The sequence below is a fragment of the Colias croceus genome, chromosome 21 (assembly GCF_905220415.1).
Source record: "Colias croceus chromosome 21, ilColCroc2.1".
Classification (NCBI taxonomy): Eukaryota; Metazoa; Arthropoda; class Insecta; order Lepidoptera; family Pieridae; genus Colias; species Colias croceus.
The window spans coordinates 4,884,184-4,956,272 of NC_059557.1; the positions used below are offsets into that span (position 1 = coordinate 4,884,184).

At 35.2% G+C, this 72,089-nt stretch overlaps 5 protein-coding genes, 1 long non-coding RNA gene and 2 pseudogenes across 7 annotated transcripts; 3 read left to right on the forward strand and 5 right to left on the reverse strand.

Annotated features, from left to right (window-relative positions):
- The first annotated feature begins 880 nt into the window (after positions 1-880).
- On the forward strand, positions 881-4,476 carry LOC123701473 (AN1-type zinc finger protein 2A-like). The gene is made up of 6 exons (XM_045648965.1): positions 881-1,109; positions 1,287-1,329; positions 1,679-1,865; positions 2,952-3,106; positions 3,377-3,476; positions 3,805-4,476. The coding sequence occupies exons 1-6, from the start codon at positions 1,055-1,057 to the stop codon at positions 3,940-3,942; spliced, it is 678 nt and encodes a 225-aa protein (XP_045504921.1). The 5' UTR covers positions 881-1,054; the 3' UTR covers positions 3,943-4,476.
- A 2,104-nt stretch (positions 4,477-6,580) lies between these two features.
- On the reverse strand, positions 6,581-11,627 carry LOC123701470 (malate synthase, glyoxysomal-like). The gene is made up of 7 exons (XM_045648962.1): positions 11,028-11,627; positions 10,613-10,871; positions 9,902-10,229; positions 9,426-9,600; positions 8,733-8,841; positions 7,750-8,004; positions 6,581-7,416 (listed from the first exon to the last, which is right to left on the reverse strand). Exons 1-7 carry the CDS (start codon positions 11,276-11,278, stop codon positions 7,165-7,167), a joined length of 1,629 nt encoding a protein of 542 aa, XP_045504918.1. The 5' UTR covers positions 11,279-11,627; the 3' UTR covers positions 6,581-7,164.
- A 2,614-nt stretch (positions 11,628-14,241) lies between these two features.
- Positions 14,242-23,922, forward strand: LOC123701472 (telomere length and silencing protein 1 homolog). 2 transcript variants are annotated; one of them, XM_045648964.1, is made up of 4 exons: positions 14,243-14,391; positions 14,512-14,941; positions 16,426-16,956; positions 23,187-23,922. In XM_045648964.1, the coding sequence occupies exons 2-3, from the start codon at positions 14,521-14,523 to the stop codon at positions 16,923-16,925; spliced, it is 921 nt and encodes a 306-aa protein (XP_045504920.1). In that variant the 5' UTR covers positions 14,243-14,391; positions 14,512-14,520; the 3' UTR covers positions 16,926-16,956; positions 23,187-23,922. The 2 variants fall into 2 exon arrangements, with proteins under 2 accessions (XP_045504919.1, XP_045504920.1); XM_045648963.1 differs by having other exon boundaries at positions 14,242-14,941.
- Positions 23,923-34,427: 10,505 nt separating this feature from the next.
- On the reverse strand, positions 34,428-35,324 carry LOC123701561 (piggyBac transposable element-derived protein 4-like). The gene has a single exon (XM_045649072.1). The coding sequence runs from the start codon at positions 35,322-35,324 to the stop codon at positions 34,428-34,430; it is 897 nt and encodes a 298-aa protein (XP_045505028.1).
- Positions 35,325-37,506: 2,182 nt separating this feature from the next.
- Positions 37,507-42,103, forward strand: LOC123701373 (annotated as a pseudogene).
- LOC123701374 lies at positions 40,208-42,220 on the reverse strand (annotated as a pseudogene).
- Positions 42,221-54,500: 12,280 nt separating this feature from the next.
- On the reverse strand, positions 54,501-56,309 carry LOC123701266. The gene is made up of 3 exons (XR_006752710.1): positions 55,518-56,309; positions 55,000-55,214; positions 54,501-54,750 (listed from the first exon to the last, which is right to left on the reverse strand). It is a non-coding gene; the product is annotated as an uncharacterized LOC123701266 (long non-coding RNA).
- A 64-nt stretch (positions 56,310-56,373) lies between these two features.
- Positions 56,374-59,705, reverse strand: LOC123701151. The gene is made up of 4 exons (XM_045648548.1): positions 59,312-59,705; positions 58,816-59,064; positions 57,608-58,406; positions 56,374-56,396 (listed from the first exon to the last, which is right to left on the reverse strand). The coding sequence occupies exons 1-4, from the start codon at positions 59,447-59,449 to the stop codon at positions 56,374-56,376; spliced, it is 1,209 nt and encodes a 402-aa protein (XP_045504504.1). The 5' UTR covers positions 59,450-59,705.
- Positions 59,706-72,089: the final 12,384 nt, after the last annotated feature.

Here is a 72,089-nt window from a genome sequence, read left to right on the forward strand (position 1 = left end):
TAGCGTAAGATCGGTCCGTATGGAGTTCTATAAGGAGGACTATGCTCAGCAGTGGGTGTTTATCGGGTGAAATGATGATGACCGAAAACGAACACCACAGCTAGTAATAAATGCTTAATACAGTTATATCTCCAAAAAAGTTTTTTTCATTTTAATACAACTTCATAATAATAATTAAATAGTAAATGAAATTGTCACATTTGTTTACGTGTGCAGGAAACGTAACATCTACCTATAACATTGAACCTTCTGTGTCGTTAGTCTATGCCAATTGCCATGGCAACTATTTGTTTATTTATATTTAATTGGTGAATTCTTGTGACTTTTGCTTACACCTGCGCGGAAGTGACAAACTATCTTTGTCTTTTTTGTTTATATCATTTTATTAGAGCCATCTCTCTTATACAGTCTGTCAATGTAATAAAGTAAAATGAAACTTGTATTTGTGTGTGCCTGACACTGCATAGGAAGCATTTTTTTTGGATATCTTGTGAGTATATAACGTATCTATACATAAAATATCATTGCTTACAAATGAAAGATTATTCCATCTTTTTAAATATTTGATGTGTTTGACTTGTTTCTGCAAGACAAGCACAAAACGGAATTTTTAGCGGAGCACTCGCAGACGTCCTTTCGATGTTTTACGAATACGCAGAGTGTTTGTAATCGATTACGCAAGTAGTTTTTATGAAAGCATAAGATTTTTCGATTTGAATAATCTTATACCTCGGCGAAAGGGGAAGCGCCTATGAGTGTTATCCATAACTTAATGATCTAAGGCTGAATGTGGGTGTCGAGGATTTTTACAAGTGACAACTCACAAGTCACAACTGACACTTCACACTGACACTGATGACACTCACATGACACATTTTGATGAATGATGAAACATGACGTTTTAAGTTTAGTTTTTAGAAAAATGTTATTTCATGTTTTACGTGACTAATAGTAATTGTGTTCATATATAAAGGGTACACGAAAAATATTTCGTCATTTTCAGACCTCATACGTCCGTTTTTAGTTCTATAACGTTATACAAGAATTTTCTATAATGGAATTTCCTCATATTGGAAAAAACTGTTGCTACAAAACGTGTAACAAACTTGGTAAGTTCATAAAATAACAAAGACTTCTTTCATTTTCTCTAAATCCTAACGGTAATATGAAATTTAGTGTTTTGATATTTCATAGAAGTAATTTGATATTCTGCCAGTATCATCAAATATACATACTTTAACGCTAATCAAAATAAAAACGTAATTTAAATAATTTAACTATTTCAGACTTCCTGCCTATGAAATGTGATGCTTGTCGAGAGGTATTCTGGTAAGTTTTAACTTATTAATTTAAAAAACTGAATCTACGAATACTGTTCAGTAAAACAGTGTCAAGGTCTGTTTAGCAAAACCCACTTTTTGGCCTTTTAGTTTTATGTTACGAAACATTAATTATAAAGTTATACAAAGAATAGCAAGGAGACATAAATCTAGATTTCATATAAACACTATTAGTAATCTACATATCAAGTTTCCTGATTAGTAGTATTTCCTGTATTCTAACACTTAATTCTTTTGTTTAAAAATCTCGCTTATTATCAGTTTTATCTTGTTTATTAAATTACAAAGATCTTTCATTTCTTTCTATCTTCAACTAAGAGATATGTTTTCATTTTCAGTTCTGACCACTTTACATACATAAAACATGATTGTCCAGCACCAAATACGAGGGATGTTCAAGTCCCTGAATGCCCTTTATGTGGTAAACCAGTGCCAGGGAAAAGAGGGGAGCCTCCAGATGTTGCTGTAGGTGCTCATATTGATAACCAATGTACTTCAGACCCCGCAAGAGAAAGACGAAATAAGGTATAGCAGTGAAAAGGATTTCTTATTATAATGCTTAATGCAATGCACTAAACACTTGAGATGTTCTGTGTTGTTCATTTCATTATTCTGTTTTTTTAAATACAGTGTAAACTCTATATAACGACACCGAAGGGACTGTGCATTTTATGGCGTTATATAGAGTTGTTGTTAAATGGAGAGAAGAAAAATCAGAATTATAAAAAGAGAAAATTTATTACAGACTAGTGTTAGTAGTTATGTACATAAAAAAGAATGTTACTTGAACGCTATTGTGTATAGTCTGTTGTCAGTAGTCGTCAATACACAATGATTTTCTTTTACTAGCCATGTTTACAGTTTGAAAGTTTGTGAGCAACTAAGAATATGATAACGTATAGATAATCCATGACTCATACTTATTAGTCATGGTCAAACACAGTCTACACGTGCAAGCAATCCCAATTTGTAAACAAAAGAACGAATTTCTTAGAAAGTTCGGTATGAATGACGTCGAGTTTATTACTTAATTGTTGTCGTTATTGAGAGTGAGTGTGATGCTATGTAGAGTGTATCATTGTATGGTAGATAAGCTAAACCAACCAAAGGCAATTGATTTTGACGCTTTAGAGAGTTTGTCGTTAAATCGAGTGTCGTTATATAGAGTTTACACTGTAGTTTCTAAGTTCATAACTATTGAGTGCACACTACAAATTTGTTATTTCCATTATGTGTTGTTAAATACAGTGTCAATGTTGACTAGTGAAGGCAACTTACTGTGAACAAAAAGGTTTAATACATAGCTTAATTATTACCAAATTTGTTGCAACATCAGCTGTATAATAAAATTTAAATTGTCTGTTAGTACAATTATTTCTTATATTTAAAAAATAATCATTCTAATATTATGATAAATTGGGAATGTGTTTGTTTGTCTCTCTGACGTCATAATGCAGCAAGTTTACAAGATGGAATACTAAGAAGTGACATCTGTTACTTTTTAAACACATTGAAAATTGTAATTCCCTGGGTGGTCTATGTACATACACAGTACATACATTTTCCTTGTGCTTAAATATCCTAAACTAAATAGTATTTTATATATTACAGGTGTTTACAAACAAATGTTCATACAAAGGGTGCAAAACGAAAGAAATGGTGCCTCTTGTGTGTGGCGAATGTTCGTTGAACTATTGCTTACGACATCGACATGCAGCGGACCACGCGTGCGAAGGAAAATTCGCTGCGAAGAGAAGAAGAGCTGCGTAAGTATTGTACAATTTTTTTACAAGTATTTTTCAATAGAATTGGATTTCGCGTATTTTACAGCATTCTTATTTGGGACTATTTGGTACTAAAGTAGTTTTCGACTGTTCTTTCCCTTTTTATTATAATAAGTTTTATGTAATAAAACTTTTAAAATTTATATTTGTAACTTTTATAAGTTATATTTAAGTTGTGAATCTGATAACAATGCTTATGAATTTCATTTATAAAAAATGATACTGTAATAAGCGCATATTTGTTCTTTACAGTGAAGCGGCAATGGCGCGAATGAAGGCAAATGAAAACAAAATAGCAAATGGGAGACAGATACCTAGTGGTGTTACAACTGCTGATATACAAGGAAATATGGTAAGTCTGATAGTTTCATTTATATAAACATTGCTGTCTGCTTTCTACCACCAAGTAGTTTTATTGACTGCAACTGTACACATTTAAAGTCCTAAAAAATTTCATATTCTTCTTCTAAATCCCACGAAGTAAAAAATAATTGTGTTTCACCAGAAGCCACGGTTTAAGTCGCCGGTTGCAAGACTTATAAAGTAAAAAATAAGATCAATAATGAGCATTTTTTAAAGAAGAAATGATATAGAAAAAAGATGATAACACAAGTTTTTTTCATAAATTCAATAAATTAATCACAAAAAATAATAGAATAATTTATTATTATTATTTACAGACTGAAGATGAAGCGTTGGCCCATGCTCTAGCACTATCATTACAAGATGAAGATTCCAGTGGTCAAAGTAACGACATAATGAGGAGTATCAGACAGAGAGTGGGCGGTGAACCTAATTCTAGGTGTACTGTATCTTAGCGACACTATATATATGAAGAACAACATATTATGCCTGAAGTTAATAATCAATCCTTATGGGCCCTCTTCACAATGGGCAGCTTTGGGCGAGTAGAGGTAATCACAATAGTGTAGAGGAAATATATATGACCAACTGACATTGTAGATATGTAGTTATTCATTGTAGTCATTCCCTGTTGCCAAACATCGACAGTCATTAATTGTTGGGCCACGCTGCCCATTGTGAAGAGGGCCCATAAACCAAGTTGTAACCATAGTTTAATCTATCATACATTTCGTGATAATCTTGTCAATAACCAACCGAAGGACTGTTTATGTATTTGCAAGTGCAAAAGTCAGCAAAAGATTGATGCAGTAAGAGGAAATAAATATTAATTTACGGGCGTAAAATATTAAAATATCAATAGGTTCGACCAAAAGTGACTTCTGATTCATTTTTGTGTTGTTTGACTTTTAACTTGGATTAATGCTCAATTTAATGTTATAATGAAAATAATGTATGCAGAATAAAATAAATTTCTTTTGACTAAGCTAGCATATGAATGCTTATTTATTTTGGAGGCTAAACTGAAATTTACTGATAACAATTTGGACTCAAGTCTAGCTTGTAACATCTATTATTAACGAGCAAACCGGGCGAACTCCGTTTCGCCATCAGAGACACCTTTTCTTTGCTATAAACCTCACGGAGCCCGAGACCTTTCCAACGAATGCAAAACCGTGGAAATCGGTTCGTGCATTCCGTCGAGATATAGCGTCAGGAAGGAAAACCCGACTTATTTTTATATGTAGATAAATAGTGATAAAATTGGACACATTTTACCGTTTTTTATGTAATTTTCATAATATAGAAATCAAAACCCTTATTTATCAAAACATGACAATAAGTGTTATTTTTCTCATTTTAAATCGTATTTAACTGATCATCATCATCATCATCATCATCAGCCCATATACGTTCCCACTGCTGGGACACGGGCCTCCTATGAGGGTATTTAACTGATGTTGCATGTAAATTTAAGAATAACCAAATACATACTTTTTCACAATGAAATACTTAGGTATAGTAGGTACATATTTCTATTTTGCACAATTTTTCACTTTATTTACAAAAATCTGTTTATCAAACTACCCACATAAACTTTAATATACGCACTTTTAATGAAACTTTTCATCATTGCCAGTATGTTAATTGGTTATTTCCATTCATATACTTTTTTATTTTATAAAATTAATTAGGTACATATTAGTTATTCTGAATGCAAAATAAGTAATTTAATATTTTAACCAATTAACCTATATTGTATGTAATGAGGGAGGGAGGAGGAGGGAGGGAGTTATAATGTAAACTAATAATGTATAATAAAAAAGAAAATTTATATCCCTAAAACGAATTTGTCTATATTTAGAATATATTTTAGTTTTTCTTAGTATATTACTTATGATACAAATGATAAATGCGTACAGGTTTTGTTAATAAAATAATCATTTTGTCGTCTATCAAAGGGGAAGGGAAAAACGCCTCTTTATTTTTTATTCCATATGTCTATATTATAATGAACATTCAAATTCATCAAAATGGTGACTGGATTCAGTTTTATTAATCCATTCCGCCATTTTAATTTCTGAGGTTAAAACGGTATATATTTAGTTTCCTTGATATCAGAAAAATTGTTAAAAAATTAAGAAAATAACAAAGTATATGTAATTAGTCACAATACCAAATTTTATTAATAAATGTATGTATGTGTTAAATGAAAAGGGATACAGAAAGGTAATAACACAAAGGGCCGACTTCACCATTTCTTGTTAATGTTAATCATATACTTTTGTCGTACATAATTTGTAGTTATTCATTTTAACTGTCAGATAAGCTTAACGCAACATATTATTATCGAGAAGTTGTGAAACCGGCCGTTAACTTCACATTTTTAACTGTTACTTGAGTTTATGTGAATAGCTATTGGATTATACACATTAAAGAGGTTATTATAGTAGGTTTTTGTTAAAGATAATATTATGCACAAATCATGAAAGAATATTATTTTTATTTCTTACTCAAAAAAATTCCTCATGTGACACAATAGTGGGAAGTATATACGGCTAATATATTTTTTATATGTTTATAAGGAGCTTCATTTTAAAATCACCATTTTTTGCCTTACATATACATATAAAATATAATATTCTTTCCCGATTCAAGGTTGCATGTTGTGTGTTTATATTTATCTTTTGTGAAGCTTTTAATTTGATATTGTGTTTAAAATCCTATTGTAATCACAAATTGAGCACATTCTTTGAATTTGTTACTTTATAGTTAGTTTCTTGTTAATTATTGTATAAAAAAATAGTAAATTACACATATATTCGAATTATAACAACAATTATGTAAAAAATGTTGTATATTCTTGAGTATTTTATTTTGTTTAAGGCTAAGTTTGTGAATATTTCAGAATAGTACCAATTATAAAATAATAAACATTGCATTTTAAGAAATGATGATTTTGTACAAATATTCAACATTTTACTACATACAATATATTTATCACCAAGCTTTCGCTGTGTTCACAATAATTAATCTCTATTGGGAAGTTTTAATATTTTTGAGATGAATATATTAAAATGAAAGACGAATTTATGTGTTTTATTTATTTAAAATTATAATGATATCGTTAACATTGTATAATAATATATTCATTGGTATCAGTTACATAAGTAGGATAACAATTATACAATAATATTGTATGTGATAATTTAATACATATATATATTTAATATACCCTACAACCTCTTTGGTTTAGATAAAAAATATTGGTATACCATAAAACCAAAGATACTGGTATTAAAAAATACTTACTATTAAACAATTTTTTGTTCAACCACAAAAATACATTTAATACTATAACAGTATGTAGTCAAGTAGAACATTTATTTTTTTATTTTTCATATTTCTTATAAATACACTAATTAGGCCTAGTTAAATTTTGGGGCCCCGTTTAAAGTCTTGCTTTTATTTTTCAAAACAATTTGATATAACAAAACGCCATCATGCCTAATGAAATCTAAAATATCTATAATACTATAGTGTATAACGAATCATAATTTATCACTGGTAAAATATATTTGGTCCCTTAAGAATATTGAATTTCAAAACCCGAAATCCACAAGTTAAAATCAGTCTAACTTACCTTAAAAATATCCACCTGCTCCATAAATTATGAATTACAAATTACTCAATAACGATTTGTTATGGAGTGTTCTAAATTTGTGATTATCGTTTAGATAACTGGTTATAAATTCTGGGGGATTCCTGAATAGAAATAATTCCATACTCATATATTTCGACGCGGTTAATCTTTTGCGCTCTGCGTTCGAACGGCACAGGTTTTTGTGCGCATGAGTAGAGAAATTGGATGCGGTTTTTTCAATTAATTTTACTGTCACGTTGTGTTTTGTGTCATCTTCTAGAGGAACCTGAAAAAATGCAAATTAATAATTACAGAGGTAATTCAAATGCAAAATTAAAGAAAACGTTAATAATATTTTCTACTATTATTCCGAAAGAATGAACGTGTGTTTAAAGTTTCGAATTAGTTCTTGAGATACTTTGAAAATAAATGTTAGTAACACCTACTATGTACCTAGATTGTAGATGCAAATATCCTTAAGTTCATCAAAAATTGTACTCAGAGATGCTGAAATAATGTTAAATAAAAAAATAAAAAAGCCGCACGTTCGACCAGCAACTTGTATCTATAAAAAAAAGCAAATAGTGAGTAATCAAATGAAATTATAAAATTCACTTACAGCAAAACGTATCCACTGCCAAATCTGCCATCTGGAAATTTCCGCGGTGGCGGAATCTTCCACGTTTCCGCTATAGAAGAAATGACCGATCCCGGCCAACCAGTGGTATATAAACAGTATAGTTACTGCCACATTATGTTTAACACCCGGAAGAGTGACGCCCCCTACAGGGATACTTAGTAAATCGAGAGGGGTTACGTTAATATCGAAAATACGGTTTATTTGGTTTGGCGTTGTACTACTTTTCTTCCAGAGCTGAAACCATTAATTAATTTAGTATAGAAGGACTAAGACTTAAAAGATTTATATTTTCGCCTCTTAAAATATAATAATCATAGTTTTGTAATAGGTAGTTCGGTATGACCAAACCGCAATCAGACGTCAATTAAAACAAGGAAATATGTACAAACAAAAACCTATTCGCTATCAAATCAATCAGTTATTTATTTAAATGAAAATAAAACAACGTCGAACATCTAGAACCATCTTTGATCCTAAGAAAATAATTATTTAATCCATGTTAAACTAATCTATCAGCTAGGTACGGATGAATTTGCATTGTAATTGTTATCAAGTAAAAAATTAATTGTCCCGCAACCTTCAATTGATATTATTTACGCTAACTGTAAATAAGTGATTGTTTACAAACACAAGGAATGTTTGAGATTCATCCTTAATACAAAACGAAGATTATCCTATGATCCGTGAAATTGTTGTTAAATGGAATTACATAATTATTTACACAATCTAGTAAATCAAATTAAACTTGTTGTTTTTATTAATTAATTTCTCAAGAAAGAATCTATAGTAAGCTACCACAAAACACTAGTACACCTGTAAGCTACTTTTCCCGCGAATTTTTTGTAATTTTTCATTGATGCTGCTGTTATTTATCAAATTATATTCTATTATTATTTTTTATATTAACACATAAATTTAAAATTATTTGCACAGTTCGAAATTTAAAATTAATTTCAACTCACGGCATTAACATGTGGAACCAGTCTTGTATCATACACCATGAATCCATCCATTCCCATTTCTATTTCTTTCAATTTTGACTCTAACACCTTATTGATAACCACTTTTGAACTGAAACAATTCAATCAAATTACTTTTGAACTGAAATAATTAACATTATTTATACATTACACATTACATCTATACTAATATTATAAAGCTGAAGAGTTTGTTTATTTGTTTGAACGCGCTAATCTCGGGAACTACTGGTCCGATTTGAAAAATTATTTCGGTGTTAGATAGCTCAAATATCAAGGAAGGCTTATAGGCTATATAATATCATCACGCTACGACCAACAGGAGAGGAGCCACGGGGGTGAAATCGTGCGGAGCAGCTAGTAATATAAATACACATTAAATTAACTCAAAGATAGAAACACCATGAGATATTCATAGGATCATGTTCATCATCATCTAGAAGCAAAAGAATTTTTGTAATCGTTTCAATAAATTATTCATCTTCACTACATAGTATAAAACAAAGTCGCTTTCTCTGTCCCTATGTCCCTTTGTATGCTTAAATCTTTAAAACTACGCAACAGATTTTGATGCGGTTTTTTTTTAATAACTAGATAGTGTGATTCAAAAGGAAGGTGTATATAATTTATTAGGTTTTAGACAAAGCGGGCGAAGCCTAAGTAATTATAGATACATACGCATTGTCCGTCCCCTGTGAGCCAGGTTTCAACATGGCCGCCGCCATACCACCCGTGGCAGGCGCATTACGTAGATGACATGAATTTACAACCAACTGCATGTAACTTTTAAGAAATCTCTTCTCTATATTCACATATTTATTCCTGTCTGGCAATAAAAATTCTTTTGTGTTACCTGTAAATGTAATATATTATACATACTGTAATATATTTTATCATCTTTAAAATTTATATATTTTCAAACAAGATTTTTTGTTAAACTGGTCTGTCCCTTTATTCAATTCTTACAGATAACCTTTGAAATGACCTGATTATAATTTCTATATTTTCAAGCACCATTTTCTCTTATAATGGTCTGTCCCTTACTCCCTTTACAATTTTTACAGATAACCTTTAAAATGGCTTGACCTATTTTATGGGACTCTCACTCGGAGATAGCTGGTCATATCAAGAATAAATTGAGCAACTAAACTTACCAAATTTATTGATAATAGAGCCACAATAGTCCCAGATACCACAATTCAGGCCTAAAGAGTGCTTTCTTAATGCAAATAATATTTCATCCATTTCAAAAGTAGATATAATATTTTCGATCAACACACAAGCTTTAATAGTTCCTTGTGGGATGCCCAATTCATCTTGAGTCCAGACAAATATATCATTCCAAAGCTTCGCTTCTGAAGCACCCTCTAGTTTGGAAAGGTAGAAGAAGGGCCCACTGTTAGCTTCATACAGCTTTTTTCCATTGTGATACATTAAAATGCCAAAATCAACGAGCGCTCCACTGGCTTCCTTGCCATCTATCTAGAATTTTTTTTTTGATTAATTTATAAATATTTTTGCAGTAGCATGCAGGTCAGTGAAGTAAGAAAAGTTAAATGTTAATCTACATGGCAATTCAAGTTTGATTAAAAGTATTATCAGTGAAATAATCTATTATGTACATTGTACAGCTACAATAATGAGGAATGAATGTTGAAAACATTTAAAGAATAGATGATGGTGAGGCTGGATCAAAGTATTTGATAATATGCCATAGACTTTGTTGTTCAAAGACCATGCTCAATAAAAATTCTTCTACATATTCTGTTTTGTGTTTATTGTACTTAACTCATAAACAAAGAGGAATTGTCCAATTTTTCTAATTTGTCCATAAATTAGTTACAAAAAAATAAATGAGAACTTACCAAAATATCATGATCAATCATATTCCATGCTCTTGGCCGTAACATAAGAATAGGGCATGTGGTTATACTGATTGGTGCCCCAACCAGTTTACCGTTCACAGCCAAATATATATTTTGAAATGCTACCAACTGGTTCTTCCAAGTTGGAGAATGGCCATCGTCAAAGTCTACCTGTATTCCTTGCACATCACTTTCCAAAGCACTCACAAAATGAGCTGTATTTGATGCAGAGACATCTCCGAGATCTAAATGACGATTCCTTAAAAGAAAGCGCAAAGTAAAGGGCCCGATTCAAATACAACTCAGATACCAAGCATTTTTATATTTATGTTAAAGCAATGAAATGAAAGAAGTAAAGAAATGATACCATTATGAGAAGCATATACCCAGCATGACAGCAGCCCATAATACATACTGCAACCGGGATGGCAACGGCGAAATTTTCCATAATTTATCATTCCGTTCTAAAGAACTTTTAAAATCCAACGTATTTGATGCTTGCAATTCAACTGAACGTCGTAATCTCGATTTATGCAGCTCATCTATTTTATTATCAAATTGTCGATGTAGTTTCGTTAAAAATTCTTTAGTGCCTTTATCAAAAATTTTCTTTTGAACTTCCTCTAATTTTGGAGGAGGCGATTGTAAAAGTAAAACATTAGCCATTTTAATTTTTAACGTCTACTCCTGTCTCGAGGTTGGCTAGTTCTAAATTACTATTTATTTCCTTATTTTATTACATTCGGTAAGGCCGAAGTTCAAACGCTTATCAGTTAATTTCTTATCATTGTTGCAAATTAAAATTGCATGTACAAAACATTGACTTTACATAATATTATATAAGTATTGTATTTAAGTAATAAACCAAAATTATAGCTTCTGGCTTCTGCTTCTGTTTAATTTAATCAGAAAGTATCGTATTTAGTGTAAATATTATGGAAAATATTAAATAACTCTCAAATCAACTCAGTCAGAAAATAAAAATAAACAGTAGTAGAGTAGTACGTAGTACACTACTTGACAGTACTCAGTACTGTAGGTAGGTAGGTACTTGTGCTTTTAGTTTAGCAATTGGTTTAGCACAATGACTAAGGAATGTTTAGCAGTATGATGACATTTGACAAATGACAATGTCAAATGCTCAATTGTCAATTGCTTCAATTAAAGGTCTAATCACAGGTCTAATGGCTTGGATACAAGAGAAATAAGATTACTAAACATTTGAATTATTTATATTATGCTTTCAGGATATCTCAATATTATTAGTGTGATCAGAATCTATTAATTTTTAAATAACCTTTTAAATGAAGGAAGGTGTATTAGGCGCTTCAAGGTGCATTAATTTTGCTCAAGTTTTGCTCTAACTACAATTGTTTATGGTTTACACAGTATTACTGTGGTATTACTTTACTCTATGGTTACTTGATATATTTCACAAACATTTGTATTCTCCCAATTATTCTCCATCTCCACCAATAAAAAAGTACTCTGTGATCGCCACAGTCTCAGAGCAATAAACCTATAGAGTTCTTATATTGAGACAGAACAAAATACATATTTTCTAATCTACTTACTCTTAGTCAATAACAGCATAAGCCAGATTGAGATAGCGATAGAGTATCTGCACTGTCTTCAAACGTAGCGCGCCGGCTATATTTTGTAAGCCTTCCAGCTGGAGGTCTCGGTGCATCAAGTGTTTTTAACGAAATATTTAGAAAATATAAAGTGTATAGTGTTTCTTTTTATTTGTCAGTGTGCTAAAATCACTATTGTATGTTTAGCTACCGGCTATCACTAGTCGAATGGGAGTTTTGGATGAAAACAATGAGAAAATATCTTTCCATCGGTAAGTGATTTTCAGCAAATTGATAAATATTTATGTTTTAACCATATTTGAAGGTTTTATCAAGCGCTTTTTTATAATTCTATGTTGTAACTGTAACATTTACCCACTTTATGGGGTTGTGGAATACAAAAGAATTAAATAATTTTTATAAAATGTCACAATATTATCACATTTGGCATTTTGTTTACCACCGTAGTGATGTAACACATCTAGCGTATATTATCGATTTATGACATAAAATCTATTTCATATTAACGTTGATTTATTTATTTTGTTTCATATATCAGATTTATATGTAGTTGTTGTTGCAAATAATAGATGTAAATTTTCTACAGCAGGAAAATAAAAAATACCACGTGGTAGTTTTATTTGACTTATGTGTTTAGTTTGTTGTTTATTATTTTCTCTTATAGATTATTAATAAATTCATTTTGTTTTAGATTTCCAGAGCTAAATAAAAAATGGGTATAAAACATGAGACGAGTAGATTGGACGCCGTCGAAATTTGCTAGATTGTGTTCACTGCATTTCGAACTCTAGAAGAATTGTGCAATTTTACGCTTACGTTTTTTTTTTTGTTCCTGTACATATAATAAATACATTTGATTAAAGAAGGTGAATTTTTATTTGGAATTTTTTTACACATAAGTTACTTGTGTAACTATGTGACAATTAAACGGTTGATTAAATGACAGTTCTCATAGATGAGAAACTACTATTGAAATACATACTTGATATACATGCGTTTTCAAAGAAAAACCCGCATAGTTCCCATTCCTATGGGATTTACGGGATCAGAAGTAATTTTTCCAAATTTCATTGTAATCGGTTTAGTAGTATTCGCGTGAAAGAGTAACAAACATCCATCATCAAAATCTTTCGCTTTATTAGTAGTTTGAAAGGAAAATGTTTTCTTTAAGACTGTCCTTTTATGAACTTGTTAAAATGCTGCATGATTCCTTCATGCTGACTGTGCCTTTCTATCTTTATTTTAAACTAGATTTCCGCCCGCGGCTTCGCCCGCGTTTTCAAAGGAAAACCCGCATAGTTCCCGTTTCCGTGGGGTTTCCGGAATAAAACCTACCCTATGTGTTAATCCAAATTACCTTCTATATGTGTGCTAAATTTCATTGTAATCGGTTCAGTAGTTTTTACGTGAAAGAGTAACATACATCCATACTTACAAACTTTCGCCTTTATAATTTATAGTAGTAGGATTAGGTACATTTAAGTTTTAAAATTTATTTTATAATATACTAGCTTTCCGCCCGCGTTTTTAAAGAAAATCCCGCACAGTTTCCGTTCACGTGGGATTTCCGGGATAAAATCTATCTATGTGTGTATGTACAAAATTTCATTGTAATCGGTTCAGCTGTGAAAGAGAAAGTTATCCATTCTCGCATAATTTCGCCTTAATTATATTCGTAGGATTAAACAAATAATGTATTGAACTGAAATTAATTATTAATTTTGTTTTTTTTATTATTTATTATTTCACGAAACCGTAAATGCAAAATGCATTCACGATTTTATCGATTGAAGCACATCCCATCACTATCACCTTCTATCTATATAAATACGTACCTATAGTAAAAATGGTGCCATGACTATGTTGAAACGTAGCTTGTAGCCTATAGCTATCTCATTCTTTCAAACGACGTCTTCTTTAGATAGAGAGAAACAAATATATGTAAATTGTATACGCTCGATACAATTACTCTATAGGTTTATTGCTCTGAGTCCACAGTATTCTCCACAGTTGACAGTACATGAGTACACAGACACACAATACTCTCTAATCTCTTTGGTAACCTACCTACTTCATTAAAATTAAAAATATATAAATAATATTCTGTGATTGCTTCAAATTACATATTGAACTCAGAATTTTGGTTTTATGCAAGTTTTATGCATAATTTATCTATTCTTATAGGTAATATGGTAATAGTTTCATACGTACCTAGTATTTGTATTCTCTTTGATTTCACGGAGCCATTGTTTTTTTTTATCTCTCGCGGGAGTTCATTGTTTTGAAAAAACCTGTGTTTATCAGTTTATTACCATGGAAAGCAATGAAACGCAAGTGACAGAAGAAATTAAATTTAAACCTAAAAAGAAGAAGAACTTGCGTCAACGAGTTAAAATGGAAGACGAAGAGGAAGAGGATGAACAGCAAATTTTAGCAAAATTGGAACAGGCGAAAGAGATTCAGAGGCTTCGTGAACGACCAAACGGTGTGAGTATTATTGCTTTGGCGACTGGACTAAAAACAACACTAGAAGATGAAATTACATGTAAGGATCCATTTAAAGTCAAATCCGGTGGATTGATTAATATGCAAGCGTTGAAAGGTGGAAAAATCAAACAAGTTGATGATGCTTATGATACGGGTATTGGTACACAGTTTTCTGCGGAAACAAATAAACGGGATGAAGATGAAGAGATGATGAAGTATATTGAAGAGCAACTGGCAAAACGAAAAGGTAACATTCATTTCTGTAATCCTATATTATGTAGGTACCTACCTATCTCTACAAAACATATGAAACCATATTTTTTATGCCAATATCATGATACAAATTTGTACATGTCTAATGCCGGCACTACACATAGGCCAACGCGTTGGCAAGCGCGCTGGCACATGCACTTGTCTATGTGTAGAACGGGCGAAATGCGCACTTGCGGTAGGTATTTGAACGTTGGCCGGCGCGCTTGCGAGCTTGCCGTGCGGTGTCGGAAACTTCAAAGGACATTTGTCGCAAGCTTGGTGCACCATCCACACATTGGCCGCGCGATCAGTTTGACTGTAGCAGCGATCAGGAGTGCACGTTTTTTTCTTGCGGCGAATTAACACCTAACTTGACAAAATGGCGAACAATATGAGTAACGAGGAAATATTTAAATTTATTGAGCTCTATCAGAGTGAAAACTGCCTGTGGAACCCAAAAAATAAGTACCATAAAAATAAAAATGTTGTATGTATTAAAAGTGCCAAATAAATAAGGTTCTTGGACATGCCGTTTTCCTCACAATGTTTTACTTCACAAAGAGCATCCTACTTTAATATTATTTTAATATTATAAATGTGAAAGTGTGTTTATTTCTTTGTTTGTTACATCCATTTTGAATCCGTCCGCACATTGGCTCGAACCAAACCATACTGAACGACCTTCCAATGTGTGGATTACTCATAAGCGCGTTTGCAAGCGCACCGCCAGCGCGCTGGCGAATGCGCTGGCCTATGTGTAGAGGCGACATAATAATCAAAGGTATCTATTGGGTTGAAATTGTACACTGAATTTGAATAAGCACCATAAATGTCCAGTGTTCAGCTTCAGAGATACAGCACAGCATACATTTATTTTGAACTATATTATTGAGTAAATATTGAAATAATCTCAACAAATGGCCTAACAATGTACCTATCATAAATAATGAATATAAATTTTTAGCATTCTATGCATAACAATTTTCAAACTAATCACTACATAGTATAGTTAAAACAAAGTCGCTTTCTCTGTCCCTATGTCCCTTTGTATGTTTAAATCTTTTACGCTACGCAATGGATTTTAATGCGGTTTTTTATTTAAAGATAGAGGATGGTTTAAGTATGTAATTTATTAGGTTTTTGGACAAAGCGGGCGAAGCCGCGGGCGGTAAGCTAGTTGTTATTATAAGTTGTTTGAAAGAAACAAACATCTAAATAATATTAACACAAGCTTTAATTGTTTACTTGTGTGGATAATTTATTTTATTACTAACTAACTAAACTTTTTTATTATTAAAAAAATAAATAAATAACCTATGTTTTTTTACCTATAAACTTTCCGCCTTCAATAAATAAAGGAACTCTTAACCTATGAACTATTTATTACATAAGATTTGAGTTGTGTCATCTTTAACGTTAATACTTTCTACAATAAATAACACAGGTCATGAAACTATTAATTTTTTTTTGAAATTTCAGAAGGAAGTGATAAACATAAAAAAGAAAATGATGAAAATGACACATTAAAATATTTATCACCTGAAGAAGCGGCATTGCTTTCATTACCGGAACATTTGAGGGTTTCCTCCACGCATAAGTCAGAGGAAATGTTATCAAATCAAATGTTGAGCGGCATTCCAGAGGTTGATCTAGGTATAGAAGCTAAAATTAAAAATATTGAAGCGACAGAGGAAGCCAAAATGAAATTACTTTGGGAGCGGCAAAATAAAAAGGATGGACCATCTCAATTTGTTCCTACCAACATGGCTGTAAATTTTGTACAACATAATCGGTTCAATTTAGAGAATGCCAATGTTAAGAAGAGGAAAGTCGAAAAGGAAGAAATTGTAAAGAATGAAGCTAGAGTTGTGACGTCTATAGATGAAAGTGTTGACAAAATTGTTAAAAAAGCAAAAGGCGAAAGAGCAACTGATGATTATCATTATGAGAAGTTTAGGAAACAGTTCAGGAAATATTAATGTGTGTTGAGGACATTGTAATTTCAATAAAGTAAGTGGAAATTGATATTTTTAAATACTGAATTATGTGTTTTTTTTCTTGAATTTAATAACTATCACCTGACTTATTCAGCTAGTACAGGGAATACTCAAGTTGTGCCTTATTTTATGGTTAGTTATGTATGTTAGCTGAAATCAAATTGTGGCCTGATGTTCCTACGAACATCTTAACCTCGTAAGCCCTGTGTTTTTTAAACAGCTGTAGTCATATCTGCCGGCTGTACTATACCGAGTACAAACCACGAAAAGTGCTTCAGATCGAAACAAGGGTTGTTAGTTTTAATGTCAACTCGGTGAAGATTGGCATACTTCATTGAATAAAAAAATTGAATTCATTAGATTTTTTTTGCAATTTCTATTATATTTTTGCAAGTTTCATGCAATGAGGTTATACAACATTTAGATGACTATAAAAAATATTGTCAATATTGCTTTAAGCCACTCAATTAATTAAATACATTCAAATTTCGAAAAAAAACAATTAATTAGACCGTCAAACCGGAAAAGACCGTCTAATGAGGAAAATACCTTTAAACATTTACTCGAAGAAAGACATTGTGTATGTGTGTGTTTCAAAGGCATTTCAATGTGTGCTGTCGTTTATCAAATCAAAGGCTCAATCGGCATCAATTTCAAAAAATAGTGTTTGTTGTCCAGCATAGATCACTAGACAGGGGGTTAAAAACAGTTTCATTACTTAAATAAAAAACTTTGCTTTGGTACTTAAATCAGCTTTTATTAAAACAATTGCCAGTTATGGAAAGGAATTGAACTTAAAAATATGAAAGAGGTAGTATTATGTTCTCCCTTCTAGATATATTTTAAATGAAATAAAATTATGCTTATTTAAGTACTTAGATAAAAAAAATAACAACACTCATTTAGAAAGTGATACTAATTCAAATCCAAGAATTAAGTTTCCTACAATTATTATATTTACATTTATCTCTTGAATTCATAAATATTTTTTCATGTCCAACACGATCGTAACGGATTCAGTAGACGGTAAAACTTGTACATCCACCCGTGGTCTTAGACGGTTCAGGAATCTTTTCTCGTCGACTGTTGGAACTTGGTCTTTCTCTTTTATTTTCCGGGCGACTTTGGTAACGACATAAGGCGTCAGCAAGCTCGGTTCTGAAGTCAGCTAACTTCATAATGTCCTTCTGGGATTTTTCTTTCACTGTACAAACCTTTTTGTACAGTACCCATGCATTTATCACGCTCATATCCAAAAGGTGATAGAACAGCCTTGTTGTCCACTTTCTCGATCTTATGCGAATGCGATATCGACCAATAAAGCTGTCCATCAGATCAACACCTCCCATGTGGGCATTATATTCCTTTATGACCCGAGGACATGATAATATTTGGATATTCGTTTTTAGTTTTTTTTCGTAACGGGTTATAGTCTCTGCTGGTTCAGCACCAACGTAGGTGGAAAGCAATAAAACTTGCTTATTATCTTTCCAGCTTGTTGCCGAAAATTTTATGCCTTCAAAAGAGGTAACGTTTTCATGATAAGTGCCCCTGGGTACATTAGACTTCAGGATTTCCTTTTTCTCTGGCAACTAACAAGACTTACCAAGCCTGTTTCTCTGGACAGTGCCAAGACAATAAATACCTTCTTTGGTCAAATAATGTAGCACAGGAATATTGGTATAAAAATTGTCAAAATAAATATGATTTACGTGCCTTGACGGACGGTTTGCCTACGGATTGGTCGTAACAGTCGAATAACTGTGATGCTTCCTCGTCAGTCGTCATCCATATTATTATAAAAACCAACTACACACAACACAATTAAAACAGCAAAACAGGAAATATTTGTTGTTACAAAAGCCTCGATATTTTATTGTGAGCGAGTGCGGCTTTTCTCACTTTAAACTTAATAGTGACTGAGTGAGATAGGTACGCCGTACGTGGAGGACACGGGCGGGGCGGAGTGCAGGGACAGGACGCGAGGCGAAGCGGGGTGGGGCGCGGCCGGCGACAAGCGGCGGAGTGTCGCGGTCCTACGAGTTACGACACGCTCGCGCTGTTCGATAGAAATAATGAACGATTTTGATCTTACCGGACAATCTGTTGTCTGGTTTACCAAGAATTTTAAAAGTAACCGGACAATTATAAAGAAAACCGGATTGTCCGGTCGAAAACCGGACATCTGGCATCCCTAAAGAAACGATGAGCATTGGATCCAGTCTTCGATATAGTTTTCTAAGCAAACTACACAAACTGTTGTGTCTATGTTAGATGTTTGTTCATTTTTTCTTTTCGAATTCACGCCTTTAGCTTGTTTTTCTTTATCCTATGCTCTTTCCTTTAGTTTGTTTTACATTGCCTAGGGTTTCACACCAAAAGGAAAGGTAGCTTAAAAAACTGAAGTCACACAAAGCTGGTAAGAGTGTGGATGCTGCTTCTCTTGTATCGATGTTTTCTATGCTGCTTCTGGGATCACACATGTCTCCGAGTGTTGATACAAGTTTCTCAAAATTATTCTTCAGTGACTTAATAGCATCGTGATGAGCACTCCATCTTGTCTCTACTAGTCATTTGACCGATACGCCTACACTTTTCATTAGAATTTCCCATCTATGTGTGGATGACGAAAAGAACGTGTAAACTCTTTCTACTGTTCCGAACTAACACTCCCGAAAGAGTGCACCCCACATAGATTTAGCGAATGATAAGCACAAGGCATAAACAACGCTTGAGGATTGTGTTCCTTACCCCGCCAGCACTCGCGCCTCAAGAAATTACATCAGCACTCGCGTGTAGAGCATTTTGCTCACGTTTATGAATGTCAATAAATTCATGTTTTACAAAAAAATATTTTATTAAATAAAATACACATTATTTACTCTACAGAATATATATTCAAAAAGTTAACAATATTAATCTTTTTTATTTTAATTAACAATCATAGAAACTAATTTGCCAGTCTTGTAAGGCAGTCTTACGGAAAAAAATAGACAAAAATAAACTTAACTAAATATAAATAACCAATCTTCGTCGTATACGCGAGCTTTACACACATCAATATGACATAGTGTACGACTGTGGTCGGTACATAAAAATTTTTGGCAGTAAATGCAGCTCTTTTTGGTCTTGCGATTTTTGCGTCTTGGGCAAACCGCGCAGATACCACTTGGTTTTTCTTCTTTTACGTTTTAACACTTGCTGAAGAGGATATGAAATATTTTGGAAGATGCTTCTTCTTTGGATATGTGGCTGTGTTAGTTGAAGATCTAGTTGTTTCAAGTAGTCTCTGCGCGTGATGATAAAACCCGTATTTTCTTTGTAAATGATTTGATTGTTGATGCCGGCTATGTTTAGGATCGTGAAAAATAATCTCAGCGGCCATCTACATGCCAATCTTGCCACAGAATACTCTTCTTTTAGTTGATCCACAACATCAACACATCGTTTTATTGTAAAAGGTGATAATTTCTGGTTTCGCCTAATTTCGATAATTTCTAATTCGGTCGTCGTTATGAAGTGTACTTATCATAAGAATTTTTTTTTTATTCTTTTTGTTTCGTACGTCAGCCAATGGAATCGATGTAAAATAATTGTCAGCCGTAATATTTCTGCCTGTATTCAAAATATCTTGTGATAAACGTTTCACAACTGCAGATGCACTATTATCATATTTGTGTGGACCGTACGGTTGCTTTCCCGGGTAAATTTCAAAGTTACTGGTATAAAAATTCTTTGAATCACACAAAGCACATACTTTTATACCATACTTAGCTGGTTTGTTTGCTATATACATGCGGAATTTGCATCGTGCCCGGAACGATTCCAGCATTTCATCTATAGTCACGTTCTCTCCTACTTGGTAATTGGCTCGACACTTTGCGATAAAAGATTCGAATAAATCACGAATTGGAGCAATATTGTCATACTTACTTTAACCTTTCGTAGCGGAGTTTATGTCATCGTAGCTCTCATCAACAAAAGGAGCCTATTGCGACTCATAGCAGCTCTAAAAATATCAGGTGCCGTGCCATCTTTGTCCCACATCTCTAAAATTTACGTGTATCTATAATCTTCGGTTATTAATTCCCAAAATAAATCAGCACCGATCAGTAAATCAATAGGTTGACTTTCGTAAAAATTGGGATCAGCTAACAATAAATTGTGAGAAATATTAAATTGATTGAAATTAAATGTAGTTGTAGGCAATTTTGATGTGATTTGGGGCAAAATCAAACATTGAAAACGGGCAGTGAAGCTCCCGTCGCGCGATTTAATTTCAATGTTACAAGATTGCGAACATTGCGTAATAGAATTACCTACACTGAGAATATGTTGAGTAGACTGTAATATTCGTAAATTTAATTTATTTGCTAAAGATTGCGTGATAAAAGATCGCTCGCTTCCGTTATCTAAAACTGCGCGTGCGCAATAATACTCACCCGATTCATTACATACTTCAACTATAGCCGTAGACAATATGACAATCTGTTGTGAAGAATTGTCCTCAGACCAATAAAAAAGGTATAGACGGAGCTGTCGCAAACAATCGGGGCGAAATAAGTGAGGACTAGTCTCGGCTTTGTGTGCGTAACTTGGTGTAAGACATCGTAGATTTGCGCATGTGTGCTAGAGAAAAATGTTGCAAGCGTTGCGATGCGACTCCCAAGTGCGAGAGATATACTTTAGTGAAAAGTGTTATTAGTATGTAGTATTGTTGTGTATTATTAATTTATTATGTATTTGTCTTGGGTGTATGAAATGAAAGATAATTTCTTTTAATGACAGTTAGGTATTTATTTTCATTTTAAATACAATTATGAAAAAAAAATCTAATTTAAGAAAGAAAACACACAACATTTTATACGTGAATGGATAAATTTTGAAGGGAGCCACTCGACATCATTTCTGTTGTCCCGTATAGTTTTAATCCAGTTTTCTTTCCACGTTTTTTCAGCTGGGAATCTAAGAAATACCATTTCAAACACATATATAACAACAATACATAATAACATACCTAATGTATACCAAAACTAAGTAATTATGCAATAGCTTACTTTGTAAAGTACTTAGTATTCGTAAAAAATTACGATTTCCCTTACTTTTGGGAAAAAAATAATGTTTTTAACTTGCAACACTGACACAATGGCGTGTTCCGAGAAAGTATGTCTAGTATTTTTACGATTTTGTTTAAAATATACAGCAAATAGGTTACTTACTTGTGAAAAGTTATCCCAGAAGCTTTATTTTTAAAACAGGAATTGTTTTTGCAACACTTTACAACACAGGACGGCATAATTTCGCAATTATTAGGTATTGTTTACTACGTCATGCGCGCTCGCTTACTCGCTGCAGACTACCGCACAGCCGTCTTCATATTTCCGAATCGTCTTCATATTACGTGCCTCACTTGTAGGAGCGCAATGTTCCGTCTATACTTTTTTATTGGTCTGAGGAATTGTCATCCTTTGTATACATAACGGTTTGTGCGTGATTAGTACATTGAAGTTGCATTGTAAGGCTGTGTGCGTTATCTGCTGAAACGGGATGCGTATTAGTAAGCGAGGGGTGCTCGTACGTAGTTAACGTCACTGTATTTTGTTTAATTGGTGATAATATAATTGCATCACAAAGTAAACTATTGTGCTTTTGTTGTTGTGGTAGCGGACAGTGGTAGGGTCATCCGCGGCCAATCGCACGGCGCGGCGACGTGATGCCGCGATGACGCAGTACCAACGTTCCATTCCGCACGATTTTGTTGCGGCAACAGACACTGTTGTTTTATGTTGTACTATTGGTAAAGAGGCTCGGTTCCAGATGTTTTCGATTTCGGTAGCAACAATATCACAGATAGCCTGTACTAAATCTTGTCATCCCTTTTCCGCACATCGTACCACTGATACAAAGATATAATATTTCATCACATCACTGTAGCTTGGCAGCACATTTTTTATTACATGTAAAAAATGTATATACCTTCTTTTTACGTTGATTCTGATTACTTCCGATGGAGTCCTCAACTTCAACTTGGTGTTTTTTATCAAGAAATTTCATATCTTAGAAATATATGTACACCTTTTTTTTACTTCCTCCTGATCCGGAGGGAGTATTTTTTAAGACAATTTTACAAGGCATATATGCATCTCTTGCAGTCTTCCATCGTTGCTGCACATTTTTCCTGAAACAATAAAAAATAAGTAGTAAGAGTAAATTTAATACAATAAATATTATTACACTTTACAGATTCCTTACGACCGGCAATACCTACATAGATCTACATTACCACTATCGGCTTGGAGAATCAACTATTGGCAAAATCCTTACAGAAGTGTGTACAAAAATTTGGGATGTTCTGCACGACGAAACTTTAAGACTGCCTTCATCACATGAAGATTGGCTAAGAATCGCTGAGGGTTTCAAATCACGAGCAAATTTTCCTAATAATTGTGTTGGAGCGATAGATGGCAAGCACGTCCGTTTTATTTGCCCTGCATTCAGTGGAAGATTCAGTTATTATAAAAAATATTATTCAATCGTTCTGTTGGCTATGTGTGACGCTTATTACTGTTTCAAGTAGGGTAACGGCACCAGTGGTCAGCCTCATAACAAGCTTTTTGAAGTTTTGACATTTGCCATTTCTACACTCGTCAATAAAAAATCGTACAACATGTATGGATTTATTGTTTTTTGTATTACCGCATCAACGTTTATCAAAAACAATAATTCTCTTAGTAAAATATATAATTAATTTTAAACAAAAAATGGCCCAGTGTCCCAGTGAACAGCCTCTAAAAACCAATAAACAGCCTTGTTGAACCCAGTGTTCAGCCTTTAGTAAGTATAACTAATAATGAGATCAAAATAAACAATGTTATATCGATATTAATCACATTTTTATAGCAACGATTCACTTAGCATAAAAAAATGTATATCGCACATAATACAAATATTATTTTAAACATTACAAATTTACAATCTCTTTGTGTCTTCTTATTTTCTAGGAACTTCTTATTACTTATCATAAAAACTCTTTCAAGTCAGAAAACCACTTTTTTATGTACTCCTCTGTTATCACTGCTTGACCCTTAGAAATTTCTTAATTATTGTATTGACAAGGAAGGATTTCTTCGGAAAAAGGATTTTAGCCATTTTTTTCCTGGTCTGTCATTTACGAAAGGATTCGGTCTTCTATCAGTCTTTATTATCGCTTGGACGGTATTTAATAAGTTAATCCCCTATCAACTATAAAAACATCGCCACTGTTTAAAAACCAATGCAATGGATTTTCTTCATTCATTAATGACTGCATAATGGTAGCATCAGATGTTGTAGCCCGAAATGGACCGAGTACGTCTATTATATAGCCATCACTGCTCATAATTATAAAAGGTTATGAAAGATTTCGAAACTTGTGATGGCTGTAAGATTGGCGCTGAAATAAAAAATTGGAGCTTTTTTCAATATACGTTCAATGTACGTTCCATCTAATATCAAAATAGCTTTAGTATTTTGCTCATCACCAAAAAACTCTTTAGGTATCAGTAAGTTTCTTTCTAGAACATTTTCTCTAGACCGATGATCTAGACTAGTGGTTCTTAACCTTTTAGTCATGAGGGACCATTTTACCAAATGTTTCTATGACCTAAATTAAGGGTTGTTTGATAAAGAAAACAAGCACAATTTTATAATTAGCATTCATTTATTTATTATTTGGCAAAAATATAAAAGTTACAGATTTTAATTTAATGTGATTTTTGTGCCTGCATACTCTTTACTAACTTCGGAATTCTCGGTTCAGTACTACTCAAAGCTAAACGCATATCGGCAGTGGCATCCAACCGATTTCGATGCTTGTTTTTAATAATCAGAAGCGTCGAAAACCCCTGCTCGCTGATACGTCGATGAAAATAATGTTAGGTAACGTATAGCAATGTCTCGAAGCTTTGGAAAAGAAATTGCTTTTTGGCTCCAATAATCTTCAAGATTTATTCCTGATTCGAATGTATCTTTTAAGTTCGTGTCGTGTTGCATTTCAATCACTTCTTCTTGAATTTCATCAGAAACTTCAGAAACGTTGACAATGAAAGGATTCCGGATCAATTTCTGAATACTTGTGTCCTCGCAGTCAGGAAAATAGCGATTGAATTCACTTTTTAAATTAGTCAAATGGAGCATCACGTTCTTCTGAATTTCTTCTTTAATATCTGCACCTTGTCCATCAATAATTTGGTTGAGCGTATCAAATGCAGAAAAGTTTTTTCTTTCGATCTTATTGATCCATAGCTCGATTATAGCAATAAACGCCCTGATTTTATCTTCATATGCAAATATGTTGCTCATGCCTTGCAACTTCAAATTTCCGGACCCTTGCATTTGAAGGTTCATTTTATTTATTTGCGCAAAAAAGTCGACCAAATAAGCAAAACGTACTTTATATTCGGGCTCACAGAACTGATCTAGCAACTCTTTGTTTTCCTTGTTAGTTAAGAATACTTGTACTTCCTCTCTTAGTTCGTACAACCATTGAATAGACGAGTATTGAGTGCGCTCTTTTTAATGAAGTTAACTACTTTTATAGCTGTTTTCAGAGCTATAGTAAAACATTCCGGGAGCGTTTTGGCAGCCAATGCTTGACGGTGAATAACGCAGTGCGTCGTAATTGCGGAAGGATTTTTAGTTTTTATCAATGCTGCAAGACCAGAGCGAGAACCAAGCATAGCAGGAGCACCGTCAGTACAAAACCCGGCAAGCCTTTCCCACATAAGTCCATGTTCCTCCATATATTGGCTTATTGCATTCATAACATCTGCACCTTGCGACGTAGTTTTAAGTTCTTGAGAAAATAATAACTCTTCTTTAAACATTTTGTTGTCCTCCAAAAATCGAATAAATACAAGTAATTGACAGCATTGCGAAACATCGGTAGACTCATCACATTGTAATGCAAAATAAGGGCTGTTTTAAATCTTGTCAATAACTTGGTCTTCAATATCAGTTGACATTTTTTGAATACGCGACTTAATTGTGTCATTAGAAAGCGGTATTTCACGAATTTTCTTTTGAGCTTCCGCACCTTAAAGCTCTTCTGCAACTTTGAGCATACAGGGCTTTATTAAAGATTCGCCGATTGTGTGTGCTTTTTTCGATTTGGCAATCAATTTTGAAACTTCAAATGATGCAGATAATGTTTTTTCAGAGGTTTCATAACTTGTTCCACTGGGTCCAAGTTTCATTTTTTTAAGACTTGTTAGTTTGCCTTCAAAGAATTCTCGCGAACGGTTACAAAACTTCGGATGCACGGTCTTCAAATGACGTTCCAACTTTGCCGGTTTTAAAGCGTCGTTAGAAAGAACAGTTGCACATAAAACGCATTGTGGTCTAGTTTCTCCATTAATTTCTATTGAAGTAAAGCCCAGCTTAATATATTCGTCGTCATATTTTCTTTTTGGTGGCATTTTTCTGAAAACGAAGTTTTAGCGATAATATGGACAGGTATAAGATCTGATAATAAAAATGTGTTGTTTTGATAAGCTTTTATTTGTGAGGTCTATGGCCAGCTGTTGGAATGACGGTTAAAGTATCTACTGCTCAAGACGTATCAAATGAGCCCAAATACGACGGTATTATTAAGTAGGTACCTATATTTACATATACATCATAATCTGCTCAATTATACCAAGCAATTGCATTGTCACCGAAATGATATAATATTATGTATTCCCAACTTTGCCTCAATTGGTTGAGAATAACTGCTTTGAAATATTTAGTTGTAAGGTTTAGACCCGAACAAACAAACCTACCTACCTACACACAAACAATGCAAGTCAAATAAGGCTCGTTTTGACGTGACAACGTCTTATAAAACGATGGAGACCGGCTGCATGCACGAAAAAGGGTGACTCATCATAACGTTTGTAGCGTTCTGCGAGTGAGAGCGCGAAACAAGAGAAAGAGAGGCACGATTATAAAATTGTGCATTTATTTCATCTATGTTTTAATATTACGTTGTCACGTAAAACTATCTTATGTAAACCGACTTTAAATAAAACCGATTTTTTAATTGCTTATTAAAACCTAAACCTAGCCTACAAAAATACTGAATTGTGCATTATTTTCCGTTTTATATAAAATATTAAAAACTTCTTACCTACCTAATAAGAAACCTAGCAGATTTACAACGTGACGAAAATAAAGTAAAATTAGTAATCCGCAATAGCTAGTTGTGTGACATAAACCAAACAAATAATATTTATTTTACTTACCTGTAATCCTTCTAAATTTTCGGGTTGTCTGGCAGAAATCGCTTACAGCGATAAGACCGCCCTCTGTACATGTTATTACTTGTATGGCTCTTAGTTTATAATCCTGTATTAATTGTGCAATAAAGTATTTTTCATTCAATAAATCACTACCGCTCATTACAACGTCGACGCTACAAGGGACGATCGGCAACCCGCGCCGCTAAAACAAAGAACGAATGGAACGAAACCGGCACCCCCGCCCTCGTGCACCGCGTTTCGCCTTCGGACTCGTGCCGCGCGCGGCTCGCGTTGTTTCGACTCGACTCATGACGTCACGTCACATATTATTAGGATGGCTTCGCGGACCACTTGGAATGCCTCCAGGGACCACCTGTGGTCCGCGGACCACCGGTTATGAACCACTGACTTGGTCTAGATTCTAGACCAAGATGTCTATTACCGAAATATTGTGTCAAACATTCTCTCGCTATTTTTAAATGGTCTTCAACGACGACATCCCAAACAATGTTGCTAACCTATCATTGCTTTCACCAGTCCTTAATTTTGACATATAGGCCCCAAGAACTCTCCGCGGATGTCCGTGTCTCTCAGCTAAGCTGGGTGTTTCCAATAGCATACTATTAAATTGTTCAATAGTTAGTCCAGTCCAAAAATGAAGCTCATGGGCATCCAATCCAGTCACGGATTCAAACCTTAATCTAGGAGCATTCATGCCGCGAATTAACATTGTTTTCATGTCCGAAACAAGCTCAGCGTTGAAATAATTCGTCACGTTTACATTATCCAGTAATTCGTCCCAAATAATATTGGACAAATGGTCTTGACACAGTCGTGTACTAGGTGGAAAATATAAGCTGTAGTTACAAATGGCGAACAGTCTTATAGACGCGGGTATTCTCCTCAGATTTAGATTTTTGCAATGCCTATATAAAAAGGTTCGCGAATAATTAGGAGCTCTTACATACTCGGGGACGATGATTTCATTTGGTTGGGCGCCTTCAGCTGGACTGTTGACATCGACAAAAACTTTTTGTCAGGAAGGTCTTGTCGATTGACATCATTGTTGGCTCTTTGCCAGCATCTGTGACATACAGCCATGGTGTTATTGAAAATAACCTGGAATAAAAAAAATACATTTAATATCCTATCACAATAAATAAAGATATCGTAGGACTAGGTTGCAGTGCACACAGAATATCTACTTTCTTACGACGATGATATAATGCACACCCTACGTTATATTATTTTTACAATGATTATTGTAACTCATCGTAAGCACTGTTAGACAAAGAAAAAAATAACATTATTTACTAACCTCTATTAGTCCATTTTGAGAAATATAGTCAGCCACCGCTGCGCTGGTGAACTTTGTGGCAAAGAAAAAAAATATTTAACTACCGTCTTAACTCTTAGTAGGGCAAGACGCTACATAGAATCTACTTTTGGTATTATGTCTAATAAATTTGAAGTATTTCACAGGACTATGAGGACTTTATTGATTAACAGCATCAAAATAGTAAAAGCATGTTGTGTATTACATAACTTTATAAGAGTTAACTCAAAATTCAAACTCAAACTCAAACATTCATTTATTCAATTAGACTACTATTTAGTAGCACTTTCGAATCGTCATTACATAAGTATGTATTTTTAACATTTACCACCGATTCGGAAAGCAGTATCTATGGAGAAGAAAGTTCGTGATGGATATGATGTTATTGATACTATGTCAATTGTTGGTTTAGATAATGTTCTTACCTTGAGAGGCTTATTCGCTAACTACTTTATTTCACCAGAAGGTTCTTTGCCATGGCAAAACGAGAATAATATTTACTAAGAAATAGCATCTACACATCCCACGCTAATTGCGCATTCCCGCTAACGACGTGGAACGGACAACGACTGATTTTATTGTAATTCGTGTGGTCTCTTGTTTTAAATTGTCGTTTCTACATAAAACTTTTGTGTATGGACATTATTAAATGTGTAGGTACAATAAGTAGTGTTTGTGTATATTTTTCATCACCATCCAATAATAATAAACATAAACTATTTGCAACACTCATCATCTCATCATCATTCTGACCATATAAAGAGAACAACAATCTATCTCTTTCACATTCAATAAGTTCAACTCTATAATCTGATGTGCGACTGCTGCAGGTTGATGTACTTTGGCTCATCACGTCAGCGATGTTATATTGCTCAGTTTGACAGGACTCGTTGAGGGATTTCGAATCACTGTCATGTATGTAGATTTCCCATCATGACTTCAGATGTAATGTCATCATTTATAAATTGCATAAGTTGAAAGTATGGCCACGTGCTCTCTACTTCATCGCCACCGTCACCAGAGCGTGGCGTTAGGAATTTCTTTTTTTCTTTTCGATACTGATCACGCAGGTTCTTCCATTTCTTACGTAGTTGTTTTTCTGTAACAATAATGATATACTAATATACAAAAAAGAAGATTTGGATCTGTTTCCTGCATTAAATTATTTGTCTGTTATCTGGTGAAACATCAAAAGCATTCTGTCAATAGGGAAAGTGAATGGTTTTCTGGTTCATTTACGACTTGTGGACGCCTACGGCAGGATTACCTGGTTCTAAGGTCATCGGCCTTATTTGATAGGATGGTTCTCCAATATTTGGTGCATCCTGTTCGGTAATCGGTTTCACCAACACCGTCCGCTGACTCTTGAGCTGCTGCGAGATAGTCAGACTCAGTGAAAATATTTTTATTGAATGGGTAAATGCCACCAGCACTAAAGCCTTTCGCTGCAATTTCACCAGTCTGGCATTTTCGATAGGCTCTGCCAAACAAATCTGAAATGTCGTAGGCAGTAAGTGGTCTAATGTTTTCGCGCAGCCACATACGAATTTCCTCACTGTAATAAGTTTTCAGTGGGCCCATATATGCTGTATCCATGGGCTGGATCTTATGTGTGCAATGTGGGGGTAGGGAAATCAAAGTCACGTGATTTTTTATAGCTTTATCTTCGAGCTCGATATTCTTTCTATGACTGAAATGACCGTCAAATAAGAGAAGAACCGGTGAGGCTTCGGATGGCTTTACATAATCGATGAAATGTTCGAACCACTGCGTGAAAAAATTTGTCTTTATCCAGCCAGAAGGATGTACTCGGCCAATAGATCCTACAGGAGCACCTTTCATCAAAATTTCGCTCATATTTTTGCGCGGAAAAATCATCATGCCGGTTGCAGACCGAAAACTAAGCTATTCCAAGGCTAAGCCAAAATAAGCTAAGATAGAAAATAAATGGCGTGCACACAAAGAGCTAAGCCAAAGCTCAGTTAGTGTTGCGGAGTTCAATTAGACGGACGTCAGGCGCTTGCTATGAATATAATCGATGAAGAAACTTCCGATGATGAATACGTTACACATAGAAAAGGATGATTAATAATGACTTATTATTATTATAATATAAGAAAACGAAATTCAAGACCTTGGATATGTCAACACATTGAATCTCGGCACGCAAGTGGAGAGTTTAGAACTTTATTTTACGAATTAGATTAGATGATGAAAATTTTCAGTTATATTATCGTGTTACAAGAGTTCAGTTTTATGATTTGTTATCATTGAACTGAGATGCCTCCGGTATACACCCATCAGCATGGACATTTTTCCTTTTTCCTTGATTCTTGTTTGTAGACCACTATACTTTCCCGACATATTTAAAGCATTGTTGTAGCTTTGTCCTCTGCAATCTTTTATGGGAATGTCATGTATCTCTAAAAACATTTAAAATTGTCTCCGCTAAATACTTAGATTTATGCTCTTTAATAGGTATAAATTTCAATAACCTTTCAACAGGAACACAGTCTTTTACGTATCGAATGATGGAAGTTAGCTGGTCAATATGAGACAGACCGGGCGTACTGTCAACGCTAATGGAAAATATTTTGCTGATTTACTTCATTTCGTTCTTTTTAATTATGTCGGTGACGAGATCAATTTGAGGTCCCGATGCTTATAGTTTTATTTATTTATTTATTTAACATAATATTAATTCTTAGATGATATAATTTACATTGATGCAATCATAAACTCATTCAAGTTTTTCTGTGCGCCATAAGCCCACAAACCGCTACATATGTAGGTTATCATTTCCAATGTACCAGGGAGCATTCGCGATCTCTCTCAGTACTTTATTTCGGAATCGATAGAGTCATTTACTGAACTGTTATCTTTCTTCTTCAGATAATAATCTCAACTTTTTGGCAATTCTTTTAACGTGTAAGTCACATTCATCATCTTCCTGTGGCTGTCGAGCGCTTAATGTCGTTTTGAGTAAGAAATGAAGTGTCAAATGCCATAGTTCATAACTATAGATTTAATTGTGTTTGGAGACTTGGGAAGTTTCTGACCCGAAGAATTGAACAGGTCTCTGATATCTTTAGACGAGCAAAATACACGGAATGGTAAACCTTCTTTTGCCGCCATTCATGATATTCTGTTTTCCATAGAAGTATCTTCAGGTTCAGACAAATCGAAGTGATCAGTTATTTTTTGCCTCTTTTTGCTCGCTGGTGGCGCTGGTGCCGATGTTTCTGTTGATTCCGTGCTACCACTCGAAGTTGAGGTGGTTGCTGTACCTCCTTCCATGTTTTGAACAGTAGACGATGGCAATTGTCGTTGATTTAAGCCACGCGACCGTGTGAAGTTTATCATTTTCTCACTGCTTTCAAAACGTACTCTAATTTTATCACTTTTGAACATAAAATTTGTTGGTTAATTATTCAATGCACATGGTGTAGATCTGTTTCGATATTATAATTTTCCTTGATCTTTTTCTTTAATAAATTAACGAAGCCATTATTTACTCCTCCTGTCATGGAAGGAGCTCCATCGGTTGCAAAAGACGACATTTTTGTCACATTTAGATTATATTTTCTGCAAAAGTTCATAAACGGCATTCAATATATCCTCACCAGTTGTTGTATCGTGCAAAGGCACTAATTCCAGTAACTCTTCATAAACATTACTGAATCAACAGCACGTAAAAATACAGCAAGTTGTGCCACACCACACACATCAGTACTTTCGTCACAGGCAATAGAAAATGCAGTGAAAGTATCTGACTTAGTTTTTATCTGATCTACTATATTGCCAGCCAACTCAGTAGCTCTTTCAGCCACAGTATTTCGATACAAAGATATACTTTGAAAAGCCTTCACGCTTCCAGGACTAACGATTTCTGCGGCTCTTACGAGATATTCTTTTATAAATTCACCTTCAACAAAAGGTTTTTAGTGCTTTGCTATTAATTCCGGCAGTACAGGCCGCGTCACGTAAAAAGAGCGCTGGGAAAAAGTGGAGTGGGTAACTTTGCGCATGGGTACACTCGCGCACGCAAGTACTATACTAGGCCTATTGTTTTATTTTTTAACGATCTTTTCGCTCGCCGTTTCGTATATTGATTAATGCTAGGTACATTGATAAATAAATGTAATAGCAAATAGAACTAACACATGTTGAATGCAGTTTAAAATGTTTAATCTAGAATATTTAAAAAAATTAAAGTAAAGGGGAAACTCCTTCCATTAAAGGTACAAGTCCGAGACGGGCCGCAGACCGCAAACTGCAACCGCAAACTGCAAGCGACACCACTTGTTTCTATGAACATCTATGAAATTGATTCCAAGCGCGGCAACACTGCTGCCTGCAGACGCAACGCGCAGCGTGCGGCCGCGGCGCGCAGCGACCGCAGACTGCAGTATGCAAATGCCACCTGCGCGGAAGTGACAAACTATCTTTGTCTTTTTTGTTTATATCATTTAGACACGGTTCTGTGCATTGTGCAGCCACGGCATGCAGCCGCAGTTGGAATAGCGACCGCAGGCAGCATTGCGGTAACCGCAGCCGGTAGCCACAGTGTCGCCTGCGGTTGCAGTCTGCGGCCCGTCTCGGACTTGTACCTTATCGTCATGGGTGACGTGAAATCCAGATGAGGACGCGGTGTTGGTGCTAGAGGTGGCCATTTCATCATCGTCGCTTCCGTCACTTGAGCTCTCATCGTCATTTGACTCAGAATCATCATCCCCTACGTGAATAACAAATGTTTCTGTCATCATATCGACCATGATCGCTTTTACAGTAATCGGCCTCTATTTCCTTTACCTTGGTGCATAGCTTCGCCCATTCTGTTGCTCCCATTAAATTCACTTTGTCATTTACTAAGTCAGTTATCCGTGCAAGGTTCCAAGTTATATTCTTGCTGGCGACATATCCTTTAATTTGGGACCAGGCCATTTCGATGGGATTAAGATCAGGGTTATATGGAGGCAAACGAAGTACCGCATGGCCTGTTTCGTTCAATATAGCATCGATATTAAATTTCTTAAATTGTTCTTTATATTTTTTTATTAAGTTGTACAACTCCGGCTTTAGCATGGATTCATCAAATTTAATTTCTTTGTTGGAGCCAGGTTTGCATGTCTGCTTTCATAGTGTTGGACGTTGGTGCGGCATCGAGTTGTTTGTTATGATACGATGCATTGTCGACTACCACGACTGAATTAGGCGGTAAATTTAGTATTAGTTTAGTACGGAGCCACTGCTCGTAATTCTCCGAATTCATATTGTCGTGGTAGTCGCCGCTTTTTGTACCGGCTTTGATTGTCAGCAAAGCGTTCGGCACAAAACCCGCTTCTCCACCCGCGTGCACTATGACCAATCGGTTACCTGTAGACACGGAACATTTTGTTGCCACTGCGGTTCGTTTCATGCATTGTTTTAAATTATTAACTGAATTATTATCAGCTTCTCTCTTCATAGAACAATATGCATCATAAATAATTTTTCTCACTTTTCTGTGAAAGCCATTTCGTAATTAACCCTAGATAGATAACCATATTTCACTGTACACTAAAGATAACCATACGTCGACTCGACGTGCGAATGTTTGAGTGAGCATATTTTGGACTATGTATATTTTAGGTTTATGAATGTGATATTATGTGTTAATATATGTTATTTTATTATGAGTAAATGAAAAACATTACAGTTTATTTATATTTTTATTAGAAAAAAAGTTAAAGAACAAAACAAGGTACTTCTTACTTTAAAAAAACTTAAGCATTTAGGAAACTCTCCGTCAGTCTTATAATTTACAATGTAAACTTTTCAAAATCAGTTTTTTGTAATCTCTATAATATATAAAACCTAAATAAATAACAGTTTTTATTCATTTTGTCCTCAAAGGCACTTAGGACAGGCGCTGGACTTGTGCTCTCCACAAATGGGATTTTTGCAGCTGTCGCACATTGTCTTTGTCATCCTTCTAATTTTTGATGGACAAAAGGCACAATATTTTCTTTTCTTTGGCTCAGGTACATCTTCACGTTGTGTTGAAGGTTCGGCTTGTCTTTTAGGCAACATGCCACTAATTTTTTCTTTTATATTCGTCGGCAAAGTAAGCATTTGCTGCCTTGTCTCCATCCATGGGGTCATCAAGGTATTGCTGAGTTTCTTCATGAAATCTCTACGTCCCAATGGTTTTTCTTTCTTGGATAGGACATTGTCACAGTAAACAATGTATGAGTTTATAAATGACATATTCAAAATCCCATAAAACATAGCCATGGGCCACCTGTTTGTTTTGCGGCTGCATGACATCGTCGAGCACATTTGGTCGAAAGTGTCGACTCCCCCTTTTGTTTCATTATAAAAATGAATCATATTTGGCTTGCCGGTCGTAGGATGAACAGTGCCCTCTTCATCACACGATGATAGAACAAACACCATTTTGCTCGGCTTTGGTTTGTACGATACTAATGTCAAAGGCCCATCATAACAGAACATCGATGTTCCTACTCGCCTGGATTGCATCTTTTTCAGCTCGTCAGGTATTTCCCTTTTGTTTGACCTAATAGTGCCAACCAAGGTCAAGTTGTATGGCTGCCTTAGCAAGTTTTTTGCTAATGGAACTGATGTGAACCAATTATCACATGTGACATTTCTATTACTGCCATGAACTGCTTTTGTAAGTTCTTTTACATAAAATTCACCGAGTGGCAAGCCATTGGTTTGAGTGCATTTGCCTAGATATGGCATAGCATCAATCATGTATCGTGTAGCACTGTCACATGTCATTACGATTTTTATTCCGTATTTATTAGGTTTGTTGGGAATGTACATCGGAAAAGGGCACCGACCCCGGAAACCCAAAAGCTGTTCGTCGATGGTTACATAAGGATGTAATTGGATCGGCAGTGGTTTATGAAGATCTGCCATATTTTTCTAATTGGTACAAATGCGTCAGTAGCCCTTAGTTCTGGCCGCAATGATTTGTCGTCCATTCTCAAACACCTTATCAGAAAATCGAATCTATCTCTACTCATGGCAGCAACATATCTGTTTCCTGAATACGAACAATCAAATAGCTCATCCGTGGTCAAATGATTGTCTTTCATAGCAGCTGTTAGTGTCAATATGCCGAAAAGAGCCCGAATTTCGTCACAAGTTGTAGTTTTAAAGGTGGCTTTTACATCAGACCTTTGAATCTTCAGCTGGATTTCAGCGTTGGTCCATTTTGTTATCTCCTCCACAATATCATCAGTAATAAATATACTGAAACATTCAAAAGGCTCATAAAGGCATTTATTCATCCGAGTGGGACCCCTAGATGTCCGTATAATATTAGCAGATGATACTCTGCCACTTGTTCTGCCTTTAGTGGCCGTCCAACGATGATCGTTTTTGCCTCTAAGAATTTGACGCTGTGGCATGACAATACAACTCGGCATATTTGGCGAAGCTCTTTCAGGAGTTTCAGGGTCATTTTCAGAGACATCTTCAGTATTCAATGAGTTTACCACTGGTGGAGCACTCACCTCATAGTCTTCGGCATCACTCTGTACTTGTTCTTCTAATAAATTGTCTTCAGTTTCACTGTCCGACCCTTGAATCTCTTCATCGCTCGTTTAATGCAACAAACGGCCGATTTCTGCATCGTTTACACGATTTCGTGACGTCATTATGTTATTTTTATAGTGGCCTATAACAAGTAAAAAAACTAATAAAAACCATGTACATTTATTCTCAAAAAAGAAAATAACACATTTTCTCAAATGTCTAAAAACTGACACTAAAGATAACCATACGTCACTTCGACGTACGGTAGGTAAATATTGACGAAAGTATTGCACTTACCGAAGCGATACGGGTGTGTCCTGCAAGCTCCGACAGCCGACTGAGTTGGCAGGAACGGGCAGTTTAGTGACGCGAAAAACAAACGAGTTATATCGATTTTTCAAAATCGATTACGTCGTTTCGACGTAGGTTATCTATCTAGGGTTAAAAACTTTTGTGTGCGGTAGTACTTTGAGAACGAACCGCTAGCGCTCTTCTTACATGATGCCACCTGTACGAAGCTTGCTTGAACAGCAGATTCATTTTCCTGCTTTGGACGCGTAAACATAAGTTATTGATTCTTTAATCGTGATTTTAACTCATTTAATTTTACATCTCTAATTAATATCTTGAACTGGTCATACTTCGCATTATGCTGGTCATAGTGACGTTTAAAATTATATAACTTTGGGACACTGATGGTACTGTTACAAACCAAGCAGATAATTTTGTCTTTTACTTCGCAGCAAAAAAACTCCAACTCCCATTTTCTTGAAAAATACGATGTTCATCTGTGATTTTTCTCTTACTTCCGCAGTCCATTGCCACTTGAGTTTAAGTGCCTGTGTGAGAGCGTCAGTCATATTTGTTTTTCATCGTATTGATGTATTTTTAATTTTATATATTTTCTTATGTTTAGTATGCTTCTCTCCATGCTGCGTTGTGTTAAATTGTTCATTTGTTTTACTTTGTTTGTGAACTAATCGTTGAGTCATCAGTGTCTGAGCAGCATCCAGCAGTTTTTCTTGTTTACTTTGTATGGACATTTTCTGCTTCTTGGGCTGTGAACTTTTTCCAGAGTCCGCGGGCCCCTCTTTATCACATATTTCTGTATTTATAATTTGTGTCGATGATGTCGATGCTGATATATCTGGTGACGTAATGTTCCCTTTACTTTCTGTTTCAGATGCCTGCAACGCAAAGTGAATGGAAAGATAATGCTAAAATGTTTGAAGACAAGTGGCAATTCGATCACTGTGTTGGTGCAATAGATAGGAAACATATATACATAGAAAAGCCACCGAGGAATGGCACGTTATTCTATAACTATAAAGGCTTTTTAGTACAGTTCAGTTCGCCGTAGTAAATGCAATTTATGAGTTTATGTATGCGGTAGTACTGACATTAACGGAAGCGTCTCTGATGGCGGTGTCATAACTACATCACTGTATAATAAATTAAAGACAGATAAGTTACATCTACCACCATCGTGTACGTTACAGGGCACAAATATTTCAGTGCCCTACACGTTTTTGGGAGACTCAGCATTCGGCATTAATAGACACATTATGAAGCCATACCCATTTAAGAACATAACTCACGGATAATTTTTCTTACCTCATCCAAAGTATCCATTCCAGGGTGGCATGGCTCCGTCGTCCCCTCTAGAAATTGTAAGAGTAGGTAATACCATAACGCTGGTACATAGATGTCATTGGACCCCGATCCTGTTTGCTTGGAAGCATTCACCTGAAACACGTGAATTAATGTACCAATAGCGTGAGCTTAAAGCAATTTTTCATTTTTTTTAGTTTGTTCCTTCAATGAACAATATAAAACTTTGTAATATGTATTAAAAAATTGTAAATACAATTACCCAGTCAATGAATAGAGCACTTTACTAAAATTCCTTCTCAATCACGAGATATTTGTCTTTTTCTCATTTTCCCGCCAAAAGAGAGTTATAGGCTCATAATATTCTACATAATCTTACCTTCTTCAGCTCTCTTCCATACGTAGTACGAATATTCTCAAGTTTTTTCTTGAAGTCAGCCAGCGATGTATCTCTGCCGATCTCTTCATTAAAAATTTGCTCTAGCATTTTGAATGCCTCCTGTCTCATGTCGCGGTTGAAATAGTCTTTTTGTTTTTTGTCCCACAAATATGGTAAATCCTTTAATTTAATTTCTCTCCGTACGTCTGGTTGTCTGAAAGAAATCGCATTTGTTTGAATGTATTCCTAGGTTAAGTTTTATTGTAACTTTCAATAGCAAGCAATAAAGAATAAATAAATAAATAAATCTTTAAATAAATCAATGACTTTTGTCCACGCTTCTCGCTCATTTTCCTTCGCCATATTTTCGAAATAAAAAATAGTAGCCGAGCACGTCGTTTCGCCCGCAGCGACAATAGTAACCGCTAACACGTCGTATCGCCGCAGCGCTCGAGCGCAGACTGCACAAAAATCAGTCCTGATTTCGCTACACACGTCCTGACAACGCTCCCTGAGCCGATAATCGTCCCTGAATCGTGAGCTCGCCCGTACCGATTTAGGGACGAAAAAAATCCGGTACGATTTGCCTACACACCAGGCGATTTATGATACGACCTCCCCACCACTGTCCCGATATTGCCAGTGATTTTAGGGTCGTGTGTAGCCGCTTTAATACAATACCCGTAATACTATTTGCATCTAATGGACCTCTGTCTACTTTTGGTACATCAACCAAAACTGTGGAACCAACTAATACATCCTTGAATTTCTTCGAACAAGTTTCTTTCATTTTATCAGCAGATCTGTTTAAATTTTGTGAAGCATCTTCCCTTTGCTCTTTAATTTTCTCTTCTTTTTGATATAATAAGCATAGAACTCCCGACCCATATCCTTCTGCGCTTGTCGTAATGCTACATATTGCATGCACGGAATTTACGCAAATGTCACATGAATGTGCTCCTGTAGATTCTTGTCCACAAACTATACAAATCATTTCTGATACTCTCACAACCGATTCACTTTCTGATACAACAGGTGGTTCAACTGATAATTCATATTTTAAAATAAGTGAAGTCGAAGCATCTTCATTTGGTTCAATAGTTAGTTGTTCCTCAGGAGTTATAGCGTTGTTATCAATTGATTCAGTAGCTAATACGTTTTGCTGTTTAAAAGCTGATCCAAATCCTCTTTGATAACTAATGGTGCTCCCACATTGCCGTTATAAAATGTTTGTAAACATTTTATAACACCTGTTTTACACATTTACTAACAAATGTTAACAATTGTTGCATTTTGTTAGAAACTGTTACATGTTATAAGTGCTCCTACATTGATGGAAAATGTTTAAACATTTTATATTATTATAGTATTGACTCGCAGTTTGGTTTCGCCTTCTGAGGGCCGAGGACGTCTACACGAAAATGGAAGAAGATTTGCTCATTGGAATAGCTTTTATTTTTTGTTTAAAAAAGAAGAAAAAGCGCTCTTATTGGATGCGCCAAACGCTAAAAGCTAGAGGAAAATATAGTGCCACAGGCTATCTCAAAGATTTGGGTATTGACGGTTGCTTAAAAGATTTTATAAGAATGAACAGTTCCGAATTTGAATATCTACAAAATTTAATTGGGGCAAAAATAGGCAAACGAGACACTACATTTAGAAAATCTGTAAGTGTGACGGAAAGACTTGCGGTAACGTTAAGATTTTTGGCAACTGGTAGCAGTTATAAAAGTCTTGGAAATGTGTTCAAGTTGTCAGACCAAGTGATATCTATTATCGTACCAGAAGTGTGCGAGGCTCTCAATGAGGTTTTAAAGGAATACATACAGGTAAGTCAAACAACATTTTTAATTATTTTTTTATTTACTTTTAATATGATCTAATCTAATCATACTTTAGGTAGGTACCTACCTTACCTTACTAATAATCTAATATATAAAAATCAATGCCACTTTTCGTTGTAATTCCATAACTCGAGAACGGCTGAACCGATTTCGATAATTCTTTTTTTATTATATTCCTTGAAGTACGAGGATGGTTCTTATGTAGAGAAAACGTTAATATGTACCACGGGCGAAGCCGGGGCGGACCGCTAGTTTTTTTAATAATTAACAAACCAAACATGTATTTTTTAATTTTTGATTGATTCCAACAAATCGTTTAATGATTGGGTCGAATCTTGGCTTTATTTCGATAAATTAGACGGACTCTGTGTTCTTGCGCTGGTACGAGTATGTGTCCTGGAGTTATCCGAAGAACTGGTTTCAAATGAAGCCGAGGGACTCGGTGCGGTGTAGTATCCTCTCGAGCTACAGTCAGCATTATTTTCCGAAAAAGTGGATAGATTTGGTACAGAGTTGTATCCCCAGGAACTACTAGCGGTTGGGTCTGTGAAGGTTATTGGAAAATCATATTGTCCCATTGTCGCATTGTACAAAATATTGTTAATGTGATGTTGAGCAGTATTCTTAGCATGACTGTTTTTTATTTGTTTCAGTTTCATCGAGACATACTCTCCAAATGCGTCATTTTCATCCCTGCTTTTTCTAGATTCGTACATTCTTTGTAAAATATTTATAGCTTCTTGTTGTGTTGGATCTTGTTCTACTTCAGGCCGTCTTCTTTCCCGAAATGGTTTTGGGGTGGCGAAAGGCGTGCCCGTAGTTTCATCAGTGACAGTATTTCCTGTTTCGTTCAAACTGAGAGTGTTTTCTGAAGCAATTCTGTTTTCTTCGTTACCCTGAAAGAATAGAATTAAACGATAATTTCAAGTTATAGGCTCGTCAAATTAGCTAAAATTGTAAAAAAATCTATAACCGCGATTTTCTTTTTCTATTTACTTAACAACCCTTAACTGAAATCATATTTTTTTATAGTGTATTCTATTAATATTTCATACTTAATAAAAATATCCAATAAAATTTGTTAGAATAACGAGTTATAAATTTATTTTTCGCGCCTATTTCTTAATCTTCTATTTTTGTTCCAGATACCAACAACACCTTAAGAGTGGCTACACGTGACAAATTCATTTGAAGAAAAATGGAATTTCCCAAATTGCTTAAGAAGTATCCATGGAAAGCACGTAGCCATACAAAAGCCAATTGATAGCGGCAGTGAATATTACAACTATAAAGGATTTTACAGCGTTGTACTTTTAGCGATAGTGGACGCAGAATACAACTTTCTGTACGTGAATATTGGCTGCCAAAGACGCATAAGTGATGGCGGAGTTTTCGCAAATACAAAATTTCGAAATAAAATTAACGACAATAGTTTGAAAATACCCAGTGACAGTTCACTACCAGGCAGAAACAAACCTGTTCCTTATGTGTTCGTAACAGATGATGCGTTCCCTTTAGAAAAACACTTATTAAAACCTTTTCCAGGACCACAGGATAGCAATTCTAAGGAAAAAATCTTCAGTTATAGACTGAGTCGTGCGAGGAGAACAGTAGAGAACGCATTTGGGATTTTGTCAGCCAGATTTAGAGTTTTACGAACTACAATATTATTAGATCCAGAAAAAACTACTACTTTAATTATGACATGCGTGCTACTGCATAATTTTATAAGAAAAACTGAATCGAGCATGATTTACGCTCCATCTCAATACTATGATGGAGATGACATAGTAACTTGTACACGTATCGATGGACAATGGAGATTAGAACAGCAGCAATTAACACCACTTGAAGCATGTGAATCCCTGACAGATGATGGGAAAGAAATAAGAAAAGAATTCGCAGAATATTTTTCAAATGAGGGGTTTTTGGACTGGGCATCTAAATATTATTAAAAGACGTTAAAACTCAGCTGCAACCCTCCATCGACAGTTAAACTTGGAATATTTTTGCCTTTAAGGAACATGAGTTTTTTAAATGCAAACCATTTACTTGACTCATTAGCTCCTGCACCAGATTTATTAGATTTACATTCTCGGTTAAATTGACCTACGAGTGATCGAATCTTTTTTTCAATTACTTTTTTATCCATATTAAATTCACTGGCAATTTCCATCCAAGCATCGTGTTTTTTAATTTCGGTCTTTGTAGCTCTCTGACATCGTGTTCCATAGTACTTCTCTTGCTTGAAACATTTCAATCAGTTTGTAAACATCATCGTTATTCCAATTACCGGACATATTTTATTGCTTGGCGCACGCGCAACCACTAATACACACGCACAGCGATGCACGCTGACACAAAGGGACTGACAAGCGAGACACCACGCGCAGCGACCTGCGTACTCTAACCCCCACCGCACCGCACCGGTGTCCGTTTCAATGGAAAACCCGCACCGCCTATCCCGCCATCACCCTTATAAAATGTTTACAAACAAAAGATAACACATGTTTTATTTTGTTATAATTTGTTTTGTTATAAAATGTTTACTAACATTACTAAACATTTTCTAACATGAAAATTTATTTGTGAATTATGCTTCAGACAGCCGGAGGCCCCAAAAAAAACTACGAATTCACTTAGAAATACTTTAATATAAACTTATTACAATACGTCTTGCTCGATGCAAGTATTAACAATTAATGATTATAATGCTAATTGAATATAAAATGAAGACTTAAAATTACGTTGCGCCAATGGAATGTGCTACGTTCGTACAACCCGTTCCCGTGAGAATCGTTGACGCAGCAATGTCCTAGGGATCCGTTGGCGTAACTCCTCCCCCCGAAGACCAGCAACTATTTGAGCACGGTGTGATAAAATGTGGCTGGAAACTGTGGTCCTGGCGAAGATTCGGTACAATTTTGACTGTCTTGATCTTCCGTCTTTGTATTAGGGTCGTCTTGATTCTTCCAGCACGTAACGTTCTTATAACGGATTACTTTGTAAGTTGCGAAAAGTAGCAAAGTGCCCAAAAGGAATGTATAAATTGGGACAGTGGTATGGTATATCGTCGATGTATCCTTTTCTAGTTCAATCGGTGCTTACATCAGTACCTTAGTATGAATCTTATGCAGATCTTCCAAATTTATTGAATTCAACTTTACATGATTTTCAGGGCTGTGGTTGAAGTGTATTTCATTTAAGTCGATATTACTTATTTTCAGTGGTTGTCCTCGAATTCTATCTTGAACGTTATTGACTTTAAATTTATCTGATTCCAGGATAAAATTTTCAGGAACGGTTATGAGGAAGCTGCCATTAACAGTCATGAAATCGTCCTGTTTGCATTTTAGGTGTATTTTCGTCTGGTGTGGCATAGATAGGATGTAGTGTCTGTCATCCAGTCCTAGTATCATTTCTTGAGAAAGGAATACTTCCGTCATCCTGCATCCTTGGCCCAAGACTTGACTTTGAATAAAATCCTGTATGCAGTCTGCTTTCGTCTGGATCTGATTGGTTTTTATCTCACAAAGATACCCGTTACCGTACTTCGGGCATTCAGCCTCCATGTACAAGAAAGACTGTGTACTTGTGGCAATGAAAGGATAAGGAGGGATGAGAGCCTGCATGTACTTATTAGGAAAAACAGCTAATTTATAAAAAGTAAATGAATCCTTAGACACTATTGGAAATTTAAGAACAATTATAATCTTTTTTCCATTAAAATAATATCCTGGTTTTATTATCGTAATATTGTCTTAATTCTAACTCTAAAATTCTATCCTTACCATATATAGTATTTAATTTTATTAATATATCCTTTAACACATTTGAACTTAACATAGAATGATGTGTTGAGGACGTACGAATGAAAGCTAATCTATTTTCAATTCTAACCAATTCTTGCAATATATCATCTACATTTTCTGTCATTATGCTAAGGATTTGGGCAAATTTAGCATATTTTATCCATGTTTGGATGTCGCCTCCAGGCCGCAGAAACCGTAGATTCTGGATCCTCGTAGCGATAGCGAAGGTCACTATCTATGCCACTTATTTTTGAGGATCCTACCGACTGCGCCAATTACGTTTCAGACAGCCGGAGGCCCCAAAAAAAAACTACGAATTCACTTAGAAATACTTTAATATAAACTTATTACAATACGTCTTGCTCGATGCAAGTCTTAACAATTAATGATTATAATGCTAATTGAATATAAAATGAAGACTTAAAATTACGTTGCGCCAATGGAATGTGCTACGTTCGTACAACCCGTTCCCGTGAGAATCGTTGACGCAGCAATGTCCTAGGGATCCGTTGGCGTAACTTGTGATTAAATGTTTGCTAACAAATGTTTACTAACGTTATTAATCATTTTCTAACGGCAATGTGGGAGAACCATAACTCCAAATAACGCCTTGTAAGGTGAAAGCTAAATGGTAAGATGAAAGGAGGAATTCTTTTAAAATTGAACAAAATAACAGACGATTTGTTGGATGTTTGATGTTTTCTTTCTTCTCTGGTCGTAGACACGTAATCGCTTGGTAGTTTTATATCTTTATTTTTTAATTTTCTCTCGATACAAGCATGTACGGAGTCTACCTCCATTTGCGTGTGACCGACTTCGAGGTATTTCTGATAAATGAAGACTCCGTGAAGCATACTAAAATTGAGCAGTGCATTTGCCATGACAATGTTACGGTTTTGTGCTGTACATCCATCAGAAAATATGATAACTGGTTTTTTTCAGGAGTGAGACATTTTTTTTAAATAGTCAATCAGGCATGAAACGAATGTTGATGCAACTAGTTGATTGTTTTGATCTTCTGAAAACCAATAACATGTAGCTTACTTTTTTACAACATCGTAAATTGTGGAGTTATGACAAGCTAGCTTTGTTTTGTAATAAAAAGCATTAGCATGTGTAAATGAAGCTAGCTTTACAGCTTGAAAATCAACTTCTATTAAAATGACTTCTCCTTCAATAGCTCTCTTTATATCCTCACGTTTTTCCGATCTAGCAATCTCTTTCTTCGCTGTATGCTCCTTCCAAACTTCTTCTGATATATTCTTGGTTTCGTAACTGGCGCATAAGGTTGCATTTATCTTTTTTTACATTTGCTACATTTACGCCGGTTGCTCACTTGGAACTTGCGTGTTGGTTGGGTTTTATTATAATCGTTCCCGAGAGACAGTTGGTGGCAGGCCTTGGTTAGAACATTTTTATTTCTGAGCCGTGGCTCATGCTATAGTTTCAACGGCTGGATCTTGATTTAGTAAGGCCACAAAAAATTGCAAACATCCAAGATTTTGCCATTGCTCACCAAAATGCTTTGTGAGGAGAGCCTGCACGTCTTTTAGTTTAGCAGGGTTAACTGGATGACCAAAATCAATTCTTCATGGGTTCAGGTGGTTTCAGAGTTAGTTTCACTGATTGTTTCCAATCATAGCATTGAAATTCGTGACACATCCGTAGAACAGTTCCGTAGACTGCTCAAAATATTCGTTCGGTACTAATATGATCTCATTTTTTCTTCTTTGCCGTTCAATGTTACCGAAAATTCGACATAGATGTCGGCGCGTGTGATGATGATGATGTAGCGCATCTGATGGAGGAGTTTTTAAGAATTGTTCTATGTAGCGAGACCTGGATAACAACTTAGTACCTGACAACGGAGTCATCGTAGGAGATGCGGCATTTCCACTAAAGACTTATTTAATGAAGCCGTATCCAGGTGTAATACTCAGTACAGAAAACTATTATTTTATTTTATTTGTTTATATTTCATTTCAGTACAAAACAAACAGATACATAATAACTTAGTACTCTGCCAAACTGTAAAACAGTTTGATGGCAAATGTAGATCAATTTTTCATCATCTTATAAATATAGGTACAGTCGGCCAAAAAGTGGTGTACCACCCTAAGTTTGAATATCGCTTGCAGATTCATAGGTGATAAAGATTAGTTTCGCTTGCAGATCGATCTGACAACTTCTATTGCTGTCTTTTTATGATTATTGATAACGACTATTACTGTTTGTAACGTGACAGCTGTTCTTAGTTGAACTTGATGGAACCAATGACGTCGTAAAATCAACGGCGGGGGGCTGTAGATTTTGATGACAAAATTGTATCTACAAATTTAGAATTGTAATCAACAAGTTACATAAAATTGTAAAGGCACAAGGCGAATCCACAAACCTACAATTTCTGTAAACTTGTAATTACAATATCAATAAAAAACAAGCTAAAAATAGATTTATCCTTTTTTTAAATTTCTACAATCAATTTTAAAATACTTATAACAAACAAAAACATAGCATATATAGTAATATTTAGAAAATATTGAAAATTTTAAAAAATCAGAAACGGGTGTAACCGCCGTTGGCCTCTATAACCTCTAAAAGACGAGACCTCATTGAACCAACAAGCCGTTAGCAAATATCGGTTCCCCGCATTTCCTCCCAAATATAATTACAGTGACTAATAAGAGCTTGTTTGGTTCTTTCATTTTGATGCGACCATCGTTGGACCATAAGGCCCCAAAGATTTTCTATCGGGTTGAGGTCCGGCGATCTTGAGGGCCACTGAATTACCCTTACGTCAGTGTGTGAACGAAACCAGGCTCTTACGATCCTCGCATTATGAATTGAACAATTATCTTGAACAAAATCAAATTGTGGCACTTCGTTCTCCGGGTAAACATTACGGACTGTCGGTAGCATTGCATTCTGAAGCACGTCGATATAATTTACAGCCGTCGCTCGAGGAGGTAGAGAACACAATTCTCCTACACCATCCGCACTCATCCAGCCCCAAATATTTACGGAAATTCGACCTGATTCTCTATTTGGGATTACATGATCATCTTTATACCGTGTTGAATTATATCGCCAAAGGTGAAGACGTCCATGCTGACTGGATTTAAACGTTTTTTCATCACAAAACACTGTATTAGACCAATCAAACTCTAAGTGCTCTCTGGCGAAGTTCAGACGAGCAAGTCTGTGAGCATCCGTCAAATATATTTTCTTGGCGTAATGCCTGTGGTGCAACCCCATGTAATGTAGATGATTCCTTATTGTTTGGGCACTCACATCGAACATCTCCGCAAAATGTTTTATGGGCTTTAAACCATTGATTTCATATTCCCGTCTCATGAATTCACTATCGTTATTGGAGAGTGCAGGCCGGCGACCACTTCTTCTGTGATCCAACAAACTTCCCTCCTCTCCTTCACGACGAATCCAAAAGCGGACAGAATGCCTCGATATATTCAAATTCCGGGATATCGCACTGATACTGCTTCCCTCATTAAATTGGGCAATTATTTGTGCTCTTTCGGCAATGGTCAAGTTGGCAGGCATTGAGATGATTTTATATGCAGTTGATTGAAAAATAACACGGAAAATATATCGATTTTTTGCATATATTTGACAACATGTAAATTGTCAGTTTTCTTTTTCAAATGGGATTCGGTTGTCTATTTAAATAGTTTTTATTACTTTTGTTTGGAAACATTCCAATTGCTTTGTAGAAACTAATGTCCTTTTCATTTATACTAAAGGTTAAAATGTCATGTACCTATATGTGACATATGACGTATGAATACTAAATACATAGGTTTACGTCATGATAATGTTGTCTCTTTCAGTAATATCTTTTTATAACGAACCTTGTTGTAATTTTCGATGACCGGGAAACTAAATCAAAACTGGTACACCACTTTCTTGGCTGACCGTACATCTTTCTTATGCAATTTTAACACTACACTTTACTCAAATTTGATATACACATTGTATATTTAAACTAACAAAAATACATTTCAAAAATATAGGTACATCTTTCTTATGCAATTAACACTACACTTTAATCAAATTTGATACTTAAACTAACAAAAATACACTTCAACGGCCAGGCATAACACAATCTACAGAAATGCTCACTCAGATGAGTCATCGCCTACACTGGATCTTCACACATCAAGTCACTCTCAAATGCATTCATAAAAAATCTTCCTAAATCCTTCTTAATCGTTCCATTCTTCCTACCATTCTCCTTAATTTTCATTGGGATTATATTAAACAGTTTTAGCACTTTGTACTTTCTATGTCTCTGTCCATAGCAATTACAATTATGTGGCACTTCTAATACATTTTTAGTTCTTATGTTATAATACATTGTTTTATTAATACAGATTTTAAATTCATCATTATGAAATTGTTCCATTGCTATTAACATATTTACCTTCTCATGAACAGGCAGCATCTTGCACTCTACAAACAAATAGTTATAGATAATTTTAATTCTCTTTTTTTAATTATATTAATCAAATGATTAAAATCTTAAGTATCAAAATCTAATAACAATTAAATAGCATTTCGCTCTAAAAATAATATTTATATTAAAACATAAAATAGGACAGTCACGGAATAGACTATTTCTATAACGGAATAGAATTCTTAAGACTATTGCACATTATCAAGAAAATGAGATCAAATTATTGTAAATATACTAATATACAATTGAACACAAATCAAATTTTACACCTTGTTCCCCTTTTACTGTCGGCGGTAAAAAACAATAAAACATAAATAAAAAATAGGAATAGGCACATTGACAATATACACGCAAAAAAACATAAGCAGTCGGGTTTTTGAATTTAAATTAACAGATATTTTTATTTACAACCATTTAGTTATTTTTTTTTCAAAATACTTAATGTTTTATATATACTCTTCTCCAAAACATTTTCGACAAATAAAATCCATATTATTATTACCTTTTTTTTTATAAGATGTCATTGTCAGAGTTACTCAAAATGGAGAAATAAACCATCCACGCGAAGACGGACATCCGCGCGGACGGAGTCGCGGGCGGAAGCTAGTCAGTTCATATAATTATTGAGGCTTAAGCAACGGGGATGAATGCTCAATGTTTCGAAATGTCAGCCAGTCAATCATTTGCTGTTTTATAGAATTACTATTCGGTGCAGGATTTTGTATTGAGTTATGATATGGTGCGTTGTCAACAACAACAACACTATTTGGTTGTAAGTAGGGTATTAATTGAGTTTGAATCCACCTTGAATAGTTGTCATAGTTCATATAGTCGTGGTAATCTCCACTTTTTTGGTTGGCTTTAAACATAAGAAATGCATTTGGTATAAAAATATCCATACCACCGGCATGAACAATGATTAAGCGGTTGCCTTTCTATATATGTTGCTTCAAACCATGTGCTTCCATCTGAACAAGATTTCGAGAGGGTATGTGATGTATATATGTTTCGTTGGTGTAAACAATTGGTCGGCGTTGTTCACGATATTCAGCAATTTTCATCAAATAATTAATTCGCAAGTATCTAATTTCGTGTTTTTTTCATAAGAAGTATATGTTTTTAAATGTCCGTGTGGATTGAGGAGCCACTCCAGATTTTGAAACGAAAATCATGTACATTAATTAGTAAGTAAAATAATACGTGTGTTCGTTTAATACCAAAATGTGACCTTCCCATACATTGTATTACCTAATAGCCCGGACTAAATAATACTAATACTAAATATAGTAGCAAGAGGGTTTAATAAGATTGCGGTAACTAGCTAGGCGTGCTTAGAAATCATCGTCTATGTTTGTTGTGTTCTCATCATCTGATATTGTTGGTGGCGGAGTTTTCGAAGGACGAGTCTGAGTAGTAGTATTCAAAAATGATAGCAAAGGTGAATACAAATATTCTTTAGAAGTAGATGATTTTAGATGATTTAAATTTATTGAAAACAAAAATCAGAGTGTTGCTAGGGATAAGTATAAAATTAAATAGTAATGTTAGGATATCGAAAAAAGAATTCTAACCAATACCCGCGGCCCCATCATTAAAGCGGCTCGACGGAACACAGTAGGTTAGTCGGTAAGAATCCGACATAATCCACGGCTCCTTCCCCGGGGGCCGTAGGTATATTTGGAAGATTTCCCCACTATAAAAAAAAAGGTAATCGAAACATTTTTGTATAGGCCAGAACGATATAGTGGAAACGTGCACTATTATCTGAGTAATATACACACCACTACATATGCAAAAATTTCTCGAGACTCATTTCACTGTAAGGGCACGTCCCCACTATGTCGTAACGACTAATTTATAGCTCGACGACTGTCGTCACTACCTGTTCCCATTATAACGATTGTTTGTCGTTAACATTTTTTATCGTTTAGCGACTGTCGTATCTGTTCCCATTGGATCGCTCAGATCGCTCGTATTATCAGTTACAAATCTAGTCTGCGTTCGCTTGGTGATTACTAGTGCGTTTACTCTCCTGAGTTCAATGGACGAAGATGAAACTTTAATAATGTATTACTTTTTGAAAAGAAGGAAAATGAAGCAAGCAATGAAAATCAACATCAATGGCACATCCAATGTTAATGAAAAGAATTCCATTAGGATTAGGTCAGAGTTATATAGAAGAATTAAAAAGTGATGATAGAAAGTTTTATGAGTATTTAAGAATGACTGTCTCCACCTTTGATAGCCTACTGGCACGACTTGCAGACAATCTCAGAAGAGAAAACACACATTTCAGAAATTGTATAAGTACCGAAGAAAAAAAGTGATAACTTTAAGGTAAGTAAATAAAATTAAAATTATTTATTAATGTATATATTACCGGAAATGTATGAAATCAAGGAATTGTATACAATTCCTAGGAAATGTGTACAATTCCGATACCATTTTGGAAATGTATAAAATATTGTTTAAAAAACTATTTAATGCATGCATATCCTAGGAAATGTATAATCTTCCTAGTAATTGTATACAATTCCTATATCGTATTAGGAAATGTGTAAAGTAAATGCTTTCTGTAATAAAACACGTTGTTATTTTTTTTTATTATAGCTCTTATTGATACAATCAGGAAACAGTCATACCGTAAAATTGTAATAATATTATGTTCATATTATTATCTTCGATCGTTCGATCTTCGTCGACGGAGCCCCGCGAAGCGGGGCTCCTATTTCTGTGTAGTTTTTTTTTAACAAACCTAACCTAACCTAACTTAACGGCTAACCTAACCTAAACCTAACCTAACTTTGAGGGCGAATATCTCGGCTATTTTTGATTTTAGAGAAAAGTTGTTCCTATAAAACATGCTTATATAAGCGTAATCTTTACGATAAAACAATAATAAATAGGTATAAATTTATAAAGAATAGAAAAAATTCGATCACGAGGCGGGACTTGAACCCGCATCCTTCGCGCCATTCCGGGGCGGATGCCTAACCAACTCAGCCACTCGTGACCCGCCTGAGCAATAGAATTTATTCTATCCTTTCAGTTTTATGTGTCTTAAGGGACACACCGCGCGCCATCTATTTAGATAGGGAGGCGAGGTAGCTAAATGACGTAATTCAACGGCGTCGTCGAGACTTATCAAAATCGAAAGAGAAAATAATTTCGAAAAGAAAAGCTTCTATGGTAAAAACCATTTTAGCGGTGGGTTTGGCGTGTACGGATTTTCAAAAATGTAAAAAAAAACAGTAACATGGGCATTCTCGAGCGCGTCAGATATTCATACTACGTATGCCCCAAGTCCCTCTGATAACAACGGTATACTAATCTGCCGGTTTGCGTGGTGGGGCTAGGCATATAAATTCGTCAAAAATGCACAAAAAAAAAATTTACTCGAGCGCGTCAGATTTTCGGAAGGGGTGTTAAGTAGGCCCCAAGGAAGCTCCCCTTAAAAAAACTGACGATTACGACATGCCGATAAGTTATGATGAATTTTTGAAAATGCAGAAAAAAAGAGTCCTTTTGAAATACTCGAGCGCGTCAGATTTTCATAGGGGAGGTTTATCTCGGTATCCTGAAAGCATATTTTCTTAATCTGACAAAAATGTTGGTGGGTTCTCTTAATCTGACCGAAAAAGGTTTGTGGGTTTCTTTTTTTTAATCATCGTTATTTCATATCAATTTTTCTTAACTCCCTCAGTTTTCGAGATATACACAAAAAACCGGGAGTTTGACTTTTTACGATGCTTCAAGTAAAAAAAGTTTTAACTTTGGACAAAAATGAAATGAGACCTTTTTTTGTAAAATAAAATTACCTTTTTTGTTTATTTAAACTTTTTTTTTGGAAAAAGTAAAGTTCGCGACTTATATGCTGCAACGCGTTTTTCGGAAGATGAAATGGCTCCTCCAGACTTCCGGTCATGCGGAAACCGGCAGATTTTGTATTTTTAGTAAGTTTTAGATTATATTCTTCAAAATAAAAATAAAAACAATCGCGCTCGAGAATGCCGGATTAACGTTTTTTTTTTACAAGTTCGCGACCCTATAACTCGGCGGCGTCAAGGACTTATGGTCAGATTAGTTAAATTTGGTCTTAAAACACTAAAATCAACCCCCAATATCTTAATCTGACGCGCTCGAGTATTTCAGACTATCGATTTTTTTTTACTAATCTGATCGTCTATCCTAGGCGCGCGTCACTACATATAGAGCTAAATAGTTAACAAGGTTGTTCTATTAGGTCTAAGGTATCTCTCATATCTTAAACTGCCACGCTCGAGTATTACAGAAAATTCCCCTCTTCGCCTCCCTATCTAATTGAGATGATTTAACAACCATCTCAACCAATATGAAGCACTTTTCAGTGAATACAATATTGTAACGATGGAACACGACCTTTTCTTGAATTTATATTTTTTGGTTTTTAAGGCATTCAAATGCTTTATAAATATAAATTTATAAAGAATAGAAAATTTCTATAATAAATAGGTGTTATATTGACACCAACTCCATCAAAAATTTTTTAAGTCCTGCGCCCCCTTTGCTTTAGTCCAACCCTTGCCTGCGACATATCAATATCTTAAATGTTTTACATTTTCGATAGCTATTTAGGAAATGTATAGATTTCCTAGGAAATGTGTATAAAATAATTTATTTCACACATTTCCGTACGATTTTAGGAATTGTATACATTTCCTAGGAATTGTATACAATGACGGATTACATACATTTCCTGTAACATATACATTTATTTATTTAGAGATTTATTTTAGAGTTACACGTTTTATAAGTAAAGACATCTTTAAATTATATATTGTCAAAATTAAAAGAATCTTGTGTACTATCAGACAAATTTGTATAGACTGAATTTGGTGATGCAACCGGTTCCATAACTTGATTGCTAGTCGAAGTTGATGCACCTGGATCTTGTGTAAAATATCCTGTTGGTTGTGATAAATGGTTTTGATAGTCACCATAGTTTGCATAAGTATCATATAAATTATTACGAAGGCGTTTCTTTTTAATTTTTTCAATCAATTGCATAATACCCGTTTGGAATTCAAAATTGTCATCATTGTCGAATGATGCCAAAGATGGTAAAATTCCTTTAATAAAGGACACATGTTTGTGTTCTTGATTATTTAATTTATAATCTAGAAATTGTGACATTTTATCATCTAATGTGTCAGTCTTAGTTTTTTTTTTAGTAGAAGGTGCTGCATCACTTAATGTATCAGAGATAGAATTATTAGGCACATTAGATGAATCAGAGGTCATATGGGGCTCAGTAACTTTTAATAAAAAAGACAGCTGATTCTTATAAACATACGGCCTGTAGTAGTTTTTGCGCCTGCACCAGATCGCTTTTTTCTTTTTCATTTTTCAGGGATCTCATAAATGCATCTCGAATATGTGTCCACTTTGTAGATATCTGTGTAGCTGTAAAAGTAAAATAGACTTAAAATTGAAATTTGTTTCTGTATAGATTTATAACATTACATGTATTAACATATAATCAGTCTAATACGTAGCCAAATTATTGTTCACGCAAACATCTGCACGTTTTTCAGAGTTTAAATAACTATACTAAGATCGAGTTTTTCCACTAGTATCCCCGGATGTTTCCGTGAACAAGTAAGGGACTACGTATTAGACTAATTATATGTTTATACATAATTATAATGTTAGGGCATTGGTCTTCCACGATTTTTTTATCGTTTTACGACTGTCGTGCTTGCCGTTCCCACTGTCACGACAAAGTGTCGTCACTGCAAAAACTGTCGTAGACGACAGTAAATTGTGTCGTTCTAAATGGGAACACCTCCATTTAAACATAATATAAGCCATGACACTTAAAAATACACGATTATCTGTCGTCACGACACGGAGGGAACGCGCCCTAACTATTGATTTATTGATGTGTATTTTTTATTAACACCTTCGCTGCGGCGCTTTTTTTTTGCGTTCTTTGATCTAGTGCTATAAGAGGCCTTTACACCTTCGATGTACCATTTTGCTAGTGCGTTTAGGGTCTTCCGACCTCTCGTGGAAGGAGCTACTTCAGATCAATTTTTTTCTGTGAAATCGAAAAAAAATCTAATGAAACTTGGATCTACGTATGACAGAGGGATGAAAAATCATGTTCTGGATTCGCCCGGGGTTCTGATAAAGTGATAACTGATTTTAAAGTTATCAAAGAAAATATTTACGAGGTCTGAACACCTTCTATAGCACCGAAATAAAGGTTCAGTTGAAGCTTTCAATAGTGATGTACACAGCAAAAAAGTAAAGGAATCGATAAAATCCGTATACTTAATAAATTTATTAAAAAAAGTATTGAAAAAGGTTACACGTGAGTATAAAAAAAACATTTTAGGTAAAACAAAATGACATAAATTTCAAGCATGATTGAATTTTTTTCATTTTTTTAGGGGCATCTTTACTGTTTAGTGTAGAACGTAGTTTATGGTAGCAACCTCTTCGTAAAGAACCCTTTTTTTCCAAAGGTATGATTGTTTTTGTTTAAGACTTTGAGAGTTTCCTAAAACAAAACCATTTATTAGTTTAAATAAAATTCTTCATCATTATGCACACACATACTCTCTCTCGCTCTCTCTCTCCCTCTCCCCTCTCTCTCTCTCACACACACACACATACACACACAAAAAAACACAACTTAATCACTGAGGGCGGCTTGCGCAACATTTGGTCTAAACAGAATTTAGTTAAATGCGTTTATCTTCTGAAGAATTTGTCGTCCGATTTCCGAATACCTGAAGGGCATACTTACAGTTAGGTTACATGTGACTTTCATAAAAAAAAATTTTAGGCACATTGGCCTATTGCAATCAGCACAGAATGATTTTATTTTTTGGCTTTTCTATTGGCATCTTTGCTGTTTAAGGTAGAACGTAGTTTCTGGTAGCAACCTACACATTTTCTTCGTAAAGAATCCATTTTTTCAAAGATATGATTCTTTTTTTAGTTTAAGACTTTGAGAGTATCCTGAAACAAAACAATTTATTAGTTTAAATATAATTCTACATCATTAAGCACACACATACTTTCTCTCTCTCTTCCGCTTTCTCTTTTCCCTCTCTCTCTCTCTCTCTCTCACACACACACACACACAACTTACTCACTTGCTTCTGAAGGGCATAGTTACAGTAAAACGGATCGCGCGATTGGATTCTACTTAGGTTATTAATAAAACTAGAAAGGGTAGTTGAGGATCAGATTAAGATTAAATCTGAGGTAATGTCCTTAGTAAGCTAATAAAACAATTAAACTAGTAAAAAAATTACATACCTGTGCCACCAGTAGATATCGGTTGTTTTGTAAATCCTTCAATCACCGATTCAAGATAATCCTTCTTTGGCATTTTAGTCTCCTTTCCCATATTAAAAACCACCCAACTATTCACCAAAGCTGCACCAAACAATAATTCCATCATCACTTTGCGGAACCATTTTATGCCTCTTTTTAAAGAGGAATAGTAAGAAGACATCTGGTCGCTATAATCTGCGAATATCTATGATCAGATAGGGCACTAGTCAAAGTGACAGGCTCATTGACAATTTGTGATACCTCTGAATTTTTTTCACAAGTTTTGTTACTAAACATATTTTTATTAATCAAATTTTCTTCTTGATTTACAATCGTTTGTTTGCCTTCTATAAACTCTGAATTATCTAAAAATGTTTCTGATTCAGATTTTTCACAGATACGTTTAGAAGTGGTTGCAACTTCAAGAGGTGTTGATAATAATTCGGTTAATCGTTCAGCATTCAACGGACATGTTAAGTATGGGGCACATGATAAATCATTCAGAGAACTTGATCGACTCATATTAACTGTTGAAGCTGGGTTTAAGTTATTATTATAAATCTGTTCACAATATGGCGAAATGCTCTTAAAATCTTTTAAAACTCGTGAAGTAGGAGTATTATAAAGTACAATGCCCACCTTCCATACATTTGAAAACCTGATAAAGAAAGTTTATGTATAGACCGCAAGTATAGCAGGAATACTGCGTGCTTGATTAGGGAATAATTCCCTGTTTTCACTTTTACCAGTTAAACGCCAGGAATTTTAAAAAATACGAATTACTACTTTGTAGGTTAGGTTAGTGTTATGTGGATCAAATACTGACCTACAGTCTTGCCTACAGTAAAGCAACTTTCTTATCTGGGTAAAACAGGAATCATAAATGAAACATTAATATAAGAAGGTATATTTTTATTCATAAATCGAAATCTATATCTCTTACTACAACATCATCCAACCGTTCAGCAGGAGCAGATATATTCTCTTCGTATCTAGCCCATCCAAGGTACCATACCAATGTCATGATGTGGGCACAACACCCAATGGTTCTGCGCCCGACCAAACAATTACAACAATATTCAATGATGCCAGCTCTACTAGATACATTGTTTTCTATTAAAATATATACATAATATATTTTTCTGGAAATGTGCCTGGACTTAATTTTTCCCCTTATTAATGTTGTGTCACCACTTCCTCTTACATTGTATTCCGAAAAATCCTGTGTGTCCCTACATACTTCTATTCTATAAGAGCCATGAAACCTAATATGTTCGCCATAATAAGATCTGGCTTGCCTTATCTGATAAGTACCTAGGGCAAAGAGAATCAACTCACTATATGTGAGCCTAGGGAATGTAAACTGATTATCCCGGTCTGCTGTAATACTTTGAAATGCAGTAGACCTTCTGTTCATATTTATCTCGTCAACTAACAGGGCTAAATTGTTCTCAAGATTGATTCTCTCTCTTATTATAGATACGATTTCATTTGCATCGTCCCTATCACGAAAACGAACACCAAATCTGTTTAGTAAACTAGCGGCTATTTGAAAGTTTTCCATCATATGGGGTACAGATTTATTGAAATAGTCTTGCCTCAAAAGTTTAAAATCCCTTTTGAATTGGCCATTCACAGCCTCAACCACCCAACGGCATATGGTGACACAACGACTCCTATTGGCCTGTTGTGTTGTTAATTGGTGTTCGTTTTCAGACAGAGACTCTGGCATATGAGGCCTGTAATTACAACCTTCTAGCATTCTCATGGCATCTCGGAAACCCCTGTCCAATATAAAGACATCATTTTCTTGAAAATATGATCTGAGAGGAGCAGTGTCATCATTAATAAAGAAATCATGATATCAGCATCAGATGTGGTATCCTTGTATGGACCAAAGCACTCCAAAATGTAACCATCACAAGCAACAAATAAAAATGGCTTCAATAAATTCCTATACTTGTGAAGGGAATAGGTATCGTTTTGAAAGGAATAATTGGAACTTTTATTTATATATATGTATGTCCCATCACAAATAATTATGGCATTTGTATAGTTTTCATTGTACAAACCATTAGGTATAGTGAGATTGTGTTCCATAAGCTGTTCTCTAGCCATGTGAGTAATGCCGAGATTTCTAGGAACAAAATCTTGGATAAGAATTTCCCTACATTTGTTCATTAAACGCTCTAAGGTACTGCGAGGTACATCAAGCAATGTAGACAAACGAACATCTGATTCACCCGTCCTTATTTTGATTAAGAATGCTGCTAAGGCTAACATTCCCTTGTGCATTTCTCGTATGCGAGGCACTTCCTCCAGAAGAGTAAAAAAGTCTTGTTTGGTCCTTCCAGTCCAAAAAAAAAATATATTTTCTTCAATTTCGTGAATACTTTCGACTTTGGAAAAATCCAGACAAGGTTTATAAGCATTTACAAAAGAGAATATATGTTCCACTTGTTGAGGTGTGAAGTCATAAAGATTAGCCCACTCATTACTTGTTCTATGTTCTGTACAGACACGGCTGTGAATAGGAATATAATACTTATATGTGCTTAGCACCATTGCACGAAATGAGTCAGTCATATTGTGCAGACTGGTATTTCCACAATTAGGAAATAGGCAATGAGAAGCAGTATTTGCTGCTCGTCTGTAGTTTTCCAGTGTAATCTCACTTGAGGAAGCTTCAGTTGGCAGTGTTGGCACTTCCACATTTTGGGTGACTGGTTCGGTGGCAATCGTGTCAGCTTCAGCTTCAACTTCAACGTCTTCAATAGGCACTCTACGGATATTGTCGACTTGCTGGGTACGTAAAGCAGCTCTCTTACAACTCATCCAGCATGAGTGGCATATTTTATCATATGATGATACCTATGAAAGACAATTTACAAAAGTTATATTGGGTTAAGGCCCAGACTTCATGCATCCGGAATCTACCCGGAATCGATTAAAAAAAAATAAGTTGTTAAATGCTATCAGACATAAAAACAACTGCCTTCTACCTATATCTGTTTCTAACACTATTTAGTTTTTGAAATAACTAGATTTTACTAACATTTAAATTACTTTTATGCATTTTTATAGTTGTTGCTGAACAATAAAAAAATGTTTTATGTGCACACTGCTTGTACTTATGTATGGAAATAATTTCCTTTTGCAGTTTTCCATTCATGCTGGATACATCACAACAGGGATAAATCACTAAAAAAGCTTCTATAGATCCGTACAGAAAGCAAATAACTGATTTTGTGAGTAAATGGTTATTAATAAAAACAGTTACCTGACGGGGTGTTATTCTTGACTGTATAACAGCAAGGATCTGTATTTGTTCTTCGGATGGATTGTCAATAACAATAGGATGGCTCTGACGGTTTAATATTGATCTTCCACAAAGACTACACACTTGTCTACGACCTTGTTGGGATGATCCTGAAGCTTGAGCATTATCACAGCTTGTTGCTAATTGCTCATTTACACTTCTCATGAGTAGATTATTACACGGTTCGCAAATGTAATCTTCCTCAGTAATCTGAAATATTGTATTCAATATAAATTCATATCTGAAATACTACATAAACATTAATTAGATTTTATTTTTCTCCTTGACTTTTATTTCTAATTCTTTTCTTATAAAATAAAAAAACAGGTAGGTACGTAAAAAAAAAATAAACTGTAAGGAAAACGGTAAAAAAGCTAATTGTCGTTCATGTCTTAATGTATCATACTGTCACAGGAAGATCTTTAGGCGACAAATAATAATAGCAATTTATACTTACAATCCTTGGTGATATCCATTCGCTAAGTAATGAAATTACTCTTGTGTTGAGCTCGAGAACAAGGTAACGTCGAAATGTATTGACACAAATATTGCAGTTTATGCAAAGTATACGGTCAGGTTTCCGTAGTGGCGGCATCGTTAATCCATTAATAAAAGCAAAGGTCGTCAGGTGGGGAAGGTATCGGAGTCCAAGGGCGGTAAAATGGGTCGTAAAAAACAGGAACGCAAAACAAAATCGCACAGTACACAACGAGACGCAAACGCAAAACGAAAGAGACTGCGCCGATTCGAATATGACAGGCGGCTGTCAAACGTCAAAACAATCCGTTTCACTCTATCATCATCATAATTAAACGTAAACTGATAATGTTCGTATTATTTTTTACTTGACTTTAATAAATTTTCATAATATTTTACTATTTAGGTAAAAGAATTAAGTACCTACTTAAAATATAACAAACAGTAATAAAACTAGTTAAAATAGTAAAAGTCAGTCTTCAGTCGTCACTCGCCAGCAAGTAAAACGGAACGTAGCAACTCTACAGATAACGTTCAAAAACCATAATTTCATTTTTTAAGAAGTTTGTACGAGTTTAGAAAAATAACAAAAATCTTTTTTTCCTACGTCTCTGATAAAAAAATGATAAGCGTAATGAGTTCACAATAAAATAAGCTAAATTTTAAGATTTGTTTCATTTCTATACATGTTCAGGTGAAAAATGGGCATTGTTCTTTCAACATTTTTCAACACTTTATAAGCATGAGTTGTACTAGGGCTTGTGTAAGTTTCAGAGTTTTCTTTTTGTTTAACTAGATTCGTAATCTTGCGGGTTTTAGGAGTCATTTCACAATTATCGAGACAAGGAGTTGAGGTTAGTGTTGGAGCAGAAGGATGGATCGTTATATCTTCTAAAATGTTGATTTTACTTGAAGACGGTAGACTTACCGGGTTTTTAGTTACTCTTTGATAAACGCGACGATATTTTGGAATGGAGGTATCCTCTTCTTGTTCATTTGTATTGTTTACCATTTGTAGCATTCTTCTACATCGCTTTTCCTGAGACATTTTTTTGTACTGAGACTACACTTACACGTAAATAATATACTTATCTGAAAATAATGTTCAAGTACAGGCATTCGCAACAAAGCGCTGCGCATCACTAATTGATAGCTAATAAATCAAAGTCCGAACTTTGTCAACACCTCAGAAATCTCAAATCGGAAATCCTTGAGAGGCTTCCATTGTTTTTGCGATTTTGAGCAATCTTGTCGGTATAAAGGCGTTAGTACACCGACGCATTCGCGTGCGGCAGCGAAACAACGAAAAATCTGTCAGTAGTATGGCAGGTTTTCGCATATGATATGTCTCACTCTAGCTGTCTAGCACATAGATAGATGAAATAGTTGCGTCCTTGTCAGTATTGTTTCGCAAGGAACTGCGAAATGGCCATTACACAGACGCATTGCGAAAAAGTTGCGAAAACATTGCTGTGTACTAACGTTCCGCAGATATTTCGCTACGCAGTAGTTTCGCAGAGATTCGCTGCCGCATACGAATGCGTAGGTGTACTAAAGGCGTAAAAGCCACGCATTATTGATACATACGTCGAGAATTTGCGCAAATATGCCGATGTACCAACGCCGGGTCTTGAATGGGGTTCTGTAAAGAGAAATGAGCATATCGGCTAAATCGACTCCCCCCATATGTTTATTAACTCTTTGAAAATTTGAGGGCAATCTACATCCACTTTGTTTTTAGAGTCCTTGCAGTATCTTTTAATTTTTCCACTGGCTCTACACCTACGTAAGAACTTATCAATGTAACGGCTTTGTTGTCGTTCCACCGTACTATTGCTAAAATTCCAAAAACTTTCTAAATTACACCGGTATAATCACTCGCTCAAACAAACAATAATATTCACGACGTTCGTTGGCGCAATCATATCTAACTTCATTCTGTAAAGACCGGCTTCTTTCGCCATAAAAATTGCTATAGAATTCTAAAGGTAGGTATGTAGAGCTACATCGACGAAATTTCATACGTAAGAAGAGATAAGCGCAAAGCCCGGTAAAAGTCCACGCGTGCATGCGAGAAAACTATATGTCACCCAAGAACGACACCGCACTGTTTATAATCCATCCAGTTAGATTGTAATGTCAAAATAATAAGAACGACCTTATTTAGATAATTCGACATTATTTTATGTTAGGCGTCATCTAGGCGTATTGTAGGTGAGTTTTCATTGAGTTTTGGAGCAAATTTTGAATTGAATTTGGCGGCCCCTGCACCTGTTGTCTTACTCGCTTCCACCTGTAAAAAAATAATTAAAAATAAATATTGCATTTATTTATGGACACTTTCCAAACTTTCCGTATCATAGGTGTTTACGCAATATTACATTACAATTCGATGCATACATATAGGTGTAATTGAAAGAAAAGAACAATAGCAAAATGATGCACCAAATATGTATGTATGTACCTCTGTAACTAAAGTTATTGTGACATATCAATAAATATAAAAAAGATATATATAGATACTTAAATTTGAGTTTCAGTTACATACCTTCTTATGTTCTCTTAAAAAAGTGGTCCTCATGTTTTCCAGTTTCTTTGTAACTAACTCCAAGGTTATTTTTTTGTCAACATTTTCTCCACTTATTTAACAAAATCTCCAAGGCATTATACCTTGCCTGTTTATTTTTGTACAATTGGTGGGACACGTCCCAGAGGCATGGTAGATCTTTATACAAATCCAAAATTTCCTCCAATATTTCCCGTTCGGACCGAATAGACACATCGCTTGTAATATTTTCATATTCCTCCATCTCGATTTTCACAATTATATTCACACACAGCTGTTCAACACAAAAATCAAACTAATCCTTGGTCATTTCCATAAAGCTATATGTGCTGTCATTTCGCCGCTGCACTGTACGTACACGGTGCTTCTGTGTGGGTGTTATGTTACCAGATATTGAAAATTTTCCCAAATTTTCCCCCGAGTACGGAAGAAAGAGGGTTATGTTTTTCGAGTGTATCTATGTATAATATTTCTTTGGCACGCCCTGCAGCATAAACCGCTGAACCGATTTTGATTTATGAGGTGACATTGCAATCATCTGAATTAATATGGTAGTGACGTGGCTACATAAATTAGCTGTTAGGGTTCAATTTTAATTTTAATATAAATATTTGTTTATGATATTTTTTTATAATATTGTAAAAATTCTTTTGTTACATAAAAAAATGTTTCAAAATTTCAACGATTACCTATATTATTTTTTATTTTCAAAATATATGAATGCGGATAGCGGTAGTTTTTAGTCTAGAACACGGAACATTTTATTTTTAGAAAGAAAAAAAAAGAAGACTCCATTTATTCCAATACACACAAACACACAACAATAAATAAATAATAAATAATAATAATAAATAAATCATTTATTTACACCATCATAATATGTTTACAAAAACCAGGCTCCTAATATAGTTGTAAACTGTTTTTCAGGAGCCTGTGTTCACACTAATTTTTATTACACTGTTACAATGGCGTATACACGAATTCATTCAGCTTATTACTAATAAGCTGAATGAATTCGTGTGAAGTAATTCGTATGAAGCTGAGTGAGTTCGAATGAATGCTTTGGGTGATGACAATTTTCTTTATTGTATGGGGAGACTCAGGTAACTTATATCCGCTTTTATTGAATAGCTTACATATCGTTTTGGATGTACATATACGAAAAAATGACAGACCATCTAAAGCTGCCAACATGGAGATCATGTCTTCGGCGCTATCTTCAGATTTGAAATAATCCGTGAGTCGCCTTTTCTTCTGCTGTACTTCACTGGAATTCTCTTTGCTCCCACTTGCAGTAACTGTAACCTCATCAGAATGATTGATCTGTCCTTTTACAAATATGGAATGCTTCTTTTGCAGATGTATGTCCAAAGGAGTCGTTGACATAGAGTTTGACAATACTACTTTGCAGATCTTGCATTTTGCTTGCGAACCACCTTCAGCACGCAAAAAGTGTCTTTAGATCGTTTGGTGTACTCTTTGAATTCAACTTTGTCTCCACTTCCACTCGCCATCACTGTTTTATTTTGTCTTAGACAGACGGCTTTCAATGCAGGAACTGTAATCAGAACAAATTTAAAGTAGTTATTTATAAATATAAATCTGTTTATAAATTTAAATAGTTTAAATGTCACACTGACACACAACAATCTAATATTTTAAAAATCGTAACTGTTTACATCACGCACGCACGGCTCGCTCGATTAACCAAATCAATAGCGTAAGTAGGTATATATATACGTACGCTACGAGTGCTACGACAGGAATGCAGAAAACCGTTGTAAAGTAATACAATTAGTGTAGAAACAGGAAGGTTAGCCTAATCGAACCTAACCAACCTATATACTATTGAGCCGAAATTCCTATTTCTACACTACTTATAGTAATAATTTGTGGAATTAATTAGGTTTGTCTAAAATACTTACGTGAATGTCGCCACGCGCAGTTAATAACAATAACACAACACACAACACAACTCTCACTTATTATGCGTTCGCGCACTGTGCGGTGAGTGAGTGACGACTGGTGACTGAGTGAACGAACGAGTACAAGGACACAACAGGGTGGTACTCAAGGACAGGGTTGGACTTGGAATCAAAAAAATATAAGTACCTTTATTACTTTATTAACTATTCGAATATTCGGACAATTTAAATGATATTAGACATAATTATTTAAAATATTATTTGTTACATTTCAAATTATAACAATAGCATTGTAAATTATGCATAATAGGTAATAGAAAACATCAATTTATGGTTGCTTGCGCTAAAAAAGGAAGCCACTCAGGATACCTGAGGCATAATACCTTATAGCTGGAGAGTCAGTGAACCCTGGGACTAACGGTCTCCCTGTAAGGCTAGAAATTTGTATACTTACGATTTATGGCATTCTAATAGCCATGACCTGGCAGGCGTCAACCCTGCACGTCATCAGCCCCTTTATTTTTTAAACTGTTAAAAAAATTGGATTTCAAAACTTGTTTCTGTAAATTTGAAAATTTAATAGGATAAAGTTTATTTATTGTATGTACATCTTAAAAAAAATTGACAGACTATTACAATAAGCAGAAGTATATGACAGATCAATTAGAAAATGCACAGTTGATGAGGTAAAATAAACTTTATCATGTATGCTCGAAATTTTTATGTCTTCAAATAAACGTATCAGAGTAAGTATGTACTTGGAAATGACGATAAGTTAGGTTTAGTTCGGCAACGCTCCATCTGTCTTTTATTTTGTAATCTAATGCCGTTAGTACACCGACGCATTCGCGTGCGGCAGCGAATCTCTGCGAAACTACTGCGTAGCGAAATATCTGCGGAACGTTAGTAAACAGCAATGTTTTCGCAACTTTTTCGCAATGCGTGCAAATCTATAAAATTATATGGGATCTCTTGAGGGTAAAGGTTGATCTTGCTGTGTTATTGCATCAATTAGTTGTTGAGCTATAACAGTTAATTGATGCAACAATAATTGATTATGTTGACGTGTTATGTCTATCCTCTCCATCTCCCGTTCATGTAGGCGGTTATCGCGAGCTTCCTCAAATGCAAGGCGTCGCATCTCTATAGCTTCCTCCCGTGCTAGGCGACGCTGCTCGACCTCAGCGAATTCCCGCGCTACACGTTCAAAGGGAGTTATCCCTCTATTCCTTCGCGGCCGGCGTGGAGTTCTCGCTGATGGACGCGGGGAGTCTGCGGTCTGCTGTTGGAAGAGATGCGAAGGCTGTGTTGGTACGGGCGGTGGCGTTAAAAGGGGTGGTGATTGTTCATAAGCAGCGGTACTGGTGGTGGCTTGTGGAGAACGCATTGTTGTAGGTTCTGGAGAGCCTACAGCAACAGAAACGTTAGGCTATAATTTAGAACAATCATTAAAAATTATAAAATGCATGTTTAGAAGTTCTAATCTAACCTATCCTGAATTTGAGAGTTTACAATGATAATTATAAAGTCCTCTTCTAAATCTTTACTTCTCATAACTCTGTCTGTCTCTTCTCTGGGCCTTAACCACTGAGAAGATCAGGATGGAATTTGAAACAAAAATTATGTGAGGCATGAGAAAAGACATACCAACGAAAGGCTTAGAATTGCTATTCATGGATTTAGTAGTCAATCGCGCGTCATCATTTTGAGGTTATAGAAGTTTACTATTATTTTATAAAAGACTAGCTTTCCGCCCGCGGCTTCGCCCGCGTTTTCAAAAAAAATCCGTTCCCGTAGGATTTCCGGGATAAAACCTATCCTATGTCCTTTCTCGGGTATCAAAATATCTCTATACCAAAGGATCATGGGCATTTTTGTATGAGAGCTGGGCGTAAAACCAACAGAAATAAAATGTGTTGTAATTTACTTTATTGTACTTCTAAATACCCCCTAAATACTTGTTAACCCCAATATCGACCGGGTATCACTGCAAAAAAGTCCCAAAGATTGGTTAAATAAAACACACATATTTGTAATAAAATAATAAATATTGATACCTTTTATTTAAATATCAATGGTTATCATCAACTATAACATCTAATAAATGTTCTGCGGGTGCAATGAAAGGCTCGTGCCGTCCTAACCCCAAAAACCACAAAACTGAAACTATGTGGGCACAACTTCCTACTGTTCTTCTGCCTGTTAAGCAAGTACAGTAATGCTCAACTATCGCATTTCTACCGATTTGGTCTCTATCGATCAAAATGTAAGTGTTATATGTGCGCGATCTGACATGCCGCGACTGTATTTTAATTCGAAGCAACCACACATTAGTTTGCAGAATATTACATCTGTTTAAATCATCTAATGACTCCTCTCTATATAATTCAATTAAATAAACACCATCGCGGAAATGTTCTGCGACATACGATTTTGCCAGTTTTATATGATAAGTTCCCAAAGCGTGAAGCACTATACATTCCTCTGTTAAACTCAAACTCTCTGTTGCTCAAATTTGGAATTAATTGAGTCCGTAACCATTTCTCATAGTTGGAGAAATTCATGTCATCATGATAGTCTCCAGTTTTGGTCCCAGATTTGAACATCAATAGGGCATTTGGAACAAATCCTGCCTCTGACCCAGCGTGCACCATAACTATCCGCTGACCTTTTGATATAGGACGCTTTAGTCCTTTAGTGGAGCCATCTGACCATGCCTTTCCTTTTGTATGTGATGAGTGGGCGTAAGACTCGTCAGTGTATACAATTGGCCGCCCTTCATCCCTGTATTTTTTTATTGCTTTTAAGTACAATATCCTTTTTAGGCGAATGTCGGTCTTCTCTATAAGTACCTTTCTATTGGTTTCAGTCTTTCGCCACTTGAAACCTAAGTCTTTAACTATATTCTGTAAGCTCGTTCTAGCTCCTTGAAAATTTATGTCTTGTTTGAGTTTCGCTAGTAATTTGTTTATTGTTGGCATTTCTTTTTCAGTATTGTGAAAGTTGTGTATACATCTTTTTATTACACCTTGATCAAAATTGTCAATATCAGTAATAGGCTTTGATTTAGATCTTTTCTTACCAGGCGTGCGGAATACTGAAAGTAAGCCCGAAACATTGCCTTCAGTTGCAATTCGCTGTACTGTGCGTTGGGACACACCAGTTGCGTTAGCAACTCTTAAAAAAACTTTGTCAACATTTTTTACGCCTTCTTCTTTTTCTTTTTTAAAATACTGTGTTATGTTGTTAAAGTCGAAATCTCTTTTATCTCATATAAACAAAAATCAATAAATTTCAAATCGATAAAAATCGATTGCGATATTCGATTGAATAAAGGGATGTTTGTGTTTACATAGAGTCAATCCCTAGCCTAGATCTCGGCCCCGCGCACGTCGCCTCATGCCACCATTTCGTTCCTAAAAAACGTTCGTGCGCAGCATTCTGCGCGAAGTTCAGGCCCGCCAAGTTACGTTGGCCGTATTGTACGCTGAGATTTTATGCGACAGAAAGTCAGCTAATAACTTGTGGTGACATGATTGGTGCACATGAAAGCACAGCTTGTAGAATAGTGCATCGTGTTACTCATGCCATTGCATTATTGTATAAGATGTATATAAAATTTCCAAGCACAACAGAAGAGCAAAATACACACATCAACACCGTCTAAGGATATTACGAATTTTTTTCAATTAACTAAAAATTTGTTATAAATAGAATGCAACTTAATATTTTTTATAAAGCCTATTTATTAGGCTATAGTTTAGAATACAACAAAAACAGTTTTTTTGCGAAAATAAAATTTTATTTATAAAAAGACAAAAGGTGAAGTAATGGCAAAACTAACGACGTATGTGTTTTTTGAGAAAAAAGTTAAAAATAAAAGAAAATTATGCCAGTTTTTGCAATCATTCAGAAAATCAATAATCAGTGAAACCACCCATGACGTTAACAACCGTCCTGCAACGGTTTTTCATGCTTTGAATCAAGTTATCAAAGTCAAGCTGTGGGATATTGTCCCAGGTCCTGCTAAGATGTAAAAAAAGTTGCTCCTCAGTCACAATGTTTTCAGGAAAATTCCTCAAAGCCCTTCTTTGGAGCATGTCCCACGCGTGCTCTATAGGGTTTAGGTCAGGTGATTGCGCGGGCCAGTCTAAGACGGATATGTCGTGCTCCTGCAGCCACCTGGTTACCACTCGCGCTGTGTGCGAACGGGCGTTGTCGTGCATGAGCGTAAATTCTTGGCCCATTTGTAACCGATGGGGGTTGACTATTGGTCCTAGCACCTGGTCACGGTATTTTTCAGCCGTCATGGTATTTCTGATCCAAACGAGGTCTGTTCGTCCACCAACACGAATTCCGGCCCAAACCATAATTGTTCCACCGTGGTAAGGGTGGACTTCCTGATGGTGTAGTAGTCGACTCTCACGACCAGGAACTCGCCATACGCGTACTCTTCGTGAATCGGGATGGAAACCGAATCGAGACTCATCAGTAAACAGCACTACAGACCACTGGTTATCTTCCCAGAGCAAATGTTCACAAGCCCACTGCAATCTTCGTCCACGATTTCCTCGGCGTAGTGCTGGAGTACGAAGCGGTCTGCGAGCATGAAGATTAGCTTCATGCAGTCTCCTCCTCACAGTTTGGTCACTCACAAGCAACTGGTGCTCTGACTGGAGCCTTTGAACCAACTGCATGGCCGTAACATTTGGTTGCCTTCTTGCAGCAACTTGCAAAAATCTGTCTTGTCGTCGGGAGGTTATGCGCTTCCCACCTGAGTGTCTTTCAGCCACTTCTCCAGTAGCACGATAACGTGACCATAATCTCGAGATAACGTTCTGTTTTGTTCCAATCTCCTCAGCAACACTCCGTTGAGTAGCCCCAGCTTGGAGCATGCCTACTGCCCTTAACATTTCCTCTCTTGTTAAATGGCGCCGCTGCATGATGCGTACAGTGTCAAAATTTCGAAATTAATCGCTAACTTGTTGTAAAACACCAATAAATGACAAAAAAGAACCGAAAACTAATGGTAGGTAAAGTGCACCTTCGACCTTCTCTCTAGTTATGCCGCGCAAATCTTTTGTTTTTTCTTTAATTTCTTAAATTCAAATTTAGAATTATTTAAAAAGATTTATAAAATAAGCTTTCTTAAAATATTTTAAAACTAGCCAGTATTTTTTGAAATTAAAAACTTTAAACATAATATCCCTAGACGGTGTTGATGTGTATAAAACAGTGTATGATTTTTATAGAACTGCAAAGTTCCCTAGAGTAATTGGTGCATTAGATTGCACTCATGTGAGAATATTATCTCCAGGTGGTGATAACGCTGAAATATATAGAAATAGGAAAGGATATTTTTCAATAAACACCCAATGTGTAGCTGCTGCAAACCTTATGTTTTTAGACGTTGTGACATGGATCAGCACATGATTCCAACATTTGGGATAACTGTGCATTAAAACGAAATTTTTTGCAGGGCAAATATAATGATAAATTGTTTCTAGGTGACAGTGGCTATGCTCTAAACTAGCTTTATGATGACACCTCTGTCAGAAAATAATGTGAATACACGAGGAGTTTACCAAGAGTCACAAATAAAGACGAGGAATGTGGTTGAACGGGCATTTGGTATATGGAAGAGGAGATTCCCTATATTATCCAGGGGCATAAGTATTCACCTTCATAGAGTACCTGACATAATCATAGCAACAGCTGTACTCCATAATTTAGCTATATTACGAAAGGAAAACATACCCCCTGCAGACCAAGAGTTTCCTGTTATTATGGAAGTTAGGGATGATGATGTTGCACCAGAACGGTATGGAAGAGGAAGTGCTAATTTGCAACGAAGACTATAAATAGAGGGATATTTTGCATCATTGTAAAAAAATAAAAACAAAAATATTATAGCTCTGATTGTTTCTTTTTTATTTCTAAATCCTTAAGTAAAAGTTCTTTTTTATACATTTGTTCATCAAATTCCTTTTTTTTTCATTAAATTATCTAACTCTATTTCATATATTTTTTGTTTATGTTCTATTTCCATTTCGAATGACAGTTTTTGTAGTCTAACCAGCTCCAACTTCTCTTCTGACAATATTTTGAAGCTCTCATTTGCTGTCTTACTTTTATTAGTTGCTAGTTCTTCAGTAGTATTATTTTCTGGAATAAAGAAAAGTAATTGGAGTAGAACGGAGTGGAGTAGAACCACCATCATTCTCAGTAATATGTAATTAAAAATAAATATATGAATAATATAGGTATTTAATAAATGTACATTTTGTTACATGATTGGTTTTAAAAGCATCAAAAAGATTTTTGTGTACTATTTAGTTACCTACCAGTATTACAATCAACCACAAATATAGTTATGTTTTCACGACTTTAAATAATCTTCTTCAATGGGTGCAATTCGTTGTTCTTCAGGAAGACTCTCTTGAAATTGCTTCATGAGCGTGGCATCTCCATGGTACATACTATAAAGTCCATCCATTTGTGGCTCTATTAACTTTCTCACTGCATTAAGTGGGTTGTCATCATCTGAAGGAGGAGGGCCTCCACCTAAAAATAATAAGTTTAACTTGTTTACAATTGTCTCTTTTGGACGAGAATGTGAATCTAACTTTCCGAAAGAATTAATGTCATGAACCTATGACTCGGTAACTTTGTTTGGCGGTGTTTTGAGATGTTGATGGTTGGTGTTCCTTTTTTCGCTCTTCACGCCATTTTTTTTCTCTGTTGTTCTTTTTGTTCTTCTGTTAAATTTGCTCTTTTGGTTCGATATATTTCTAATGATCTTTGATTATTTTATAGCTTCAATTCTTGAAATTTTTCTGGGTTGGCATTTTTAATTTTTCTCTGTACCTTTTTTGGCGTTCTGCTGTAGTAAGCGGCATTGTCTGAAAAAAAACTTAAGCAACAGCAAGCAGAAGTCTAATGCTAAAATCTAAAATTACACACGTTTGACAAATTTTAGGCCGTTCTCACACATGCTGCACAATGGTGAGGTTTCTGACAGTTTATATGGCATGTTTGGAAAATGAGAATAGTGAAAGGGTACGCAAATCAGTTTGGAAGTACTTTTACAGTACAGCCTGTAGGTATACAAATACACTAGATTTTGTTTCATTCAAAAATCTTGAGTAGTTATGATTTTTCAGTCAGTTGAAGTTCGTCTTAAATATCGCGGCCCGCGCCCGTCCGCTACAGTCTACCATTCGTATGAAATAGCTGGGAAGTCTGACGTAATTTTTTCTTCGTTCGGTACAAAGTTTGTTCGGTAAAACGATGTGTTTGTAGTACAAACACGTCGTTTTCTATATTCTTATTGTCGTATTGAAATAATTCTTTCAACGCAATTTTTTTATAAAAAAAAAAACAATATTATGTTATAAGCTAGAAATCTAAAAGTAGGAATTTTTTTCAATCTATCATCAATAAAAAATACCACGAGAAATAGCACGAGAACACTTCACAAATCACAACAAACTTTGTGTGACTTGACACTTGACAGCTCGGTTGACTTCATGTGAAAGTTGAAAGCTCGTCGGTCCATTTCACGATTTTTTTTTTAAGAAATGCAACCATTTTGCTCTATGTCATGAAGTGTACAACGCACGAAAACGTAAAAAGGAACGCAAGATACTGCTTTACTGACTCCCTAACTACGATTAGTTAAATTACCATCGAAACGGACATGGGCAAGACCTTTTAAATTGTATTTAGGCTAAACATATTTAGCAAGATAAACGCATTTAACTAAATTCTGTTTAGACCAAATGCTGCGCAAGCCGCCCTAAAATCATCATAAGTAGGTATAAATAAGGTTACAGCAATAGGATATTCAAAATTCTACATTTTTTTGGTTCAAAAACTCATAAGATTTAATACATGTTTACTTACCTACCTACCTCAGTCATTTCAGAAAGAATGATGCAGTAGTCATAGATACTATGCGAAAATACCATAATTTTATCCTGGGATCGAATTGTTTTATTGATTCAGTCAGCTTTCCTACAAATCGTACAATTGAGGGAATTTTTGTACATATGGCAACATTAAATCAGGCTAGCGTTGCCACAAGCTTCGGGGTTTCCCCTCGATGAATGTAGAATTAAACTCTCCGTTGTTTTGACGGAGTAGGATAGATATATTTTATGTATGGTGCGTGTGAGAAAGACGATGATACTGCGTGCTTCTTCGATAGACAGTTCGACACCGAATTTAAAGACGGAAAGAGAAATACTTTTTAATTTGTGTTTGTG

Excerpts from the sequence above, each read along its gene's own strand:
- LOC123701470 (XM_045648962.1), bottom strand. The coding sequence starts at position 11,278 with ATGGCTAATGTTTTACTTTTACAATCGCCTCCTCCAAAATTAGAGGAA. Across the intron at positions 8,842-9,425 it reads TCACAGGGGACGGACAATGC|TTCAAAAGTGGTTATCAATA; the intron begins GTATGTATCTAT and ends GAATTGTTTCAG. Across the intron at positions 8,005-8,732 it reads TGGTTCCACATGTTAATGCC|CTCTGGAAGAAAAGTAGTAC; the intron begins GTGAGTTGAAAT and ends TAATGGTTTCAG.
- LOC123701151 (XM_045648548.1), bottom strand. The coding sequence starts at position 59,449 with ATGCCGCCACTACGGAAACCTGACCGTATACTTTGCATAAACTGCAAT. Across the intron at positions 59,065-59,311 it reads AATGGATATCACCAAGGATT|ATTACTGAGGAAGATTACAT; the intron begins GTAAGTATAAAT and ends ACAATATTTCAG. Across the intron at positions 56,397-57,607 it reads CAATCTCACTATACCTAATG|ATAAGAAAGTTGCTTTACTG; the intron begins GTTTGTACAATG and ends TGTTTTACCCAG.
- LOC123701561 (XM_045649072.1), bottom strand. The coding sequence starts at position 35,324 with ATGACATGTGACAGTGCTACACGATACATGATTGATGCTATGCCATAT.
- LOC123701473 (XM_045648965.1), top strand. The coding sequence starts at position 1,055 with ATGGAATTTCCTCATATTGGAAAAAACTGTTGCTACAAAACGTGTAAC. Across the intron at positions 1,330-1,678 it reads GCTTGTCGAGAGGTATTCTG|TTCTGACCACTTTACATACA; the intron begins GTAAGTTTTAAC and ends TTTCATTTTCAG. Across the intron at positions 3,107-3,376 it reads GCGAAGAGAAGAAGAGCTGC|TGAAGCGGCAATGGCGCGAA; the intron begins GTAAGTATTGTA and ends TGTTCTTTACAG.
- LOC123701472 (XM_045648963.1), top strand. The coding sequence starts at position 14,521 with ATGGAAAGCAATGAAACGCAAGTGACAGAAGAAATTAAATTTAAACCT. Across the intron at positions 14,942-16,425 it reads GCAACTGGCAAAACGAAAAG|AAGGAAGTGATAAACATAAA; the intron begins GTAACATTCATT and ends TTGAAATTTCAG.